The sequence below is a fragment of the Emys orbicularis genome, chromosome 10 (assembly GCF_028017835.1).
Source record: "Emys orbicularis isolate rEmyOrb1 chromosome 10, rEmyOrb1.hap1, whole genome shotgun sequence".
Classification (NCBI taxonomy): domain Eukaryota; kingdom Metazoa; phylum Chordata; order Testudines; family Emydidae; genus Emys; species Emys orbicularis.
Window position 1 is genome coordinate 65,733,250 of NC_088692.1, and position 72,089 is coordinate 65,805,338.

Below are 72,089 nucleotides of genomic sequence, written 5' to 3' on the forward strand. Positions count from 1 at the left end.
TGCTGTATCTTTAATACCCTTTGATTTTTCTTTGCTGATTGATAATTGGCTCCTGTGGGCAGTGGGCTGAGCCACTGGGGGCCCAAGGGGCCGAGCGAGGCCCAGCTGGCGGCTTTGGTCATGAACGAGCAGCAGGGGGCGCTGTGAGCAGTTCACGTCGCTCTCCCTTATGGAGGAGACGCTCTACCCGGAAGGGAGCATTAAGCTGCACTTCCAGTCAGGTGTGTTCGGTCACTTCCTGCGCAGCACGGCGTGGCCAGGCGGCTGGGTGCCGGGAGGGTTCACTCGGCAGCAAGATGCGCATCGAGAAATGTTACTTCTGCTCCGGGCCCATCTACCCGGGACACGGGCTCATGTTCGTGCGGAACGACTGCAAGGTCGGGGGGGCGGGCGGCACGGCACGGGAGGGGTCCTGCCGAGCAGGTCGCGAGGGGCCCGGGCGTCGCGGCAGGCCCGAGGGGCTGGGCCGGGGGCGCTGGCGCATCGCCACATGGGGTTGGTCCAAGCCGGGGCTGCGTTGGGGCCCATATAGCCTGGGGCGAGGGCAGGCCCGTCTAAGGACCGGCTCTGCTCCAGCGCGTTAAAGCGCAGCCTGGGCTGGCCCCTGGCCCCGCAGCCGGGCTACCCCGGCGCCTGCGGGCGCTCCCCGTCCGCTCCCGCCCGGCTGCCGTGTGCTGAGGGCGCGGTGTTTTGGGGGTGTTGTTCCCAGTTCACACGGGCATACCAGTCCTAGTTCTAGGAGAGCTGCCATGAGTCTACAGAGCGATGTAGCTGCGGTAGCGCAGGCAGCGGTGGCATCGCTTAGACTTGCGGTTTTCAACTTTTTTGCAGACCCCTAAACATTTTCAAAGGGAGATGCGGACTGCTTTGAAATCCTAGACATAGTCTGCGGACCCCCAGCGGTGCGCAGACGACAGGTTGAAAACCACTGGCGTAGCCGGATACATACTCGCAGGGTTTAGGATGTTAATGCTAGGCATGGCTAAGCCCTGCTGTCACTGCCTATACTACAATTATACTTGAGTTAGCTCTCATCAGGAATCACACCCCTTGCCCCTATTCTAGAAGTTGTCCAATATTAATTAAGGCAAAATCTTTTCTGCCCAACCAAAATTCAAAGTACTTATGTGGCAAAATGTAAATATCAGCATTTGCTCCATTGTAAAGACCAGTGTTGGACTAAAAATGCTTGACACATTTAGGCCCTGATTCAGCAAAGCACTTAAGCGTGTGCTTAAATACAGTTTTGAAGTTTAGTAGATGTTTAAGTTCAACTGAAACCATTAGAATTTAGGCATGTGCTTAGGTGCCTTGCTGAATTGGGACCTTAAAGTTGAAATTAAGTTCTAAAAAGTAGTTGTTTAGTATCTTTTCTCTGTACCTTGCAAAACGTGACTATTTTTATGTGCAGTTAGAAGCTTATCCTGTAAAGAAAGCACTAGCTCTAGGACTAGGTGACAGGTATAGAAAATTCACAGAACAGTTTTAAGGTTTTGTAGTTATTTTTGCATGTGGTAATTCAATAATCCTGTACCATGCAGTTCTTTGACCATCAGTTTGTTTAAAGGTAATTGCCATATAGATGCGTGCATGTTCCCAGCAGACTGTAACTGAAGATATTGTGAAAACAGAGTAATGTGACTTTGTAAAGTAAAACAAAGTAAAAATAATGATCTAAAACTCTCTCAAACTACTAATTTGAATAATACCATCATTGCAGAAGATACTGCACAGGATAAATAATACAAGTCTCAGTGTATCTTTCTGTACTGATTTACATGATCTAGTGATACATTAAATTCATCAGTTATTTTGGATGGGGTGGGCAATAACGTCATTTGATTATGGACTTTTTTTCTATTTGTATTTAATCTTTCTTTAGGTCTTTAGATTCTGCAGATCAAAATGCCACAAAAACTTTAAAAAGAAACGAAATCCCAGAAAGGTCAGATGGACCAAAGCCTTCCGGAAAGCAGCTGGTAAAGAACTAACAGTGGTAAGTACTTGGTGGTATTGTACTACTAAAGGACTTAAACACACTGGCCAAGAATAAAAACAAAACATGAATGTTACGCATGTAATACTCCAAGTGCCATAGCCAGGCAAATCACGGTATGCAAGTGCTTCTGTGACCCCAGAGACAGTGAGAACAAAATCAGTGCTTTAAAAATACAGTTTGGTCTTTCCATTTTCTCAATAATAAAGCACATGCTTTTCTTTTGAAAGTTTAAAACTAGCCATTCTTTAACCCTGAAATTTGCCTTTCTGATTAGGCTTCTGTATTTTCAGTTTAAATGTGTTGTGTTTTCTTTGAATTACTGTGAAAAATAAATAGATATAACCATTATTTTTGTTCTTCATGGCACTCCTAATCATTTAGAAGTCCAAAAGGGTTGTCTTACATGTGAAGAATAATGTAGTAGTTGTTGTAGCTTTAAACTTTATGGTCATAAACATGCAGTATCTGTGATAAGAATGGCTAATCTTATCACAGATAATGATGATGTGAAGTGGCAAAGAACTGCCCATTTTGCTTGAATCACTTTTAATCCTAGGACTGTACATCAATTTCAATTTCGAGATGTTTTGTTCCTAATTTATCACGTAAATGCCTGAGCTTGCACACTACTGAGAATCACAGACATGGAGATTCCTTTAAAATCTGTTAGTTTAAAAAAAAAAAATCCTCAAACCACACATTCAGTAGTAAAACAAATGGAAATTAGTTTTGCAGAGTTTTCTTTTTTTGCCTTTCCGGCTTTCCAGATGTGCCGGGGCAGCAAGGCCCAAAGCCCTGTGAAAAAGGTTTGTTTTCCATTGCTGAGAGGGATGGGCAGCATGGACAACAACAACATAGTATTTTGCACTTCTGTAGCATCTTTCATCCAATGCTTTCAAAGTATTTTACAAATGCAAATTAAACCTTGCAACACACCTGTAAGTTGAGTATCACCTCCTTTTTACAGAAATCAAATCAAAATGCAGAGTTTTGTTGTTTGGCTTTCAGCAAGTCATTCATTGGCAGATATGGGGGTAGGGTGCAGAAGTTCTTAATTTTTCTTGAACATAGGCATTCACAGAGGCCTGGTCTACCCAGAACTTTTGTACTGGTATAATTATGGTGGTTAGACATATTTTTTTAACTGATAGTATGGGGATAAGCTATACAGGGCCGGTGCAACCACTAGGCGAACTAGGTGGCTGCCTAGGGCTCCCCGGGCGGGGGGGGGGGGGGTTAGCTGGGAGGGGATGGGGGGTGGCGCAAGGTGGAAGTTTCGCCTAGGGTGCGAAACTTCCTTGCACGGCCCTGAAGCTATACCAGTATAACTGCATCCACACTGGCCAGGGGAAGAACTGTGTGGGTATAGTTAAAGCAGTACAACTTTTTTGTGTAGACAAGTCCTAATTAAGGAGTGAACATTTTAAAATTACTGCACCTGTTGTTGATTGGGGATGCAAATGACAACTTAGATGAGTACATTGGTTGTGTCCGCAAATCAGGTAGTTACACATATACAGTTCTTTTATCTATTGTACCCACATTTGCTAGCATAGATATTTTAGTGTTTGCTCATGAGGTTGGTTGTGTGGGCAGGTGTCATATCAGAGAAAACTAACAAGCCTACCAGTTTGTTCTTAAGCCTGTCATTAAATGCTCTGCTCATCAAGTTCTAGACTTTCAGTGCTTCAGGTGCGGCAGTTATGATATGCAATTTTGACGAACATCTTGCTTATGCTTTCCTCAGACTCAAAACTTATTTATTGGAAAAGAGTATTTCTCTTGTTTACATTCATTTTAGCAAAAGCATTTCCCCCTTGTAATATACTTCTTGTTCTGAAGCATCTTTAATTTAATCTGTAGACTATATAGATTTCTCAAGTGTAAGGCAGTCAACTATGTTGATCTTTCTCTATAAGGAGAGAATTTATAAGAAGAATCTTCCCCCACAAGGATTCTTTCATTTCCCAAGCATGAAATAGATTAAAAAAAAAAGTTAAAAGAATTTCAAGACAGAGTTACTTCCCTGGGAGAAATTGATTAAATATGCATACATAGCTAGGACAGTCCTTAAATAGAGGATTATTGGGATTTAATTAGCTTTTATTAACAGAAAAATAAGGGTGCTCAGTACTTGTACTGTTAGTGACCTACTGCTGTCTGTGTAACTTCCCTGTAGACATTATTATGCAGTTAGCCAAGAGTATGGTTTTTAATGTGGCTGCCAGACATAATCTTTAGGCAGTCATGTAATAACTGGGCCTTCTGAAGAGGTACTGTGTGTCTTTATACTGTTAAAAACTAATTTAGAAGAGTTTTACTGTGGTGGTTTTTTTTTTTTTTTTTTTTTTTTTTGAGATCCCTGATCTGATGGAGTAGGAAGAATGGTCAGAAGACCTTAGTTTGTTCTGTTCTCACATTCTCTTAAGCTCCTCACTTCAGATTTTAGGCTTAACAGTATCCTAACAGAAGCTGACATTATTCTAATTTATAAAGAAAAGGAAAAACAAAAATTAAAAACAAAACTCAAATATGAGGCCAAGTTACAGTATATTGTAGATAAAAGCTCTATTTAAACCTAAAGGGTTCCTGTTATTAGGGAAAATAAACTGAAAAGAGGTGGCATCGTCTACAGAGTCATGGGTAGCACCAGAACTACCTATCAAAATCCCACTAAAATATATGTGCTGAATTGAACATTGTCCAATCAGTATATAGGTACTTTTTTTAGCATCGCAAGCAGCAAATGAATGTTGTCATTAGCTGTAATATAACCAGCAACTGGACAGTGCTGTATGTGTCTTTTTAGGAGCGCTTCTGGGGTGCTGAGAGGCTTTTGCAGCCACATTGTGCTTAGAGGGTGTTCAGATCTCTGGTACTAACACATAATTATTTTCTCTGGGGATTTCTTGCTGCTGTACTTGGACTGGATGGAACATCTAATCAATGCTTATGTTTTTGGGCTGTCTTTCCTTTCTGAGTGGCATTTGGTCAGCTAGTCTGGGAATACTAGTGAGACGTTTTTCCTCCATGTGGTAGAGGAAAGAGACTTCCTGAGACAGCTGTATAAAACTTTTTGCTATTCTAGTTGGTGTTAGTTAAGGCTACTCAGAATAATTTAGGACAGAGCAAAATATTTGTCTTTGCATTTCTCATCCTCTCCCCTTTCAGAGCTTGGGTTGTTACCAGGATTCTTGGTTCAGAATTAAGATGACCTTTAAGACCTACATTTAGACTACTGCTTATGGCACTTCTAACTCCTGACCTAATTGATGGATCTAGTCCAGGTTGTTGCATTTTGATTTCTGAAAATTCCCCTAGCCCAAGTAGACTGGAGCCATCTAGAACTTTTTCTACCTCCCTTGACTATAGTTTGGGTTTAAGTCTTGCTTTCAGAGTACCAAGAAGCATCACTATGAAAAGTTGCAAATTTCTTCCTAACTTACTTTTCTGCACAAATGGCTCTTAAAGCTCAGTAACAACATTACAAGGTTTTAGAATCCCAGAATATTTCTCTAGGTTTTTCTTGTGTCTTTTGAAGTGTCTGTAGTCTGACTTGATCAGGTGCTTAATGGTGATCTTATGGCTCCTGCAAAACCGTTGGGCTTATGTTCCTTGTTTCTTTTATTGAGAAGTTAGTCTCGTAGTTAAAGCATAAAATAGAGCGCGGAGATCTGGATTATCGCCCTGGTTCTTGCCATAGATGACCTATATAACCATACCTCTCTTCAGCATCTGTAAAAAGGGTTATTGCATACCTAGCAAGGGTGTTGTGAGCCTTAATTTCTTTGCAAAGTGTGTTGCAGTCATTGGCTGAAAGGTGTTATAGGTGAGCAAAGTATTTCTTTTCACTGTTTAGATGGTAACTGAAAAGACAATGGCATGGACAAAGCCTAAAACAGTTACTCTGATCTGCTTATACCTAGAACTAGCTTCACTCGATGTCCTCCTTCCCCCCAACTCCAAAAAACAAAACTCCCTTCCTGCCTCCCAAACCCATAGTCTTTCACCCAACATGTTAATATCTTACTCTTGTTTCTTAAGTTCACCACACAAACATGATTTTTGGCAGAAGGATGTAATGTAAATTACATCTATGTAGACAATAAACAATTTGCTTACTGTTTGGAGAAACATTCTAATCTGAGGTTGGTTTGGAAAGAGAGTAGGGTAGTTAACAATTAGGGATGCAGTTCCTGGGTGTTGAGGGTCTGCAGCTCTAGCTGTTAAGAGCCATGGCAAAATGATTTGGCCTTTAGTGCTCTGCATTCTCTCTTCTTGCTATTAAGATGTTTATCGAATCAAGATGTTCAAATACAGAGGAGTTGAAAGGATTGGTATTATCGTTACAGCTGCAGTTCCAGCTAACAGATAAAAAAGGAATTTTTTGGTCTTCCAGTGTCTTTAAAACTGACCTTCAGTAAGATTTTTTTCAATGAAGATTGTGAATGAAGTTAAATTGTGTGAGACCGTTTACAAGTGGTGCTTTGGCATTTTTCTGAGAACTATCTGGAAATGAATAAATGTGTTAGATTCAGTGAATAGCCCTCTGATATCATTTTTAGTCATTTCGTTGTGCATAACTACCTGGTGCTGACTCAGGAGAACTGCTGCCCACTCTGCTCTCCGTTCAAACCAAGTTTTCTTTGTTTAAAATGGTGACTTGTCCCTGATTAACAAAAAAGTGAAGGTTGTGGCCAATATGTTTGCTGTTTGGAGGGTGGTAGTGATGTAGGGTCCCCAAAATCTCCATCTCAAAACCATGAATAAACCCTGTCCTACTGATATTTGAGAGAGAGCTCCACAGGGCTCTCTCTTAGCAACAACATGGAGTGGACAGCAGAAGATTGCCCAGTGTGGCAATAGCTGGGCTGAGATGCTACTATGGTGCTCTCAGTAGCTGGTCAGTGGTGGAGCTCAACAGGATTAAATGCCACAGATCTCCAGATACTTCATCACTGGGGGTGCAAGGCAGGTTTGGATGACACCCATCCTACATCAAGATATGTAGCAAAAGCCATGGGAAGAGTGAGAGGAGAGAATAGGTAGTTCCAGAGACAGACAGGCATGCAGGGATTACTTTGTGAGGGAGAAAGGGGCCTGCTGGGAACTAACCACTAAAAAGAGTTGTGATTGCTGTGAGTATGATATGTTAGAGGTGGTGGGAACAGAGAGAACCACGTCAAACAGTTTGTGTTGGCTGTTCTCCTTCCCTCCGCTTGCAGTCAGTGTCCCCCTTTGAAGCACAGCAGGTGATGTCTGCATAGTTCAGCTCTCATAAGCAAAGGATTCCTTCGTCCATCTGAAGATGGAGAGGGTTGGCTCAAGCCTCCACATCTCCAAAACGGGGCTGTCCCATTGCAGTGGAGAAGTCAGTGGTTGTGTTTTCAATGAGATGAAGGGAGCAGGGAGGATAAGAGCATAGAGATGTTTGGCAGTGGTTCTCTAGCTCTCTGCAGACAACTCTCTATGGTGATTAACGTATAGAGCAGTGTTTCCCAAAGTTGGGACGCCGCTTGTGTAGGGAAAGCCCCTGGCGGGCCGGGCTGGTTTGTTTACCTGCCGCGTCCGCAGGTCCGGCCGATCGCGGCTCACACTGGCCGCGGTTCGCCTCTCCAGGCCAATGGGAGCTGCTGGAAGCAGCGGTCAGTATGTCCCTCGGCCCGGCCTGCCAGGGGCTTTCCCTACACAAGCGGCGTCCCAAGTTTGGGAAACACTGATATAGAGTGTTAGTGCCCACCTAGAACCTCCTGCAACATGTTCTCATCGTTGGCTCATTGTAATGATGCTGCCTCTGGCTGGACACAACTGAGAGTATCAGTTCAGGACAAATTGCTTAGAGCAGGGCAGTTACAGCCCAAGGCTGGTGGTTCTCCACCTCTAAGGCACACCAAACCAGCCAAACAGAGAGGACTTTGGTTTTACCCCACTGGCTAACCATAAGTCATACAAGCAATTTCCGTAGACACTCCAGTTTCCCAGTATCACCACCAGTGCCACTCGTTATGGGGACGAATGGTTATGAAAACCAATACCCAAGTAAAAGAAAAAAGGTTCTCCTGATCCCAAAGAACCAGACCCAGGTCAATATACAAGTCAGATCTTACCCACAAATCATGCTGTTGCCAATTCTTTAGAATCTAAAATCCTAAAGGTTTATTCATAAAAAGAAAAAAAATACAGATGAGAGTTAAAATTGGTTAAATGGAATCAGTTACATACAGTAACGGCAAAGTTCTTGGTTCAGGCTTGTAGCAGTGATGGAATAAACAGCAGGTTTAAATCATGTCTCTGGAGTACATCCATAGCTTGGATGGGTCATTCAGTCCTTTGTTCAGAGCTTCAGTTTGTAGCAAGGTTTCTCCAGAAGTAAGAAGCAGGATTGAAGACAAAATGGAGGGGTTTCCAGGGCCTTTTATATTCTTTCTCTTGTGGGCGGAAACCCCTTGGTTCTCCTCTGCAAAATCACAGCAACAAGATGGAGTTTGGAGTCACATGGGCAAGTTACATGTCTATGCATGACTCTGTTCTTTACAGGCTGACACCATTGTTTACATGTTAGTTTGAATGTTCCCAGGAAAGCTCAGATGTGAATTGGCATCTCCCACAGTTCATTGTCAGTTTTCTCTTACTTAATTGGCCTCTCAGAGTTGGTAAGACAGTTCCCACCTCTTCATGCTCTCTGTATGTGTATATATATCTCCTCAATAAATGTTCCCTTCTATGCATCCGAAGAAGTGGGCTGTAGCCCACGAAAGCTTATGCTCAAATAAATTTGTTAGTCTCTAAGGTGCCACAGGTACTCCTGTTCTTATTGTCAGTTAAGTGTTGCTTGTTTGGGCACTTACTGAGAATAATCCTTTCTCAAGAAGCTGACCAAATTTGCTTCACTGAGGCTACTTCGAATCAAAACACATTGAGATACGAGTACATAGCCAATATTCATAACTTCAACTACAAAAAGATACACACATAAAGATAGCATAATTATAACCAGCAAATCCTCACCTTTTTATAGACACCTCACACAACAACCTTTGTACAATATTTGCTACAAATATATAACAGTGGTTGCAACAATGATCTTTATGGTCACAGTTCATGTCAATAACATCACTCTCATCTCTGAGGCAATCTGTTTGCTTGCCTGCTTCCTCTTGTTAAGTATCTTTGTGTGTGAGAGGTGTTTCTCTCATGCCTATTCTTTCTCCCCTATCTTCTGTTAAATTAACATAGTAACATAGCATAGGTCAGAGTGCGTAATTCTGCCTTTTAGCATTATTGCCTGCTGCTGCTATGAGAGTCTTCTATGGGTTCTTTCCTAGCCATCACAACAGGCCTCTGGGCTTATTCACCCCCTGCCAAGACTCAACGTTACCTCAGAAAATGATCTTATTGGGTAATTGCTGGTCTTCACCCCTGCTTTGGGTGTGGGGGGGAGGGAAAAAAGTATTTCCTTTAAAGGCCTGACATACAAGTATATTTAAAAATATTAAGTTTAGGATTCAATGATATGTAGCAGAAATTAGTATTGAGAGCTGCTAAGATGTTTTGTATTTAAATTAGTTTGTTATAGGTTTAGAGAAATATCTATAATAGATATTTAGATAAAATGAAGGGAATTTTATGTTGAGATCCTTTAGATTTCTTTTCACAAATGTAAATTATGGATAATAACTTTATTTATGCAGCTACTTGTTCCTAAAACTGTGTATTTCCCACTTACTGCATCTAAATGTAAGCTGTACTCACTTTCCTTTTTTTACACAGGATAATTCATTTGAGTTCGAAAAACGTAGAAATGAGCCACTGAAATACCAGAGAGAGCTGTGGAGCAAAACTGGTAAGTCACTTTAGGAAATGCCAGCTTTTCTAGAAGACTAGCTGGGAATAAGATCTTCTTTCCATGTTTTTCCATGTTCAGTTGTCAGAAGACTTTAAATCTTGATGTTCATATTTATAATTAGTCTTTTGTAAATATTAGAAACCTGAAAAGAGATTTATTTTTAAATGTGCCCCAAAGTAGAACAGGAATTTCTGTTCTGCCTCCCAGCTGCACGTCATTGAAATGAAATTGGTTATTCTTGGTATTTTCATACAAAAAACAAATTTAATTTTCCATTATAATCTAGATAGACCTGTCCCTTATGATTGCTGCCTTTTATGGTAAATGAGTCCACATTTTTTCTCCACTTGTAAAAAGGGCAATATCAAACTTGATAGGGACTACTCAACACAAACCAAGATTCTACTCGGATTACAGATATACTTTTTTTTCTGCTTCCATTTCTACAAAACAATAGTAATAGAATATATGATTCTTATCACTCTATATGATGCTCAGTTATCAACTGTAATCATAAATTACAATATTTGCCTTTGTAAATCATTGTCATTCACAGAATTTTCACTACAAAAGTTTTCATAGGTATATAACTCTGCAGTAAAACGCATTCTTCTGTTTGAAACTTGATGTCTGAGGCTTTTTGAATACCTAATTTCAGAGCAATCTGATAAATTGACTTTTATACACATAACAGTTCTTTAAAATGCTTTTACTGATGTTGCAATGACTTTTGTATGTGTTTGTGTACTTAAAACAAGCTTAGATTTTTTTTTAATGAAATCTGGAAAGCAAGTAATGTGTAACACGTGAAGTAGTTAATACTTTTCATTCTTAGGCATTTTTAATACATACTGCACAAGTTCCGAATATATAGTTACACAATAGATCACCATAGCTCTGAAGATTTATAGCTTTCTACCAGAAATGTTCTTGTCCTTGTTAGTTTTTTAAAACAAACAATTTGACCAAAAGACTTTGTCAGGAACGCCAATAAAAAGCCAGAAAATTAAGAAGATTGGACAGCTCCTATTGCATTTGAGGGAGAAGTATGATGGTGAGAATTAAAAATTGAGTACCACTCTAAAAACTCTGACTTGGTCTGTGTTCAGCATTTTCTCACAATCCTATTGTTAGGAGCACAGGATTTGCCATACAAATCAGACCATTGATCTTTCATGTTCACTGACCTGCCTCTGACTGGCTAATACCTGATCCCTGAGATGGAAGTGAAGAAAAACCCATCATGCATTGGTCTAATCGTTTATTTATGTGCATATGAAAAAAAGCTTAATTCCTGCAACAATCAGATGACAAAGCTCATGCTTCAGGGTGATTACCCTTAGAGGTGAACCTACGCAAGTTGTTAATAAAATTGTCCAGACTTTTTAAAATTTAGATAAATTATTTAACTCTTCGCTCCTTTGATGGTGCGATGTTAAGTAAACATATTTTTAAAAATTAATATTAAGTTTTGTTAAGACTTAAATAGCTAATTTTGCAATTGTTTCAACAACAAAATAGTAAAGAGTTGAAGAGCATAGTGATTCAAAAATATGCTGTTCCCTTTTTCTAAAAAGTTGTAACTGCTAGGACTCCTGCTTCATTTTCTAATGACTCACCTTTAGTGTTTCCACAATTATATTTAGGTTCCTGTGTAAGTATGTATTACATCTTTGCTAGTAGGTACCTAACGTTCAGTCTGTTTGCACAAGTAGTCCATTTTTTTCAATAAAAAATTTCCACTCCCAACAGCAAGGAATTGATGAGTTTCTGTTTAAAAAATGTGTCACATTACTTTTACTTGTCACTTATAACATGATCTCAAAGTGATACTTAGGTTGTCTTTGCATTGTTTATATTAAAAAAAAAAGTTAGTATGTTGATGTGACAGCATATTTGCTCTGTAGAGTTTGTTGGTATACCTGTGCTGCCTATTCAATTTACAGCACCGTCAATCGAGCCCTAGGTTTGATTGAGCCGTCATTTGTAAATCTCATCAATTATAGGCAAGAGATTTGGGATTGGAAGGAGAGCATATTTTACTGGATTTATGCATCTTTAACCTTGGATTAACCTGATCTTCCTTATATTGGTTTTTTGTTTCACATCACTGTTCAAACGAGTTCAAATTTTTTGGGCAGTCAGGCTGTGGGCAGGCATTGGGTTTCACTTAGTCCTTATTTTTTTAAGAACTGTTAGAGCAGTGGTTCTCAAACTTTTTTTGTGTGTGTGGACCACTTGATTGCTGAGGGTCTCAGCAGACCACTTTAATGATCTTTCCAAATGTTGTTTGTATCGTTAGCTATCGTAAAGCACTTTGGATAAAAGCATTATATAAAAAAAGAATAATAATTAACTTGTTCTACAAATAAAAGCACACAACTCATATATTTTAATATCGGTAGTCTTACCTGTCTAATGTGATGGATGTGCCCTCTCTCCCCCACTGCGGCAGCCCCTGAACTGGGGCTGAGAAGGAGGAGGGGTGTCTCTCCCCTGCCACACCAGCCACAGAGCTGAGGCTGGGAAGGAGGGCCGTGTCTCCCCAGCAGCCGCAGCCCTGGAGCTTGTGAAAGTCACCTCTTTCTCTGGCTGCCGCAGCCCTGCACATCCCAAATTTCCCCCACCCGCTCTTCTCACCCCACTACCCCATCCCACCTACCCCCAATTTCCCCCAAGGCCATCATCTCCCCTTACATGTGCGTTTTTTTCCAGAGTCCAGGCACCTAATTAGTGGAGCCACGCCTGCCTTCATTCTCTTGTGTGCGTCAGCCCAGGCGCACACCTTGGAACTATCCACGGACCACCTGAATGGAGCTCACTGGTCCGTGGACCACAGTTTGAGAACCTCTGTGTTAGAGAATCAGAGTATAGAACTGAACTGCATTCTTAACCATTATATTAGTGTTTAAGTGATTCTGCCTCCTACTGTCTTTTAAAGCTGTGCTGTCCTGTTCTTTTGATCCCATTGATTCTGCACTAGTTTGCTATATTTTGTTTGTTGTTTCAGTCATTATAATTTTGTGGCATGTGAGACCATCATTTATTTTTAAGTTAGCAAGAAGTATTATTAAGGGGAAAAGGGTAATGACATTTGGATAATGGTGAACTGGAAACAAAAGTCCTCCATTGTGAGAAATGATGGTAAGGATAAGAGAGAGATTGTATAGACAAAGTGGAAGCTTGAACTGAAATTTAAAAGTAAAATTGATGATAATTTCTAGCTACAGAATAGTATCCGTCAATACTACATTGCAAAGAGAACTTCTCTGGTATAATCATTAGATGTTTCTTTTATTCTAGGTTCTGTCCATATTAAGGAACACATTATAGTAAAATGTACCTTTAAAACAGTACTAGTTAAATTGTTTCAGGATGTTAATTCGATTATCAAACACACAAGTTTAAAAATATTTAAAAACTCTGTTTTTTGTTTCATTGTTTCAGTTGATGCAATGAAGAGAGTGGAAGAGATCAAACAAAAACGCCAAGCTAAATTTATCATGAACAGGTGAGAAGGATTTGCAGTAGCACTTAGGAAATCCCAATCAGGTTCTGGGTTGCATCCTGCTGTACAGGCATGTGGCAAAGAGATGGCCCTTGCTCCATGGAGATGATGCTCACAAATTTTAAATGGCTGTTTGCTCCTGACACACGAACAGTAGTGCAAGTATTATTAATGTATTATGTGTAGCACCATAGCACACAGGAGAGTCATGGACCATTATGCTAGGCGTTGCAGTAACACAACAAAACAGTCCCTGCCCCAAGGAGTTTACAAGCTGTTTAAGACAACAGACAGCAGATGGAAACAGACTGGGAAGTACAAGAAAATAATAAGACAATATTGGTCAGCATGGTAACACATTAGGAAGCTTGAGAAATGAGTCTACATAATGCTGACTGTTCAAGGGAAAGGAGATCTTGCCAAACATTAGGAGCTTTATTCTGATATTTGGAGGAAGGTGGGGGAAGACTTGTACGTAATTTGAGGTTTCCAAAATCTGAATAAACTTCTCATAGTTTGAAATTTTCTCTGTCATCCCATTGCATCAGTATTTATTGGTTGTACAACTATTTTAGTTGTAACTACCACTATAATTCCCTAGTGGACTCAGAGAGATGTGAAATTTCACTAAGATTTAATACACCTGATTAAGGCTACGATTTAGTCATGGGTATTTGTAGTAAAAGTCATGGCAATAAACAAAAACAAAAATTCACATCCTGTGACCTGTGCATGACTTGTACTATATACCACTAACTAAATCTTAGCGGGGGAGAGGGCCACTGCTCTGGGAGGCTGGAGGGGGGCTACTGCTCTGGGGGTGGGCCTATGGCACCAGCTGCCAAGGGCCACTGAGTAGTGGCTGCGGCTGCTGCCCCCAAGGCCACCCACCCGCCACGGCTCCCGCAGCCCCCAGGACTGCTGCTCAGTGGCTGGTGTGGCTGTCCCTGGGGCCACCTGAGCAGCTGCTTGGGCGGCCCTGGGATCAGCTACACCAGCCACTGCAGAAGTCACGGAGGTCAGAGAAAGTCACGGAATCCGTGACTTCCGCAAATTCCGTGACAGATACCGAGCCCTACACGTGATGTATATAAATTTATTTATTTAAAAAAAAAGTTAAGCTTTAGTATATAATCTCACAAATAATCCCCCTTATTTTTCTCAGATTAAAGAAGAGCAAAGAGCTGCAGAAGGCACAAGACATCAAAGAAGTCAAGCAAAACATACACCTTGTTCGGGCTCCACATGCAGGTAAGAACTGGATTTATTGAATTCTTGGTTGGATAGTTCATGTATAATTATTTTGAGCAACATTCATTATTTAATGAGCCAGATATAATCCCCTTCTTTCTCCTTCCCCCACAAGACCAACCTCCCCCATCTGTCCTTCACCCATGGCAGGCAGAATTCCATCAGTGTCTGTTACCTATTCAAATTCTACAGTATCAAAATAATCAGCTGACCTCGTTATGTGTCTGGTCTCCATCATTTTAAATTCAGTCGTTGGCACACATTGAATTATACTGTAGTTACTACATCTGTACAATGTCAGACTTCTTGAAATGTTGGACTCAATAGCAAATAATCCCGTCTGAAAAAGTGACATTTTATAATTCAGTTGTTTGCAGTGTTGTAGCCATGTTGGTCCCAGGACATGAGAGAGACAAGGTGGGTGAGGTATTATCTTTTATTGAACCTCATTCATCTTGTGTCTTTCATTCTATAATTGAGTGTTTGTAACATGACGTCTCAAATGCAAATGTTTATTAAACTTAATATGTTACAGCTAATTAACAACCTATTTTTGAATTGTCTAGTTAATATTAATCAAAATGTATCTGAAGAATGCACAGATACGAATTTCTATTCTCCATTACTGAGCAAAGTTTACATTTTTCTTGGTTCCATTTGAGGTTACAGTTGGAAAAATCTGTTCCTCCCAACTGGTTTTCTGCTGGTCCAAAATTCTTTACTACCAATACTAGGTTATGAATTAAAAAGTATTGGTAAAATAGATTGTGTAGACATTGTCTTATTTATGAAATTTGTTTTATTCTTAAATACGTTCTTTATAGGATATGTTTTCAAATGATCTCCATCTTTTGCATGTATTTAGGCACACAACTACCCTTATGCAAAATGGAGATCAGCTGAAAAATTGTCTATTAATGCCTTGAAAAAATTATTAGTAAATTGATCTTGGTGGATGTTGATTTGATATACTATTATAGTTTAAATTTCCTTATTTTGTATGGTTATGTTAATATAGTCCATTACAGCAAATTGTCTATAATATTGTAGATCTCTGATGTGTGGTGCTAACAGTGGGCAGTGTAAAAGAGCGGTGTGCTTTTGCCTATGTTTCACTCCGCTTTGATCCTCCCCTCTGTGTCCTTTTTTCCTGGGACGGTTCTTCTAAATCTGGAGAAGTGAGCAGGAGCCTCTCAGTTTTGCTCCCTTTACCAAAGGAGTGGTTCACGCTACTGCATGAAGTTCTGATTGATACTGCCAACTGGCAAAAGTCCATAGTACTAGATGAGGCGAATCATCAGTGTATTATGCAAAAGTGAAGCTGATTTTAGTTGTTGCATTAAAGTAATGACAGCTCTGCTTTTTGTTAAAACCTCTTTGTCAGTATGGCTAGCTGATAATAAAGGTCATAACAAATATGCGTTAACTTGATTGCTGTAATTTGAGAATTCTCTCGACGACAATTTTTGTTAAATAAAAGTATGTTCAGTTAAAATGTGTGATTTTTTCTTTTCTTTTGAAGGCAAAGCAAAACGGCTGGAGGAGAAAATGGTACAGAAATTGCAAGAGGCTGTAGCTATGGAAGAAGAGTCCTAAAAACCTTGTCTTTTTTTTCCTTCTATTTTTACTTCCTCAACTTACTTAGTGTTTTTTGACTCTCCTCTTCAGAGTTCTGACTTGTGCATTATTGATTCGTTTGACATTTGTTCATTGAAATGAAAGGTGATTAAACACACCCTAGATGCACATCTTTCTTTTCTGTGTTCTGTTGTGTGTGAAGCACCAGACATTGTGTTTGATTATATCTTTTAAGGGAAGGTACTCTCAATTCTTTATTGGGAGAAAAATACACTTTACTGAGCAAAAGTTATTTTGCAAGTCACCCAGTACTGTTTGTAATTATAAAAATGAGGTAATTGGCATGAAATGGCTGACCTACAGATAATGCTTTTGGACAATACTTTTTGTAATTCTGTAATTATACAAAACCTTATTATCAGTGATGCATAACATAAAGCCTTTCATTTGAGATAATATATACCTCTTTATTGTCCAGGGAGGGACAGCGTAATTACCTTTTTATCTAGCTAATAATTCAAGGTATAATTGGCTTCAGTGGCAGTTTTCCTCAGTAGACTTTGGTCCAAGGCTTTTCTAATTTGGTATGCCGTACCCCTCCAGTGGTGGGTAAATTGCACCTTTGCACCTACAAGGGATGGCAGAATCACATTTTGTCTATATTTACTGCAGTGAAGCATTAGCTTTTTACTATATCCCACTAGGGGGAAATAGACTGCTTAAAATGTAACAACGGAAAGTGTTTTTGTGTGTTTTTTCCTTCCATATTTAAAAGAACTCTTCTTGATTTAGCATAGTCTATTAGAGCAACTAACACCGATGCAAGTTTTACTGTTGTTTGGAGAAGGCTGCCGATAGAATGGTGGCTTCCAGTTTGGAGACTGGAACCATCACCTGTATAACCACTGGAACTCGAATCTGTGCCACAAAACCAGGCTAGTTCAAACATGCAATAAATCGAACTTTTTACCATGTATAATGTAACTTAACGCTTTTGTAATTATGTTGACAGAAAAGTTGCTTTAAAGTTTAGGTATGTTGGATATTCATAGTAGTATTTTCTTCATCCAAAGTGTTATCAGTGTTGCACTCAGATAAATAACTTTCAATGGACAACTGTTTACCTACACCATGATTAGGGAAGCCTTTCAAAAACACTTTAAGTATTATTTACTTCCTTGTAACTGCTAATTACACTGAAAAATCATAATTTGCAGTTTCATTCCTGATATGAATAGGAGGTAAATTCAATTGGAAAACTACCTTATTTCAAAAATGTATATACCTGTATGCTGTTTCTTTTAAATTAAAATAGAATTACAGTTTGTACGTTCAGAAAGAGACTGTGGGGAATACTGATGCGCCTGGATTCAAAAATGTAGATCCACTTGAATTAAATGTCAATTTAGAGTATTCTAAACGCTAACACACTGCTGTTAAAACATATTTAAAATTATATAAATAACAATTACAGGCGTTTAGGACATGAAGGTAAAGTTTAATTGTAAGCTCTGCTAAGTGTGATACATAGTGGCCACATAAACCTAATGATCAGTGTTTGGCTGACTGATATGAATTGTATTTGCTGTGTAAGTGCTGATTTTTAGTACTGTCTCAAAATCATTTGCCAGATTAGCCAGGAAACGTATGCTGATAGGGTGAAATCAGTTAGATGCTAAAATACACTCCCGAATGAAGATGAGTGCTCAGACTCCACCAAGGCAGAGAATATTTTCTCTTTGAAAGGTACAAGTGTGTCCATTTTTGAGCATTGTGCACAGGCAAGTTAAGTATCCCTTTATATGTGTTTAGATCTTTAAAATGCTGCATTTCTGATATCAAATAAGAAATTAAGCAGCTTGTGTATGTTCGGGGCAACAAAACAGTGAACATAATCAAATATGTTAAAATAAAATTGTAAGCTGTAATTTGATGCCTGATCTAAAGTATATACTAATAAAGGGATTCCAGTTGCACAAAAATACACTGACCCTGGACTCACCTTTTTGGGAATTCTTACAGAAACCTGCAGGAAAAGACTGAGAAAACTGGGTGCTATTGTTTTGAGAGGAAAAAGTTCTGCTTTATGAGGTTTTTATTCACTCTGGTTTTACCAAAAAGGTTGTAAATAAGACTAGGCCTTGCTAAAGCTATTGTCATTTTTCTCTTAGAAAATTTGCTTTTGTGACTGAATCAGGAGAAAGGTAATTTGTTTTAATACTGGGCTGAAGATGATGGAATTGCTTCCCAAGATGACAGGTACTGCAAGGACTCTGGCTGCAGTCACTGCAAGAGCCTCGAGGGCTCTGGTAAGTCCTAGTTATAAACAAGAAAAGGATTTAAACCCTATCTTGTCTGGTACAGCAACACTTAAAGCAGAGATTCATTTTATTAGTTGGATTACAGATCTGTGACTATTTCTGTACTGTTTTTAAAAAGGAAATTCTGATTCTCTTTAGATATACAAACAAAGCTAGTTTTCTGTGGGCCAGACTTTAGTTTTTCAATTTGATATCTGCCATAACAATGAACTTGCACTAGAAAAAATTGTTAATGGAAAAAGGACATCACAGGTTAGATGTAATACTTTAGTTATTGTAACACTGTAGAGCTTAATTTTATGGAGCATTTCTATTCAGAGTGCATCAGGCCATATTGGCGACATGCAAGTTGGACCTAATTCATGATAGGTGATGGATAGTATGGAGTTTCTTCAGGGTGCACTTAAGCTCAGATTTTGCTTCCTTCCTGTACAGGTATAAAGAACATCTGAAAATGGAACTAGTGTAGTTTTGTGCTGGGAGTGAAGGGGAGGTGCTAGGAGCCCCTGCTGTTGCACAGGGGTTCCCAATATAGCAGTGTGCAGCAGCAGTTTAGGGGCAGTCCAACCTTATATGTGGTGCGTTAGGGCAGAGAATTTTTTTAGACTTTAGATTCTGCTTTAGCTCTGTGCATTGGGAAAGTTGATTCTCCCACCCCCTTCTCACTTTGCCTGAGATGCTTGAGGACAAGTTTGGTACCTTATTGAATAAAATTTTAGATTCCAAAAGGATACATTTCTAAAAGCCTCCTCTCTTTCTCCTCCCCCCCCGTCAAGGCTGTATCCCCACTTTGAACTTTAGGGTACAACTGTGGGGGCCTGCATGAAGACTTCTAAGCTTAACTACCAGCTTAGATCTGGTCCGCTGCCACCATTCCCAAAGCTAATTCCCTTCCCTGGGAAGCCTTGAGAAACCTTTCACCAATTCCCTGGTGAATACAGATCCAAACCCCTTGGATCTTAAGACAAGGAGAAATTAACCATCCCCCTCCTTTCTCCCACCAACTCCTGGTGAATACAGATCCAAACCCCTGGGATCTTAAAACAAGGAGAAATTGACCATCCCCCTCCTTTCTCCCACCAACTCCTGGTGAATACAGATCCAACCCCTTTGGATCTAAAACAAGGAGAAATTGACCATCCCCCTCCTTTCTCCCACCAACTCCTGGTGAATACAGATCCAACCCCCTTGGATCTAAAACAAGGACAAATCAATCAGGTTCTTAAAAAGAAGGCTTTTAATTAAAGAAAAAGGTAAAAATCATCTCTGTAAAATCAGTATGGAAAATAACTTTACAGGGTAATCAAACTTAAAGAGCTCAGAGGACTCCCCTCTAGTCTTAGGTTCAAAGTACAGCAAACAAAGATAAACACTCTAATAAAAGGTACATTTACAAGTTGAGAAAATAAAGGAAAACTAATACGCCTTGCCTGGCTGTTTACTTACAAGTTTGAATTATGAGAGACTTGGTTAGAAAGATGTGGAGAACCTGGATTGATGTCTGGTCCCTCTCAGTCCCAAGAGCGAACAACAACCAAAACAAAGAGCACAAACAAAAGCCTTCCCCCCCCCCCCCCCCCCCAAGATTTGAAAGTATCTTGTCCCCTTATTGGTCCTTTGGGTCAGGTGTCAGCCAGGTTACCCGAGCTTCTTAACCCTTTACAGGTAAAAGGATTTTGGAGTCTCTGGCCAGGAGGGATTTTATAGTACTGTACACAGGAGAGCTGTTACCCTTCCCTTTATAGTTATGACACCCCCCATCCTAAACTTAAAGGGATTCATGAAAGAAAGCTATTAAAGAACCTTGGCTTCAAACTCCAGATATCTGAACATACTGGTGTAAATTCATTAAATCATGGTATTGCCAGGGATCTGTAGGCATATACAGCATGTGTATTCGGAAATAGCTCACACAGCTTGCAGGGTAGAGCCTGCTTTAATGAGAGAATATAAGGTAGAACACTGGGCTCAATCTTTTTTTTAAGTGCTTATGGGTAAGGCTACATTTTAATCATGTGCATTTGTAGTAAAAGTCATGGACAGGTCATGGGCAGTAAACAAAAATTCACGGCCTGTGATCTGTCCGTGACTTGTACTATATACCCCTGACTAAATCGGGGGAGGGGACCTCCTGGGGGTGCCATGGGTGCTCGTGGGGGGCGGCCCAGGGTGTATGCTGTGGTTGCTGGTGGGGGGCAGCCTGGTGGTGCTGCACCTCTGTGACCATCTCGCAGCCTTGCTCATGGGTCTCAGTGTCCATGATTATTTCCCACATCTCGTTTATTGCCTTGTGCAATATAGCACCTGTTTTACCAACTTTAAATAATTAACCCATATTTTTTCATCCATGTTAAACCAACAATCAAATTCTCTCTTGGAATTTAGGTACTGGTTTGCTCAAAGTACATCATCAATCAGAGTTATATTCCTGGAAGAATGATTGCCTCCAAAATACAGTGATAGATGATTAAATCATATTTGTATGTATGGCCAATTTCTTATGCAAAGATTCTTAAAAGCATATATTTTAAAATAAAACATATGCTTTAATATTAAACTCCATCTGTGCAAGAATTTTTCTCTTGAGAGCTTGACTATTAAAAATTCACTTTTTTACCCAATAAACACTAACTCACTAAAGTAGATTTACAGCTCAAGCTATGCCTAATGCTACTGTATAGAATGAAAGAAAAAAGGGTTTCAAAATGATTCATACATAGGAATAAATTAATTGTTCTGGTAATATTACAGAGCTAGTTCCTGACTGCAGTGTTGTATGATACCAGTTGTAATAGCAAAATTCTATTTAATTTTTTGCATGTTCTTATGGTTTACAAATAAAGGGCCAAGTATTTAAATGGACACATGCAAAAATAGTGCACATGCACTTTTGCATGTTCCAATTTAGACACACAAATAGTCTAATTTGTGCTTATAAATCAGTTTGTGCATTGTAAGGGCAAATCTGGCATCTGCCAGAGGGAACGCATTTTGTGCACACCCTTTTGAATATTTGTTCCTAAAAGGATTAAATTAAGCAATGAGTAGCATTTACCCTGGGATTGGGAGTCATGAATTCTTGGATTCTAATTCTATCACTAATTTCACTATTGAAATGGGCAAAATTACTTTTTCCTCTCTGCCTCAGTTTCCCCATCTCTGAAATCTGTGTACTTTGTGCCATTTATCACCATAATACGAGTGTCTCATAAACATTAATGAAGTGGGATGTTTCCTTATTTCACAATCATGTGAGAATTGTTTGTATAGAGCCTTGAGGATGTAAAGTCTAAATGCTAAGTTTCATTCTCTTCAAAATTAAGTATCAAATGGAGTAAAATATTAGTTGTATAAGGCAGGTGCTATTCAAGAACAATCTCAGCTTATTTCTGCAGTGTTCACCCTACAATTACTTGTTTTAAATTAGCTGTTTTGTATATTAAATTGTATAATATATATTCATAGTTTTATTGTCCATTTATCTACAAATGAGACTAGGTACCTGTGGGCATTTTAAACTGAGGCAATTGGAAGAGTTCATACTTGTGTGTTTTTGTGCAATAGTTTTCATTCATGATTGTTAAGATCTTCTATAATTGTCTGTCTAAAGGAGTCGTGGGTCAGTGAAGATCCAAAATGGGAGTCGAGATGCGGGTGCTATTCCTGATTCTGCCTTTCTTGTGCTTTATGTAACCTTGTGCAAGTCACTTCACTTCTGTGCCTCAGTATCCCCATCTGTAAAATGGGGGTAACTATATCCACCATTATAAAGTGCTCTTGAAATATACAAATGAAAAGTGCTACTCTGAGTTGTTGTAGAACTAGCCTGTCCTGTAGCAGTTTCACCTAACACACTTCTGACTTTCAGAAATTTGACAGTATTGCACTGCCTTTCATTTACAGATTGAAAGCCTTTTTATTAATAGCTTGTCTACTTGGTTGGGAAATGCACTCACATTAACTGATCTGTGTAGACCCTGCTAGTGTGCACTAAAGTAGTACTATCTCAACTCTACGTTAAGACTCGCCAGCAGGGTCTACACAGACCTATTAATGTACAACACATGCGTGTTCTTCAGAAATCACACTCCCGTACAGTTATGTTCCTGAAAAATGCTACTTTAAGTGAAATGATGTTAAGCGAATCCAATTTCCCCATAAGAATTAATGTAAATGGGGCGGGGGTTAGGTTCCAGGGAAATATTTTTCACCAGACAAAAAACTAGATAAATATATAGATATACACACACACACACACTAATTTTTAAACACAATTTAATACTGTACACAGCAATGTTGATTGTGAAGCTTGGTTGAGGTGATGGAGTCAGAGGGTGGGATATTTCCCAGGGAATGCCTTGCTGCTAAATGATGAACTAGCATTCGGCTGAGCCCTCAAGGGTTAACACGTTGTTAATGTAGCCTCACACTCTATAAGGCAGCATGGATGGAGGGAGGAGACACAGCGTGGCAGAGAGACACACACACCGTGTGTGCGTGTGTGAGAGAGACGTGTTGCACCTTTAAGTGTGCTGACCCCATTCTAAGTACACTGACTTTTTAAGTGGATCAGCAAGTTGAGACAGCGGCTGAGGTAAAGGAGTGGGGGGAGGGGACACCCTGACATTAGCACCCCTCTTCGCGCTCCCCCCGCAGGAGGCTCCCGGGAGTAGCTTCAAGGCAGAGGGCCCGAGTAGCACATGGCAATGGGGGGGGGACAGCTGAACTGCCCAGCAATTGATAGCCTGCTGGGTGGCTGCCGCACAGGAAATTTAGGGGAGCTGATGGGGGGGCTGCTAATCCACCCTGGTTCCAAGCCCCCACCACTAGCTCCAACAGGCTGCTCTTCCTGCAAGCAGTGCACAAAGCAAGCGGCTGCCAAACAACATTATAAGGGAGCATTGTGCAACCTTAAACAAATGTTCTCTAATTGATCAGCAACGAAACAACGTTAACCGGGAGGACGTTAAGTGAGGAGTTACTGTATTGGACAGGAAGTGAATAATATTCTATCCAATTAAACCTATAAGAGCAATTTTGCGTAGGTAGAAAGTAGTTACTGCAGTTAGAACTTGTCCAAAGTAGCATGCTTAGCCCCCCACTGGTAATGGCCTCAGGCTCTGTCATCCAAAACACAGCACCTCAGTTAGAACTGAGTATTTAAACAACACACCAGTTGGCCAGTTCTGGCACCTACACAGACACACGTAAAGGTGCAATAAATAAGCCATAAGAGACTGGCAGAAATTCTACTGATGAAGGAGCCCTATGCTGCCTATTGTAAATTTGCCTAGTGCCCAGGGGAGGAGGAGTTCAGACACTACATTTTTTGTTTTTTGAGGGAAACATGAAAATTTGTACAGAAAAAATTTAGTGATTTTTTGTTTGTCAGAAATTTTGTCGGGTAGAAATATTTCCAAATCAGCTGTTGCTGTAAATTAGAGACGTTCCAAGGATAATTTAATATAGATAATTAAGGGGCTGTTTTGACCCCCTCAGTAGCCTGGAGTGTAAGTGGTATAAAGCCACCTTTTGCCACCACTTCCTCTAGGCCAGCGGTTCTCAAACTTTAGCAACCTGAGGACCCCCATTTTGATTTAAAAATTTTCAGGGACCCCCCCCAGCCTCCCCGCTCAGCCCTTGCCCTGCCCCTACCCTGCTCCTTCTCTGAGGCCCTGCCCCCCGCTCACTTCATCCTCCCTCTCTGTCACTCCCTCTCTCCCCACCCTCACTCACTTTCACCTGGCAGGGGGTTGGGGTGCAGGAGGGGCTGTGGGCTCTGGGAAGGAGTTTGGGTGTGGGCTCTGGGCTGGGGCAGTGCATGGAGACCCCCTTGCCCCCCACCCCAGGGCTGCAGGGAAGTGACCGCCGCTTCCAGGAGCGGCGGGGAGCCAGGACAGGTAAGCCGGTTGCCCAGCGTGCTGGAGGCATGCCTAGGGGAGCGGGGGGAGTTGAGGGAGGGGCAGGAGTTTCTCAGTGAGGCCTGCGGACCCCCTGGGGGACCTCCAGGTGGTCCGCGGACCCTAGTTTGAGAAATGCTCTAGGCTACCTCTTCTGTGCCATGTCTCCGGCACAGCACAGAATCTGGCCCTAGGTTTTAAATTCCATACTGAATATGAGGAAAGGATTCTATTTAATGAGTGGCACATCTTTCTTCTACATATATATATATATATATATTTTAAGCTCTCCAATTTACGTTACTGACCTTGCTTATATTGAGATCTAATATGAACACTGCATAAGGTGCTAGGAGTTAAGTGTGATACAAGTCGGATATTATTGCCAGTTGGTTAAATATTATACAATGGAAAAAATCTATTATGCATGAACAGCAGATTATGCATAATTTCAGTATGCAGTTCATCTTGCTAGTTGTTTACAAGAGTCTAACAAACTATTGCACTCTTAATTTGTTTATCTTGTACAGTACATGGATGGGTGCATCTATCTTCCAAACAAAGTATAGTAGAATGAACAGGAGAAATGTTTAAGTAACTTTAGGAAATATTTTTCTAAGTTTCAGTCATCAAACTTTATTTTTACCAAACAAAATAAACATGGATCTGCCTATTTTCTCCAGACTTCTTGTGCAGAAAATGAAAATAGGGATTTTAATAACAAAGGGGTGTACATATGTAACATAGTTTTATTTACACTTCTCTTTAAAAAAAAAACAAAAAACTGCCATGGTTATAAAATAGCTTTAAATCAAAAACAACTGACTGTTTTCAGATGAAGATTGCCTATTGACACCACTGATCAGTAACCTTCCCATCACTTAATGTACTGTGTAGGTAAAAGTAAATTTCAGGGCTCTGTTGTTTTGACATTTGTAATGTGCATAGTACTGGAGAGGTCTAATGATTTTATCGGTAGTGAATCTGTAAACTTAGTATTTCAACATGCTTTTTCAGTTTCTCATTCGTTTTTCATATTAGTGATATAATCGTGGGGAGGGGAACTGCAAATAGTAATCCTTTGAATTGGGACATCTTCCAAAGAAATGATTTAACCCTAACAGAAGTTAATGGCAGCACTATTAATAGGGCAGGTAGTAGCCCTTAATGGGGATTAGTGGTATTGTGGTCTATAAACCCTTCTTATAATTTTTCTGTTCATTTGTAATAAAGGAGGAAGTGAAAGTTGTTCACTTCTAACAGATGGCCGGTATAAATTATTTTGCTCCTATTTGTGCTGATTTGGTCTTTCCACACCTACAACCCAGGATGTTCTACTGCATCAGACACCTTCCCCAGTGTCCCTGTCAGTGTCCCTGTGGATAAAGTGGCTCATTCCCTACGTGTGCCTTATCATTAATTATTTGTATTACCTTTGTGTCTCCAGTGACATAGGAGCTGGAGCAGCACATTCAGGCAGAAGAATTTCTATTGAATTATTGAATGGTGGTGTTTAATGGGGATGAAAGCCCATCCATCTGATGTGCTGATTAAATGGATTCTGTTGTGTATGTTCTTGTTAAATTTTAAATTACTTGGTATAAATTCTTAGACACCGTTCAATGTAATCATGGTCATTTATTTATGGAACTATGTAGTATACCTTGAAAAGCTCTACTGCTGCCGCTTTGTGGTGTTTTTCACCCTGCTCTTTTTGGTCTGTGCATGAAAAGGTGGTTTCCGTAAATCAGTAATTCTCATACTCTGGTCTGTGGAGCGACTTCTGTCACCATTGGGAAGGACTCATTGGTCTCTAAGCAGTGATACTTGCTTCAAAAGTTAGGGTTAAAAGAATGTGGGGTTTTATTTTGGTCCAACTTTATTTGATTTTGAAAAAAGCTCTTCTGTTCTCTTTCTCTCTCTTTGTCAGGTGTGTTTCTTTGCCAGGTGTGTCGAGGGTGCAACTTTAGCAGAAATACAATTTACAGCCATCACCAAAATTGGAGGAGTAACAAAAAGGGAGACAGCACCAAAATGCAGAATGACTTGGAGAGATTAGTGGTGGAGACCGCAAGGAGACTTGGCATTAATAAATGTAAACTCCCACTCTTCCTTGAAGATGAAATAAATAGATGGATACATTACTGAGGGTCATAACCAAGCATGTGCACCTATCACATTAAAGTGAATTTGTTTTCAACTTTTCCCACTATATCTTCCCTAATATTATAACTTTATGTAACTAAGCACTTCATTCTCACAGAAATATGAGGTTGAAGTTTAGTTGTCCACAAGAGGATCTGTATTTTAAAGTTGACCAGCGACTTTTTATGTCTTTATAATATGTAAAGGTCTGAAAGTGTTGTTTTCTCTTTAGTCTTTTCTTCATAAATATCAGATGTTAAGACTGGCCCTCCCTGTTCTTGCTGGACCACTCATTGAGGATGTCATGTGTATGAGTTGGGGGATGGGGTGGGGTGAGAAGTCTTTAGCCATGGGAGCTTTAGTGAAGTGTTCTAGTCAGTAGGGCTTACCACAAGCAAACAAAACAAAGTGTTAAGCAGTTGGGATGAAAATCACTTTCCTCTCTGTCAGGTTTTCTTCCTTGGTCCTTGTGCTGTTGCCATGTAGTTGTCTGTGGAACCTTCTGGTGTTAGATAAGATCTGAATTCCTAGATGTAAAACAGACAACTTTTGTTTCTTTTAAAAAAACCTTCCAGGTCTCCTTTTGTACATGATACAGGGAACAAATCTGGGTTTTATTTTCCTATAGAGTGATTACTACGCTATGAAAAAGTGTGAGAATTACTACTTCACAGGTAATGGAATGGTGTGTTGAATTATTGCAGACTTTCTTTACAGGAAATCATTTTCTCATGCATGGTTATGTGAGAGCTGCATTTTCTAATACTGGAAAAAGGAAACATTTTTACTTAGAATTTTTCTGGCCAATTGTAATTCTATAAATTTGTTTCGAACTGAAGCAGTTATAATTAGTAAAGATTATTTTGGCAATTAAAAATAAAAAAAATAAAAATTAAATTATATTATAAATTTAAAATTATTTAATAATTACTCAACACAAATAGTAAAAAGATTGTACAATACTTTTAACTTCAGACATATTCAGTATTTAAATAATTAAAACGCGTTCACGAGGTATCTGACACTACTCAGGGTACATTATTTCACCAGTGATCATGTATATTGCAGCAAATATTGCTAACTGGTTTCAGATAGTATTAATGCTGCAGTAATTGAATAATGCAGCCTAGAACATGCAGTAAATCTCTGTGCATTTGTGAAATAAAGGAACCTAAACCAGTTAAGTGTGTCGACCAAGGCTGAAAAAGTAATATAGACAACCGATAATAGGTCCAACCCCGTAAGGGTTATTCCAAGCTCATCTGTTTGATTCCTCTTAATTACTACTGCAGTCTCAAAAAATTCAATCTCCTTCACCAGCCTAAATTTGTTATGGATTGTTCTGAAATGCAACTAAAATAGGCAGAAGGCAGAAATAAATCAACTACTGACATTTTTGTTTAAATCTGAGTTTACCCATTCTTTAAAGAATGTATTTTTAAAAAAAGGATAAAATACAAAGAGAAATATGTATGAACTTATTTTTCCTCAATACAAGTAGTAATTAGTCTGAAATAAAATTGAAAATATCATTCATCATGAATTCAAACTGCTTAAATCAAGGAGAATGGACGATTTAGTGTTGGTTGCCAAATGCAGTAAAATTAGTTTATTTTAACCTTATATATTGACTGTGTCCTGACTAAAATCACGATTTGAACAAATAAGGAGGACTACTTAATGGAGAGTAATAAAACAATAGCTAGTGACTTGAGAAGGCAGGACGGAAGCTGAGTTTCAGGACATTTTGTCCTTTAAAAAAATAAAATAAAATCTTATTTAGACTTTGCCTTCTTATAGTCTATTTAGCTCATTAAAGTCTCCCGATGTTTTATTAAGCATCATTTGTTTAAATGTTCTCAGAGTACTCTTAAAGGTCAAGCAACAGCCATTTTATTACATTTAGAGGTAGCACACATTTATGTGGCAGTGGAGATGTGGATTGGTGGATATAGGAGGATATCAGATCCAGCTCTTAATTTCAGCGTGATTTATTTGTGAAATCACTGCTGAATAAGAAACAAACTGATGCACAAAAGTAGATGCGCGCTGTGTGTGTAGTTCTGAGCTTCCATGGTTTGTCTTTACAGTTATCACCTGGCATCTAGAATCAGTGCAGGATCTTTGTAGAGCTGACAAATACTCTTATTTACCGAGTCCTGTCATCTGCTCTTCTGGTGTAAACTAAGCTTGCAGACCTACAAAACTCCTCTTTGTCATCGCACCTAATGGTGGTTCTTTGGTAGGACATTTGTGAAGAATTTCTTCTAGTCTCTCTGCTTATTGGTCACAAAAAAAGTTGTCACAAATTCCCACCCATGTCTAAAGAAGTTGGAGTTACAATCCCTCTGCTTATGTAAAATGTTCCCAAGGGCTTGCTCTTTAGAGGGACCCTTGCGGTAGGTAAGATGAGTCTGGTGGAAACTCCTCAAGTTAATTTTGTACAACAGACTGCTGCTTGTTCCAAGTATATATTTCCAGCCATAGATGCTTTTTAGATTGAATGTTTGGGGTCTTAAGAAGCAGACTTCTCAAGTCCCCTGAGAGAAAGCTCAACAATAGAGCTGTACAGACCATGCTGGGTCTAGTTCAGTCCACAAGGGGCTGACAAACCAACTCCTGCAGGCTTGCTTTCATGGTGGTCTGGTCTCTAGCTTGAAAGTCAGCTACCAAGGCAAATTCCTACATGCCCCCGTTTTTAATATTTTTTCTCCAACAAACCTAAGGAGCCAATGCTTAGCTTAGATGTCAAGTGGAACTTGGTGGCCTGCTTTTCTGTTTCTGCTCCTTCCTCTTGCATCTGGGTGGATTTGTATCCAGGATATGTGCTGGTGCCTGGAATTTGAGGTTTGTTGCAAATAGTTCACTCAGCATTATCTGGCATGCAGTACATGAGTACCCTCTGGACTATGGAGATTCAAACATCCTAATGTGATTCTCATTCACGCAAGACTATTGACTTTAAGAAGTCTATGGCAATAGAGGTAGTGACTGTCACTGGGCCAGGGCCAGATTAGAGCAATCTTAGGGCATTAAGCACAGACCAGCATGGCCGTGCTGCTGCTTGAGGTGTTAGTCACTGAGGGTCCATGCTGTCTTGTGGGGAATCCACTGCTGCTCTGTTTGGTTTGGCTGGTACTTTGCATTCTCCCTGGACATCATCTCCCTGTCTTCAGGTGGGCAAGGGTTGAGACAGGAGGAGGGAGGACTCTGTGTGTGTGAGGGACCTTGCCACCAATATCATTTCCGTAAATCCATGATGCAGTAGTGGCAGCAAGGGCCTTTCCTTCCCCACAGCTCTATGCTGAGGACACAGTCGGCAATTTCAGAGGTAAATGGGGTAATTCCCACCTCTTAGAGCTATTGCTTCAGGTTGTTTGCAGAGTTGCTGCAGCAGTTGCACTCAGTTCACATTGTCTGGCTTTTCTTCACAAGCATGAAGGCTAGGAACACAATATTTAAAAAACGAAAGCTGAGATTTTGATGTCAAATGACTCCAGGACATGGAGCCCTAAAACACCTTTTATGCCTATGCCTGGAATCTGTCCCTGTAATTTTTGTGCGGCTGGACTGTAAGTCTGATCCTGTGAAGCCCAGAGCTTGAATGAAAAGGGTTTTATTGGTCAAGCTTGAGGTGTTTTGGCAGAGTTGAGTGAAAAGTTTTAAACATCCGATTTAGCAAAATTAATTTTTTTTCCCTTTTGGGAAGTGTCTACAAACAGCAATATTTACAAGTCAATGGATTGCTCACAAACTCATCTCTGCATTCTTTCTTGTATTCAAGACCTTGGATGTGTTGTTCACACTCTGAGTAGTCACCTAAATCATGTAGTGGCCATTTCCTGATTGGATGTCCCAACCTTTATTAAATTATCTTTGCCCAATAAATGAATCAAAATAGGCATGAATCTAATTTTACTGCATGATTAAATGAATCTTGGGAACTGGCCCAAAATTCATTCTCCTTTAAAATTTGTTTAAATTGTTCACTCAGCTCTGCCAAACCACCTCATGCCTGACCTAGTTAAGTTTTTAGCTTGCTAGAATATTTGCAAAAAGTGAATAAAAAGAGTTGTAAACATTGATAATTTGACTTGGAATTTGCTGAAATGTTGATGATTTTTCTTGCTATTTTTTCTGGTTTAGTGAGAAGTTGATCCCGTAGCTACCGGAGTGCCAGAGACAGTGTGATTATGCCATTGCCTTTAAGAGTATTAAGATAAACCTCAACATTTTAAACAAAATAAACATTAAAAAAAACTGCAGTGGGAATAAGCTCTGTCAAACTGGATCTCAGTAGATGGGCTTCTGCTGCTCTTAGTAGGCCAAGAATATCACCTTGTGTGCTCTTAGTCCAGGAGAGCTGTAAATTGGAAATGAGTGATTTTGCTGTTCTAAGTGTTTGAGAGGCTACACACGTGATGAGAGATGGAGAGAAGTGTTCATTGGGACAGAGTTTTATGCATCATTTACCTTTTAAAAATACATGTTTTGAATGTCAGGACTTACACTTGAAATAGAAAATCCCAAGCATTACGTTGAAGGGACTTTGACCTGCGCAGAGAACTAGGAGTCCGTAGACCTGACTTGTGTTCCTGGCTGTGCCCACAGATATCCTGAGTAAGCTTAAGAAAGTTGCTCCACCTCTGTCTCTCTCTAAAATGGGGGGACTCGGATGTCTTGCTCTGGTCACCCAGAACTGTGAGCCACTATGTTACTGCTCTGCCTCAGTATGAACGAGATTTGCTACTGCTAAGCTGTGTGTCAGCTCCCTGATACATCAGCTTGTTTGCCTTGCCAGCAAACCTTTCAGGCTCTGCCTTCCAAACCTTGCCTTGCAGGTAAAAGTCAATTAATCCCAGCTGCTGAGTTCCCTGGAGACATCCTACAGTGTTCAGTCCCTCACACTGGACACTCACAGAAGTTCTCTTCCCCTAAAGAAACAGAGTACACCTCAGCCTGTTAGGTTAGCTGAAGACCCACATTTCACTTCAATATAGCAGTGATGAGATAATTTTGAAATAAAACAATACATTTATTAACAGAGGACATAGGTTTAAGTGATGTCAAATAAGAGTGAAAGATGAAAGGTTACAATCAAGACACAAAAATGCTTTCTGGTGACTAAAACTTCAGCAAGTTACAATCTTTGTTTAAGCAGGTTTCTCACCTATAGTCAGTTCCCTGAGCCTTCAGGCCCCTTTGGTTAAAGGATCCACCTTTCTCAGATTTCACAAGCTCTGGCCTCTTGTGTCCCTGAGGTGATGGTTGCCAAAATGGCTCTCTGTTTCTGCTTATATTTCCCAAAGTCCATTATCTCTGTTTCAAGAGGCAGGAAGGCTTCCTGTACATACAGCCTCCATCATGAAGAGATGACCACTTACCAATCTACTTGCTAGTTTGATGGCTTTATTTACCTTATATGTAAATATACTTCAATTGTTTCTGGCCTCACCTTGCTCAGTTTACACTGGTAAGACAGTCAAGCAGAGGAAGCAACATTTCTTTGTCTAGGACTGGCTGGGCTTATGCACTGCTTGCCAAACATTTTAAGAACATACTTCCAGCACAGACCTATAATTCTTTATACGCTGCCCATACATGCATCACACAATACTATTAATGACCAGTGTATTAACAGTTTGCATATGATACCTTACATGACACCATTTAGATACAGATTATGACAACAGTGAGTTGGGATAATGAGTATGTCAGTTTATGGTATGGTGTGCCCTTCTCCAGTTGGCATTGAGGGGTTCTCTGGGTCTCAGGGACCACAAGACTTCTGTGCATTGCAAGGGTGAGCCTGAATTAAAATCCTTGGGTATAAGGCATCATACAAGTGGAACCAGGTGGAAGAGGTGGATGAGGCTTTTTTTAAACAACTAACAAAATCATCCAAAGCCCAAGATTTGGTGGTGATGGGGGACTTCAACTATCCGGATATATGTTGGGAAAATAACACAGCGGGGCACAGACTATCCAACAAATTCTTGGACTGCATTGCAGACAACTTTTTATTTCAGAAGGTTGAAAAAGCTACTGGGGGGAAGCTGTTCTAGACTTGATTTTAACAAATAGGGAGGAACTCATTGAGAATTTGAAAGTAGAAGGCAGCTTGGGTGAAAGTGATCATGAAATCATAGAGTTTGCAATTCTAAGGAAGGGTAGAAGGGAGAACAGCAAAATAGAGACAATGGATTTCAGGAAGGCGGATTTTGGTAAGCTCAGAGAGCTGATAGGTAAGGTCCCATGGGAATCAAGACTGAGGGGAAAAACAACTGAGGAGAGTTGGCAGTTTTTCAAAGGGACACTATTAAGGGCCCAAAAGCAAGCTATTCCGCTGGTTAGGAAAGATAGAAAACGTGGCAAAAGACCACCTTGGCTTAACCACGAGATCTTGCATGATCTAAAAAATAAAAAGGAGTCTCATAAAAAATGGAAACTAGGACAGATTACAAAGGATGAATATAGGCAAACAACACAGGAATGCAGGGGCAAGATTAGAAAGGCAAAGGCACAAAATGAGCTCAAACTAGCTACGGGAATAAAGGGAAACAAGAAGACTTTTTATCAATACATTAGAAGCAAGAGGAAGACCAAAGACAGGGTAGGCCCACTGCTTAGTGAAGAGGGAGAAACAGTAACAGGAAACTTGGAAATGGCAGAGATGCTTAATGACTTCTTTGTTTCGGTCTTCACCGAGAAGTCTGAAGGAATGCCTAACATAGTGAATGCTAATGGGAAGGGGGTAGGTTTAGCAGATAAAATAAAAAAAGAACAAGTTAAAAATCACTTAGAAAAGTTAGATGCCTGCAAGTCACCAGGGCCTGATGAAATGCATCCTAGAATACTCAAGTTGCTAATAGAGGAGGTATCTGAGCCTCTAGCTATTATCTTTGGAAAATCATGGGAGACGGGAGAGATTTCAGAAGACTGGAAAAGGGCAAATATAGTGCCCATCTATAAAAAGGGAAATAAAAACAACCCAGGAAACTACAGACCAGTTAGTTTAACTTCTGTGCCAGGGAAGATAATGGAGCAAGTAATTAAGGAAATCATCTGCAAACACTTGGAAGGTGGTAAGGTGATAGGGAACAGCCAGCATGGATTTGTAAAGAACAAATCATGTCAAACCAATCTGATAGCTTTCTTCGATAGGATAACGAGTCTTGTGGATAAGGGAGAAGCTGTGGATGTGGTATACCTAGACTTTAGTAAGGCATTTGATACGGTCTCGCATGATATTCTTATCGATAAACTAGGCAAATACAATTTAGATGGGGCTACTATAAGGTGGGTGCATAACTGGCTGGATAACCGTACTCAGAGAGTTGTTATTAATGGTTCCCAATCCTGCTGGAAAGGCATAACGAGTGGGGTTCCGCAGGGGTCTGTTTTGGGACCGGCTCTGTTCAATATCTTCATTAACGACTTAGATATTGGCATAGAAAGTACGCTTATTAAGTTTGCGGATGATACCAAACTGGGAGGGATTGCAACTGCTTTGGAGGACAGGGTCATAATTCAAAATGATCTGGACAAATTGGAGAAATGGTCTGAGTTAAACAGGATGAAGTTTAACAAAGACAAATGCAAAGTGCTCCACTTAGGAAGAAAAAATCAGTTTCACACATACAGAATGGGAAGAGACTGTCTAGGAAGGAGTACGGCAGAAAGGGATCTAGGGGTTATAGTGGACCACAAGCTAAATATGAGTCAACAGTGTGATGCTGTTGCAAAAAAAGCAAACATGATTCTGGGATGTATTAACAGGTGTGTTGTGAGCAAGACACGAGAAGTCATTCTTCCGCTCTACTCTGCTCTGGTTAGGCCTCAGCTGGAGTATTGTGTCCAGTTTTGGGCACCGCATTTCAAGAAAGATGTGGAGAAATTGGAAAGGGTCCAGAGAAGAGCAACAAGAATGATTAAAGGTCTTGAGAACATGACCTATGAAGGAAGACTGAAAGAATTGGGTTTGTTTAGTTTGGAAAAGAGAAGACTGAGAGGGGACATGATAGCAGTTTTCAGGTATCTAAAAGGGTGTCATAAGGAGGAGGGAGAAAACTTGTTCACCTTAGCCTCTAATGATAGAACAAGAAGCAATGGGCTTAAACTGCATCAAGGGAGGTCTAGGTTGGACATTAGGAAAAAGTTCCTAACTGTCAGGGTGGTTAAACACTGGAATAAATTGCTTAGGGAGGTTGTGGAATCTCCATCTCTGGAGATATTTAAGAGTAGGTTAGATAAATGTCTATCAGGGATGGTCTAGACAGTATTTGGTCCTGCCATGCGGGCAGGGGACTGGACTCGATGACCTCTCGAGGTCCCTTCCAGTCCTAGAATCTATGAATCTAAGTGCAGATGTTATATTTTTAGTAAGATGGATGGGCCTGCCCTCTGGCTGTACTATCTGAAGTATCCTGAATGATTGATTTTAAACTGAGAGTATTCTGAGCCTGTTTTATTAACAGGAAAAAAATAAAGACGTACTTGAACATGAATTTCCCTTATATAATGCAGCAATATTTTTCTGGTTAAGCTTTTATCATCTTGAGACGTCACCAGATGGAGGCTATACCTTAGCTAAGCTATACTTAACACCTAAATCGGCATTCTAACTGCTGCAAACATTTATCAGTAACTGTTGGTCTTGAATTTCTTCCTAATTTTCATGCTGGAGCCTTCAGTTTACCTCTCTACCTTAACTTCCTCTACCCCTTAGCCAAGGAGGACTAGATAGAACTCCTTTGGGGCTCAATCCAATGTGCATCCAAGTTAGTGGGAGGTTTTTTAATTTAATTGATCCCTTGGAGTCTGTTTCACTTCTTGGAACATTCTCTTCCTCTCCACTCACTTCTTGGTACACACCTGAGAAAGGATGATTTTCTGGTTAAGGGAGTGGAGTGGGACTCCGGAGAGCTGAGTTTAATTCCCAGCTCTGCCTCAAATGCCCTTTGTGACTTTGGGCAGGTCACTTGAATCTCTGTGTGTCTTAGTTGTGAAATGGGTATAATAATACTTCCTTTCTCCCATCCTGCCTGTCTTGTCTGTTTAGCAGGGGATGTCTTTCATGAAGTATTGTAGGCTGCCTTGCACAAGAGGGCCCCAATCTTGGTTGGTATTTGTAAGTATTATACAAATAGTGCTAGTAGTTATAACCATGTTACTTTCTCTGGGAGCAACAGATCAGGTCTCTCATATTAGGCTCCCAGAATGGTGGATCGTCTGACTTGTTTTGAAGCCAGAGGAAAAGTGACAACAAATTCAAATGAAATGGAAGGTGTCTGTTAATCTTTTTTAAATGTTGGGGTTTTCATAATGTCACAAATTAAATTTGGAAACAACAATACAAAAAGAGAGGAAAGTCACTGAACCAGATTGAAGAATTGCTATGGATGTGAAATATTTTAACTAAAAACTTCAGAAAATCCATAAAGGGTGAAATAATGACTTTCAGGAAAACAGTCATTTTTAAAAGAAATGCACAGATCTGAATGAACAAACTTAGGAGGGGCTTTCCATGCTTTATAAGGATGTGCCTGTGTGAGGTAGTCATTCAGTTTTCCTTAGCACCCAGTCTGTAATATCTGGAAGTGGAAATTCTGGCAGTGAATGTGTTCAATAACCAATAAATCATTACCAGGTATGAGAGAAATAATGTGTTTGAGGTAAGAAGAGTGTTTCATTCTGTTCTTCATCTTGATCAGTGTGACATTGCTAATCTACACTAGGTCATTCTAAATAAGACACTCAAAGTAGGTTCTCTGTGGTTCTTGTAGTGAAACTGGATAATCAGAGGTTCTTGTCTTCGTTTTCCCCATTAGTAACATTACACATGATTTTCTTCTTTAGGCTAAGCTTCAGAAACTCTTAGCATATGTAATTTGGAAATCCTAATAGACCAACATAAATCTAATAAGCAGCCAAGCTTAGTACTGAGATCTTTGCAGTTATTAACATCGGTGAAATAGGGCAGAGGAACTGAAATAGTCCCAAATGCATCTATTTAGGCTAACACCGTGTGTTTTATGATTTTCCAAGGCTGCAGATTTTGCCATCCCTTGGCATAAAATTGTATTCTAGTGTCTAAGCTTTCATTTAAAACATTTTTTCTTAGCCATCAGAGATTTGAAGAATATTTTTATAATTTTAACCAAGTGTAAACAGATAAAATTATGCTTTCCTGAGTCTGCAGGCAGCTTGACATAATAGCTGATAGGTGAGAGTGGCTCCCATTCGTCTCAATCTTCTAGCTGGGTAGTTTTTATGGTGCAATTGTCATTGTTGATACAAAAATCTATGGCATATTGAAAACTGACAAGGAGGGAGCAGCAGAAAATAAACTGAATTTAATGTCATAATAAACACAGGGGCTGCTGTGCTGACTATATTATACATTCATAGATAATTCATTAGAAACCTTTCCTCTCCTCATTCAAAATGAAGCTGCCTTGGGATTTCCAGTCTTCTGCATTAGAATGCTGCAGGATATAAGACCAGCTTGTCACTGATCATTCAGGCTTTTGATTTAGGCATTAGTGATCATATTTGTGATAGTGCTCTGTAAAATATACTCTGCTCTTCGGTAGGATTAATTTAAGAAAAATACTGCCGCTAAGACAAAAGATTAAAGAGTGGAAGAAGCTTTTCCTTTGTTTATTTTTAGTTTCAGAAAATCAAGGCTGAACATTTTAATATCACAAAGAGAATGTGGGTCTCTCTGTATCTAGAAAACTTAATCTGTTGAGTCACTTGCTGCCGGGGGGAAACAAGTGTTTTCCTGAAAGCTTGTCTTAGTGATGGTATCCCAGAAAATCAGCACCCCAAGGCTCTGTCAAAGATGCAGAAAACCCTTATACAGTCAAGAGCTTTCCCTTCCTGAATGGGAAAGACTTGAAACACAGCTTAGCATCCAGGCATTATTGGATCGTCAGCATTTGGAATCATTGCCAATCATTAAAATATATGTTTTTACTATTTCTTCCCCCCCCCCCTTAATATCTTCACCAAAGCATCAGAATTGGGAGGAATAGTGGAAATTCAATATAGAAAGCAGAACCTAGAGAAACTATTTAGTACAGTGTGATTCAATTGATTGGCAAACAGATCTTACTCAAGGTCACCTTGTAAAATATTGCTGAGAGGAGAGACCTTTCCTCCCAAAGACCATCTCTTTAGGAGACAGAATTTGCTTTTTCATATTCGCTCTGACTAAAATATGCTTTGCAAACAGGAAGTCACCTTTTGCTATGTTAACTTCAGAATGCATACTGAAACTCCAGTCATTCATGAGGATTTAGTACCAGACTTCTTTGTCAAGGAACAAGACAATATATTGTGATCGTGTTGCCTTTTGGAGCTGGATTAGGGCTAAATCCTTCTTATTGTACTCACAGAAGTCTCAATGGACTTCAGTGGGGCAATTCACATATGGTTTTCTGTGTCCTTTCTGAACATGAAATATAGGTAAACATTGTCAATAGCTTATTTTTTGATACTATTTTTCAACTTTTTTGTGACCCAAATCCCTTCAATAAAATGATTAGGTACAGTCTACCTTTGGCTATGTTTGTCTCCTAAAGTACTGTAAGAGAGGGAAGAAGAAAGGTGTGTGTCAATTCAGCAAAGCACTTGCATACATGCTGAAAGTTAAGCACTGCTTAAGTGTTTTGGTGATCTGGGGCCTTAATGAAAGAACTCAAGCCTCCCTTTTTTCTGACATTGATGTATGTTTTCCTGTTTTATTTATTCCACGTATTCTACAAAATGCCTGCAGCATATGGGATGCTGTACTCTCTTACATAAAATTACTGTAAACCAGAACTGGGCACAATGCCCAGAAAAAAAATCCACTTTCAAAAGAACACAGAACCTGGGCTGAAGGGCCGGGAGGGAGGGAGGTGACAGAAGGGAAGACCTGGTGGAAGTGGGGGAAGGAAGAGATCATTTTCCAGTTTTATCAACTCATAGTTTCATTTTTTTTTGGTGGGGGGTGAGGATGGAAAACATTCACATAGCAAGGCGGCCCACTCGTTCACATCCGATATTTTGGCATCAAATTACTGACGTTCATAATGCTACTGTCAAATATTAATATGACGACAAACTTGAAAGATTAAAGATTCAGTTTTATAAAGTACTTGTAAATAAGGGCAGTTTGAATGTATCCAAGCATTTGAATGTATTTTTAAAATAAACCTGAGCTTCAGATCTGCTGGAGTTAATATACTATGGGTCTGAATTCCCTGTTCAGCCAAAACTCCTGTTTACCACTGTGGGAGTTCTGGGTGCACAAGGAGTGCAGGATTGGGGCCAGTATTCTAAAAATCATCTCAGAACAGAGGATCGTTCTAGACATAGAGTTCATGACTGAGGGCCTGGTCCATTGTTAACCAATGTGCTAAAGCAGGGATGACCGTTTAAAAATCTGATTCGGGATCGTTAAAAGCAGTAGTAAAATACAGTGAAGACCGTGGGGGTCTTGTGGAGGCAGGGAGTAGGAAGAGGTAGGGAGGATGGTCCAGGGGATAGAGAATTGGATTGACACTCAGTAGACCTAACTTCAATTCCTGGTTTAGCCACAGGCTTCCTGTGTGACCCTGGACACATCACTTAATCCACCCTCTGCCTCTGAAAAATGAGGCTGATACTTTCCTATCTTGCAGGGCTTTTGTGAGGATAAAATCCAGTGATTGTGAGATGTTCAGATGTTGCATCCTTATATGATGAGGAACATATAAGCACCTAGATAGACAGCTTGTAAGATTGGGACCATGGTCTGCATTTAATGTGCTGCAGGAGTTCATATGGGCAAGACAAGTGACAGAACTGCATTGTGATTTATTTGCATTTCTACAAATGCAGTCAGTCCTAATAGATAAATCTGTATGTGTATGCCTGCTTGTCATGAATAGTGTAACTAAACTTTTTTTTTTTTTAGCCTTCAGTGAATCTGACATTGATCTTACAAGAAATCTTGAATGACTTTTGGGCCACACACTGACAATCAATATTTGGTTTTCTCTAATGAACTGTTAATATGAAGGTTGTTGATATTCAAAGAATCCTATCATACTATGATGTTGCACTCCATATGTTTATGGAAATATGCTTATGAGTGTAAATATAATGTAACTGGAATATGCTTTATGCAAAAGGTCTCTTGTAAGGTATCATTACAAAGTTTATAATCTACTGAGTGTGTTCATCCTATTTATATGAATGTATCATTCTGGTATCTAAAACTAGAAATATGAAGTATTACTCTGAGATCCTATTGTAATTATGCAAAGTGTGGGCCATTAATGGTGGCTTAGGATCTTGATGGCTCCCATTGACCAGGACAATTGGTTGTAAATGGCTCTGTTTACTTGTAAGCCTTCCTGTGAGTCAGGCCGGGAAGAATGGAAACTTGGGGTCTCACAGGACATGTGACCATGTCACCTGGTACTGGAATCCATCTTAAACCTGATGCTCTTCCATTTAGAGGGAGGGGTGGGAATCCAGAAAAACAAAAGATTCCCGCCTTGTGCCAAAGCTATAAAAGGGGGTGGAACAGAACAAAGGGGGCTGCCAGTCATGAGAAATCCCCTAGTTACCACCTGGGCTGGAGCTAACGAGAGAGGAGAGGGTGAGGATTGGGCCCAGACTAAAAAGGAGTCTAGTCCGTGAAAGAAGCTTCTTGGAACATCTCTGAGTGTGAGATTTACCTGTATTCAGTTTCTTAATTGTATTAGGCTTAGACGTGTGTGTGTTGTTTTATTTTGCTTGGTAACTTACTTTGTTCTGTCTGTTATTACTTAAAACCACTTAAATCCTACTTTTTATACTTTTGTTTATTAATTAACCCAGAGTAAGTGATTATTACCTGGGGGAGCAAACAGCTGTGCATATCTCTCTATCAGTGTTATAGAGGGCGGACAATTTATGAGTTTACCCCGTATAAGCTTTATACAGAGTAAAACAGATTTATTTGGGGTTTGGATCCCATTGGGATCTGGGTGCTGGAGATAGGTGACTTGCTGAGCAGTTTTTGGTTAAAGTCTGCAGCTTTGGGGGCGTGGTTTAGACCTGGGTCTGTGTTGCAGCAGACTAGTGTGTCTGGCTCAACAAGGCAGGGTTCTGGAGTCCCAAGCCATCAGGGAAAACCGGCTCCGAGGTAATTTCAGCACATCGGGTGACTGTCCCAAGAGGGTCTCTGTGACCGAACCCGTCACACATACTAGTGACATTTCCTCCTAGTGTAAAAACTGTTTCCTGCTGCACTACAAACATTCTAATGTATCAGTGACTCTGAAGTGAGAAAGCGATCAGGAATGCAATTGATATAATACAAAGTAGCAATAAATAATCCTTTACATGCATGATTTTGTTTAAACTCTATATAAAAAGTGATGTAGTTAAGCTAGCATTTCCTATACTGAAATTTTTGTTTAAAGGAGGTTTATTAATTGGCTGGACTGATGAATCTTACGTAATGAATCCTAAATGATAAAATTCGTACAATTGTTGCATGTTTTGATTGGTTGGGGCACTCTGGTGGGGGCAGTTGATCTTCAGAAAAACACTGAACCCTATATGCTTGATGAGAAACCACAGCGACAGCAGTAATTTGTTTTTAATTTTAAGCAGAGAGCAACTTAATACATAATTTAAGTAAAGAAGTAGGTAATGTGATTTCAGTGTCTCTATGACCAGATTTCACATTATATAAGAGACTCAAATTTGATGTTATAGTAAAATGGTTGCTAGACAAATACAGAAGTAACAGGAGCAGAATGATATTCCTATCATTTCAGGTAGGTCAGTATCAAACAACCACAGTACATGTCGGGTACCATATTGTAATTCTTTAGCTCATAGCTAACATTGAGTCACAAATATGAGAGGAAATGACAATATTTTTCACAGGGGGCCTTTCCTTTGTTTATCTTGATTTGATCTCAGAGATTCTGCCTACTCCTCGTTTCAGATTCCAAGCCCTTCTTCTCTAAGAACTGATATTGATAAATTAAAATATAGGATGCAGTTGTTTAATCTATATGCATGTGCTTTTTTATTTAGCAAGGCACCAAGCTGTGCATTCAATACACAATTAAAAACAGAAATTCTGTGTAGCTGTATCTTTTAATTCTGATACGTTAGCTGCAGTGCTAGTTGCAGCAGAAAACATGCATGGTGTGATGGAAAGTAATTCACTGCAGGCAATGTTTACAGTACCTCTCATAATGTCCAGTGCCTGGATTTTAAGTCTACCCATGATTCTACTGGTCAATAGCACCGCTGAATAACTCCAGAAGAAAAATGGGAAGCCTAAAAGGGATTTCCAACCACATACGGTAATGTAGAAAAAGCACCTGAAAAGCATGCTTGTCACCTTGGCTTTGCAGCAGATCACATCTAGTCCCTATCCTGCATTTGGGATGAGTCTTGAATTTACTTTTCACCAATGTGTCTTATTGATCCAGTAGTTATAGAACATTGTGTTTTATTTGTGACTGAATCTACTTCAGAATCTGATCTTGCTCGATAACATTAGCTTTTGAATAGCACCATCAATCTTTCCAAATTGGTTCAAATGTTAAAGCCCTTAGGGGCAGTGCTCTGGGAATGATTAGTGTGGCACATGGCAAATGATGTAAGCAAGTGTGACAGACCCAGACCAGTGGGGTACAGGAGTCTGGTAGAGGGCAAATATACTGGTCACTGGATGAGTAGTTTTCTGTTCCCTGAGTGACCAGAGAAGGGGCTGCACTAGAGTAATCAGGAACCTGCTAGAACCAGTTAAGGCAGGCAGGCTAATTAGAACACCTGGAGCCAATTAAGAAGAAGCTGCTAGAATCAATTAAGGCAGGCTAATCAGGGCACCTGGGTTTTAAAAGGAGCTCACTTCAGTTTGTGGTGCGAGTGTGAGGAGCTGGGAGCAAGAGGCGCAAGGAGCTGAGAGTGAGAGGGTGTGCTGCTGGAGGACTGAGGAGCACAAGCGTTATCAGACACCAGGAGGAAGGTCCTGTGGAGAGAATAAGGAAGGTGTTTGGAGGAGGCCATGGGGAAGTAGCCCAGGGAGTTGTAGCTGTCATGCAGCAGTTACAGGAGGCACTATAGACAGCTGCAGTCCACAGGGCCCTGGGCTGGAACCCGGAGTAGAGGGCGGGCCCGGGTTCCCCCCAAACCTCCCAATTGACCTGGACTGTGGGTTCTTCCAGAGGGGAAGGTCTCTGGGCTGTTCCCCAACCCACATGGTGAATGTCTGAGGCAAGAAAATCCGCCAATAAGCGCAGGACCCACCAAGATAGAGGAGGAACTTTGTCACACAAGTCAGAATGGTACCAGCTTTCTCATTAATCCATTAGGGTGGGAGTGGTGGCATGCTGAACAGTGAATGCTGTATTGTCAGGATACTAGGGTAGTTATGTGTCCCTTTCAAATAAACAGCCTGCCAACTGTACATCAAGACATAGCATAAATGGTGTTGATACCAACCCACCTGGCCGTTACTTGCACCACTCGTACACACTTCAAATCACTCTGCCCCTCTAGGGAGCAAACAGAGGTCAGAACAGACCTTTCCTACCAACCTCCAGGCGTTAATAAACCACTCTCCAAACAACCCACAACTGCTAATGGAACATAATAATGTGCTATAGTTACACAGGTGAAAAACCCTGACAAAGTCTACCATGTTGGATAACAGGCAACAGTTGACTAGTGACAGCCTTGCTAATGCATTGTTCATTTAGTGTTGAAGTCTGGTAGGCCAGTAGTGATGTTGCACAACAGGCATAGCATGGGAACTGTAGGTAGGAAGCTAATAGTGTGTAGGGAAGAAAGATGGAAATCAGTCAGGATGTTCTTTTGTATTACATAACTGGGAAGTTTTATTTAATGTCCCTCTCAAATCCCTACTATCCACATGTTCAAGTGTAAGCGGTTACACCTTACTAATCTTACTAAGGACAGGTCTACACTAACCCCCCAAGTCGAACTAAGGTACGCAACTTCAGCTACGTGAATAACGTAGCTGAAGTTCGAAGTACCTTAGTTCGAACTTACCTCGGTCCACACGCGGCAGGCAGGCTCCCCCGTCGACTCCGCGGTACTCCTCTCGCCAAGCAGGAGTACCGCAGTCGATGGCGAGCACTTCCGGGTTCGACTTATCGCGTCCAGACAAGACGTGATAAGTCGAACCCAGAAGTTCGATCGCTCACCGCCGAACTACCGGGTAAGTGTAGACCTACCCTAAGATTACAGTCAGTCTTGTGTTTCCATCATGAAATTTTTGCATCTGTTGGAGCTACAGTCATGAGTACATGAGAAGCTCCAGCATTCATGCTATTTCCTGCCTGGCCCAGAGGAAACCCGCACTGATTAGCTGCCTCCTCCCACTCAGAGCTGCTGCAGGAGGCAGGATGAGCTCTGCCACTTACCCTCAGGAGTTGGGGGAGAAGCCCACACACCATTCTCACAGGAGGAGGGATAAACAAGGGAAGAAGAAAAATAAAAAAATGGAAAAAGCATAAGCAGGTATCTGCAAGTTCCCAAATATCTGAGTGGCCACAGATGGTGCTGTGTGAAGTTACATCAACTCCACCTGCAGGGTGTCTCATAGGATTCAAGATTGTGTCTGCTAGCTGCAAGCATGCATTCATTGCTGGCATCTCCTGTGCCCCATGGTCTAGAATGTTAGAAGTTGAATCCCTATGTAGGGAGATACTCTAGGATAAGAGAACACCCAGCCTGAATGCTTCTTAAAGGTAAGAGAGTGTCCAGTTTTCTTTTACATTAAGTCAGTGGGCAGGAGAAAGGAGGAATAGGTTGCAGTGCGCATCCTGAAGCTAGTTCTCCATTCTGTCTGTATTCAGGGCATTTGTATTAGACTTTCTTAGGGAAGAATTTCGTTACAATTAGGGTACTCTTCTCGATTAACTCCTTAATTGGCTTTCTCTGCTCTGAATGGCAGTTCCTCAGTGTATCCCAATAGTAAACATTTTCCAGTATGAATATTTTGCAAAGGAACTGACTGTGAGAACTTATAATTGGAGCTATGCAAAACTCAGTAGTTTGGGTTCTCAAGTGTTTTGCAAACCTTTTACTCAATATTTAGTTCACATGGCATCTGCCCCCCTGAGTGTTAGGGTCAAATTCAGAGATAACTTTGGAGTTTTGCCTGGTTTCCACATACAACCATAACTGGGCCTAGGCTGGTTTGAAATGTTCATAATCCTCCAGAAGCCTGGGCTGATAGCAAAATCTAAAATCAGGACAATTAAGTTTCATATGCTTTTAAAACTTTACTTGTTAAGTGCTAAACCTATATGTTACTACAACATAACTACTACCAGCTGTAAACAAAACAATCCTCTCCCCTACCCCGCCCTCTTCTTATGCACTTGAACAGTGAAGCAACACTTTCCCACTTTGGTCTTTGTCTGATGCAGCAAGACAAAGTGTAGATCACCTGCTAGACATTTTTGCAATATTTTATTCTTTAATGATTTATAATTAAACTATAGAACAATTTTTTAAAAAATGAGCCTTGCCTTTTTGTCCTTTAAGATGACAGATCCAAGAAACCATTCATTTCCCAAGAAAAATAAATAGCTGCGGTCATGCCTCTTATGTCTTCTAGAGTAAAGGTCAGTGCCATGACATATTTATGGGGCTTGCTGTTCACAGCTGTTATGATGATTGGAGGGTTGTTACAAATGACTGTTTGTCTTGGCTTATAAATTTAAGTAGAGGAAATTATTGGTATTCTATATGCATCACCAGCACATTTCAACAGACTCCAAAACTCATCCTGTTCCCTCCACATTTGCTTTAGTCAAACTGAGTTGTTTTTGCCTGCAAGGTCCTTAATATTCAAGCTCAATTTAGAGCAGTTCTTCTAACATACACATTTGCTCTAGCATATTAATATGTTCTCTACTGCATTAGATCAAATACTTTTAATTAATTCATTAAATACAATGCAATTAACTCATTAGTGAAGCGTTCATCTGGGACGTACCATTTTATGATTATGCCACCAGTGCTTTTACTGCATTTGATTATGTTCCCATGTAATTAGGGTTCAGATTGAATGGGGATAAAGGAGAAAAAAACACTTTATTTTTGTATAATGAGAATAGAAGAAATTTAAAATATACAGCTATGCTATTACAATGCGCGCTTATTTGTTGAGTGGATGTCGCATGACTTTAGCAATAGAGTCTGTGTTATAGACCAGTGTTTCCCAAACTTGGGACGCCGCTTGTGTAGGGAAAGCCCCTGGCGGGTCGGTTTGTTTACCTGCCGCGTCCACAGGTTCGGCCGATCGCGGCTCCCACTGGCCGCGGTTCGCTGCTCCAGGCCAATGGGAGCTGCTGGAAGCGGCGCAGGCCGAGGGGTGTACTGGCCGCCGCTTCCAGCAGCTCCCATTGGCCTGGAGCAGAGAACTGCAGCCAGTGGGAGCCGCGATCGGCTGAACCTGCGGATGCGGCAGGTAAACAAACTGGCCCCGCCCGCCAGGGGCTTTCCCTACACAAGCGGCGTCCCAAGTTTGGGAAACACTGTTATAGACAATTGGGTGGGAAGATGTGGAGAAAATATTTCCTGAAATGAGCTGTCCACGTGTATTAATAGTCCCAATATATTTTGTTATTATCGGTATTAAAGAAAAGAGCGGTTGGTAATCTAACTCCCAAACTTTCATGCACCTCTGGGTATGCTGCTGACTCATGAAATTTAATGTTGTCAGATTATTTAGGTGGTGTCCAAAGAGAATTTATTCCAGTCTTTTAATAAAAAAAACAAGATATGAATTGCAAGTGGATCATAAATAAAAACAGACAAAATGTTTTGAAATTTTTGAGGGTAAAAAAAAAAATTACGCTTTGTCAGAAGACAGCCTGACAAGTTATTTTTCCAACATAGTTTGGGCATTTGAATGTATCCTGATACATTTCTAGTGGAAATCCACATTGTCCAAAATTTCTTGAAAGATAGGGCTCAGCCTATAAATAAAAAGCCATTTTGCTCAGTGAAACTGGACCTGGGAAGTAGTCCATTTCTCGAAGCAGATAATTTTGTCGAGGGCTGCGAAAGTGCTGGACTTCTGCAGGGCCAGAAAACTGCCTGTGCCAAGTACAAGCTTGGAGTAAAGTTTTATGTGAATAGGCTCTGATGCTGAAAAGATTTGAGACCTGAGGCTTTATTTTAAAACCAGCAGATCCCAATCTGAGTAAAAACAAAACATTAAAATCAATATTAAACTAGCGTCAGGGCTCAGATTCAGCTGGTCCATGGCAGTATAGCATACTGCCCCGTCCTTCAGCTTGGCATCTTGTTCTCAGATTTCATGGGGGCAAGGAGGAGTTTCTAGCTGTTAATGGTTGTGAATAACATCTTGCAAATGGGACCTTAAGTGTAGTGGATGCAGAGACCTATGTGAGTTTGGGGAGAGGAACGATAGTTCTGACAGGTGTGAATTGCCCCATTCGTGTTGATGGGGTGCCCACAGATGTTGATGTAATGTCAGCTTTGTTAACTATTTAATTTTTCATGTAAAAATAAAAAAGAGGGAAGAGGACATATCTATACGCTTACTGCCAGTGGCATCTCATTTTGGTGTCAGGAGTGGGTGGCATTTGGGAAATACCTCCACTTATTTTTTCCCCAATTAAGAGGAGAAACCAGGAACTTAAGTTCCACTGAGGGAGAGCTAGGTTCAAGGAGCTTAAAGAGTTGGACAGTTTACTGTAAGCAGCATCACATTTTGACAGAACACACAGGCAAAGCTTATTTTGTGGGTAGAGTTTGGAAGTGTGTGTGACGGGTTGGATCACAAAACCCCCGTTGGGAGCTGCCAACTGATGTGCCAAGACTATTTCTACCCCTTCTTTCCCTGCCAGCTCAGGACTCCAGAACCCTGTCTTGCTGAGCCAGACACTCCCGTGTGCTCCAACAGGGTCTGAATTACTTGCCCCAAAGCTGCAGGTTTACCTGAAAGCAGCTAACAGAAGTGTTCCTGTCTTTAACACTCAGCTGCCCAACTCCCAATGGGGTCTAACCCCAAATAAATCCGTTTTACCCTGTATAAAGCTTATGCAGGGTAAACTCATAAATTGTTCACCCTCTATAACACTGATAGAGAGAGATGCACAATTGTTTGCTCCCCCAGGTATTAATACATACTCTGAGTTAATTAATAAGTAAAAAGTGATTTTATTAAATACAGAAAGTAGGATTTAAGTGGTTCCAAGTAGTAACAGACAGAACAAAGTAAGTCACCAAGCAAAATAAAATAAAATGCGCAAATCTATGTCTAATCAAACTGAATACAGATAATCTCACCTTTAGAGATGCTTCAGTAAGTTTTTTTCTTAGACTGGACACCTTCCAGGCCTGGGCACAATTCTTTCCCCTGGTACAGCTCTTGTTCCAGCTCAGGTGGTAGCTAGGGGATTCTTCATGATGGTTCTCCCTTGCTTTGTTCTGTTCCACCACTTTATATATCTTTTGCATTATGCTGGAATCCTTTGTTCCTCTCTGGGTTCCCACCCCTCCTTCTCAATGGAAAGACACCAGGTTAAAGATGGATTCCAGTTCAGGTGACATAATCACATGTCACTGCAAGACTTCATTGCTCACTTGCCAGCACACACATATACAGGAAGACTTACAGGTAAAACACAGCCATTTGCAGACAATTGTCCTGGTTAATGGGAGTCATCAAGATTCCAAACCACCATTAATGGCCCACACTTTGCATAATTACAATAGGCCCTCAGAGTTATATTTTATATTTCTAGTTTCAGATACAAGAGTGGTACATTTATACAAATAGGATGATCACACTCAGTAGATTATAAGTTTTGTAATGATACCTTACAAGAGACCTTTTGCATAAGGCATATTCCAGTTACATTATATTCACTTATTAGCATATTTTTATAAAACCATATAGACTGCAATGTCACAGAGTGCTCCTACCTCTCTCTCTCACCAATCTGAGTGCTAATTGTTCTAGTTGTTACTTGACTAAAAATCACAGTGAAATAGAAACATACACAGTTGGCTTGATTTTACCACCACCATGAACCTTGTTAGACCACACAAATGCATATTGCAACTTTCATCATTTTCTTGACTTGCCTTAATATATCGAGTCTCAGTTCTCTAAGCATATTTAGAGACCGAGTGCTAATATCAAAGCCATTTTTAATGTGCCCACAATTGTCAGATGACTATCTGAATTATTAGTGTATGGTTAAGCCTGTCTTAGACTGCTATTGAGATACATATTAGCTTGCTTTCTTGCCAAATGGACTGCAGTCACTCTTGGTAAGTGCACAGCTCTTGGTTGATCCCAGGACAGTTTGTGGGTAAGTGTTAGTAAAACAGAATCTTAGAAAAAAATGAATGATATTTATCTCCAATGCCATGTCAACTGGAATGACATTTAAAGTGCATGCAAATGCCCACTCCAGCTTCGGATTTGGAACAAACACTACAGTTTGACTCGATATGTAGATCTTACTGTTTAAAGTTAATATTTTCATGGGTATTTGTGTCACAGGTTTATAGCTGGCAAATGGTTTTGTTGATGCTGGATAGGTAATGGATAAAAAATAGTTAATCTGTATAGCTTCTACAATGCTTCATGCTACAAACAGTTTAGATCAAATCAGAGGAGAAATATGAGTGGATGAAACCAGCTCGTTTTTCCAATGAAGTGTGAGTTGGGCTAGACTGGTCTGTTTCCAGAAGGTGCAAATATAACCTGCATTATCAGATGACTTCCATGGTATTGGTGATGGGTAGATAGGATGGGGGAGAGGGAAATCTTTCACCTCTGTCATTGATCTGGGTAAGGTCCAGATTGGTTGATCAGAAGACGAGACCATCTCCTGGCTATATAGTGGCCTATGCCAAATGAGTGTGGTGGTCTTAGTCCAGTAGCTAGAGGCTAAGTATCCACATCACAAAGGCCACTGCCGTAACTGATACCTTTTCAACTGAGGCTCCAGGGAAAGATGAACACAGTCCTTCTGGAAATAAGCATAATAACTGTATGCAGCATAGTTATAGCTGTGTGGGTCCCACGATGTTAGAGAGACAAGGTGGGTGAGGTAATATCTCAAGCTTTCCAGCTTACCACATAGCTCTTCTTCAGAAGCTGGAAAGCTACTCTCTCTCTCTCACCAACGGTAGCTGGTCCAATAAAAGATATTACCTCACCCACCTTGTCTCTCAGTTTCTAGGGGCATATGTTGAATTGGTTATGAGAAACCTTCCCTTTCAGCCACTCATTGTTATTTTTATTCAAAGTAACACCAAGCAGGAGTGACCCTAGCTGTTTTGCTGACCAGGGCAGAAAACGTCCGCCTCTCCTCCCCCAAATAAACAAACCAGCTGAGTGGCACAGTGGTACAGCACTCCCATGGAAGAAGCTGCCCAGGGTGACTGCCCTGCTCACCTGCTCCTAGAATCAGCCGTGGCATCAGTTATGTTTCTTGGATCCCCCAGTCTCTGGTCACAACTGGAATGGATACAGCTATGTGAACTCCCTGTTCACCAGCAATCACTTGGTACTTTTTCTTTCTGTGAATTACACACCAGGATTCTCTGCTTACTGAAGTTTTCTTTCCTTTCTTGGAGGATGGCCCTGAGATTTTAGCTAGAGAAAGAGCTGCTGTCAGATGGTCACCAGAGGATCTTGTTGTGGAGGATCACTAAGAGGATCACTTATATGTAGTTTTCTTGGCTAGCTGAAGTTAATGGTGGAGGACCCGAGAGAAAGAGAGTGGTTGTTCTCAACGTTGGTGGCCATCCATATTTGCTGATAAGTATTTGTTAGATTGCATTCAGTCTGGGCTTTCAAAGATGTTAGTCCCACAATTATGTTTATATGAAAGGGCATCATGTGATGAATGGTTGATCCCCAAGTGGTAGCTGAGTTTTGCAAGAACTGTAGTGCATCTGATGCCACTGGTGAGGTTGTTAATCCGTGCCATAAGTACGTGCTTTAGTTCACTTTGTACGTTCTGCAGATCCTTGGCATTGTGGTGACAAGATTTGCAGGGAACAATCACTAACTCTTGCCATGGTGTCTGTAGCTCTGTAATACTAGCTCCAGTAACACATCTCCAAGTACAGCTTCTGGTCTTGTGTTAAAATGCTCATAGAAATGAGGCATAATAGAAGCAAATGATCAATTTATAAAAACTGCTTTCTTTCACTAGGAGCTGGAGTAATCTGTGTAGGATGAGGGGCTGGGGCTGTTTCAAGTACTGTTGTAAGCAACTGTGGATCATGTTCTCTATCTCCTCCTTTATGGACCCAGAACACAGCTCTGTGGCTCCAATCACAGGGGATTTGTAAAGGGTCCTGTGTGACTTTTGGGGAGTCCACAATCAGGGCAAAGCACTTTCACTCTCCCCTCTGGCCAAAGCTTTTGTTATGCTCCTCAGCACAGTGGCACTCAGAATTGGGCCCTCAGATTATAAGTATCCAGGTGAAGAGTTTTCTAAAGGGACAGGCAAAGTATGCAGGGCAGAAGGGATACTGATGAATGGTCCTGAGTGAGCAGAGTGAAATGCTCAACCTCTTTCGCTTGACCCAGCAGAATCAATTTGGATGAAACTTAAGGACAATGAAAGTAATCAGTGGACTTTTGGATGCTATACATCGCCGTGGCAGTGATAGCAACTAGATCAGGATTTTTTTTCACAGGTAAGGGAAGCTTGTAGGAGAACAGGAAACAGTTTACGTAGGATTTTAATTATGCAGTTGTTGATTGGAATAACAACCTTACAAATATTTATAGCGGTGAATCAGGATTGTTTTTAACCTCCCCCCCCCAAACCCAAACCCTCCGTTTGTTGAACAGCCTGAAGCTATTTTTGGCTTACATTTATGTCGACATAGTTATGTCGCTCTGCAGTTTGAAAAATCCATATCCCTGAGCAAGATTGCTATGCTGACCTAATCCCCAGTATAGACACAGTCAGGTTGACGGAAGAATGCTTTCAGTGCCTAGCTACCATAACCCTTCTTTTGGTGTAGGCCATGTCTATGTTATGGAATTATGCTGGCATAGCTATGGCACCATAGCTATGCTGGTATAGTCCTCGTAGTGTAGACATAACATGAATCTACAAGTGAAATTCCTCCTGATTAAGTCAAAACAGGCAAAGCTAGTGGAAATTGAATAAAAGTAGGGATCTAAAGCATAGTCAGTAAGCTGAATGCTTTTAAATATATAACGCATTTGATAAGGTTTGAGAGATGTATAAATAGTAAGAGAAATAAATAGAAAGGTAATCAACATTTAATTACAATACACAGCCAGAAAATACAGAGTGGGCAGCTTGTACATAACATGCTATTGTAAAATCTATTACAATGGTCAATGAATGACAGGAGATTCAAGTAGAGAACAGGTCTTCTGCAAAGTAGATAGAAGGGAACTAGAAATGTGCTGTAAAGAAATGCTGCTTGTGTTGAATATATTGCTTCTGCCTTTAACAGGGCCCTGCTTCATGCTCCTTGTGTAGACAGAACTTCCGTTGACTTGATTGGGAGGCCTGCCTACATAAGAAGTGATCTGGCCCATAGAGAAGGGAAGAAATTGGAGACAAGGATAATAACGTCTAGTCCGGCATGAGAGAGAATGTCAGTATAAAGTGCATATAACAATGGAAGAAGGTGTGATTAAATACTTTTTAGGAGCCTGGTCTTGCAGGCCTATTCAGGCATAACTCCCAGTGAATTTAAGTGCTTCCCCTGGCAGTGGCATCAAGAGAGATTTGCCTGCCTAACAGTGTGCAGATGAACTTTCAGGGCAGATTCTCAGCTGGTGAAAATAGTGTAGCTCTTTTGACTTCAGTGGAGCTACAACGATGTAAGCCAGCTGAGGATCTGGCCCACAGATCCAGACAATGCCTATGTATGAATTTTAAAGGATACAAATTGCTTTTTTTTAGTTCTGTCACGGATCAGAATTTTAAGGACTAGAGAGTAGGCAATATGATTAATATTCAGAAAAGGTAGCCAAACATCAGCTGTTAATAACTATTGAATGGGATTTATCAAAAAATCTCAGTTTGATTGGGAACAAACCACTGGTTTGTGGGTGATGATGTGATGGTTGATAGACCTCATCTAGAGCAGAGTGGTCACCTTAACATAGGAAAAAGATGGTATTCTTTCTAAAGAAAGTAAATTGAAGGCACAACCAGGATAATATAAGGCGAGAGAGGGACATTTTCATCACTGGGGAATTGAAGGCTACAGAATCTGCAGTTTTTCAACTTCAGTCCTTAAGTCTTTGTACACGGAAGAGTTTTGTTCTGACATACATCTGTAAATACCCTCTTAAAGTGAGTCTGATTATATAGCAGAATTTAAAGTGCTGTGATAAATTTAGGAAGACATTTGCATCCCTGCTACTGTGATCCAGCTGTGTTCAAAGTAAACCCTCCATCACACACATCTAGTGTGCTTTGCCCTGGATTTGAATTTAGATAAATTACAGTGGAATTTCCTCATTGCTTTGTGAATCTTGTTAGTGCAGCGGGATCAAAGTCAGTGCTGGAGAAACAGAAAGCTTGGCCTTGTTCCTGGGAGAGAGCTTCTTTTCTTCATTCATGTTGTTTGGGACTGTAAAGGTCAGGCAGATGAAATCTCCAGTGCAGTTCTCTGTGTCTGACTTCACAAATCGACTCATGGCTACCCTCAGAGGAGGCATACTCTACTCCTGCACAGAGACCCCCAGTGGAAATTAAAAGTACATTCTGTTGTATGTCACTAGCTTACCTAAGCCATGCCCATGGAAGAAGAAAATCAGTAGCACATCCATATTCCTTATCTACATAAATTCCTCCTTGCTTTTCCATTTCTCGGCTGTTGTTAGATCAAATACAAAATGGCTCCCATTGACTAGTACATCTTCCAGCAGGTACACTGATTTATACCAGCTGAGGGTCTATCCCCTTAACACTAGCCTGGGAATGGTTTTGTTAGCTCCCAGATGACTTATACTGTGGCCTTGTATTTCTTTAACTGTTCCATATTGAATCTATTAATGGCAAGTGATTTGGAGGAAAACTTTATCACACTTCTTTGAAATTTGTAGCTGTGTGGTAAAAATAGCAACTTGTGCAGTTGAAATGTTTTTCACCATTTGCCATGTTAACCACAGATATTGGCAGCAGATTATTTACTACAACTCTTGCAGTATTTCTTAATCAAAGTACCTGATTAGGCTGCAAACTTTTTTTTATCTCTGACGTCATCCATCGCAATAGTGAAAGTTCCTGGTCTGGAATGCTTTACTCTCGATCCTGTGCACTGTCCTCCCAGAGCTCTGATGGAGCAGGTATTTTTTTGTTCTCCCATGGAATGGCTCTTTTGCATTGGCTGAATATAGTTCTTGGCAAAACAATACCTTTGCATCCCGAGCTCCCCTCTTTGTTGGAAGTTTTCAGTGCTAAACAAAGAGAGCGGATTTTAATTATCTGGACAGCTTTTTTAATTTTTTTCATAAATATTTGTATGGCATTCACCATTGTAGAGTCCATGTGTCTCTCAAACACCAATGAATTAATTCTCTCAATACCCTTGTTTTACAGATGGAAAGTAAGGCACAATGAATAAGTGACTTGCCAAGAAGTCAGTAGTAGAGCTGGGAATTGGGGTTTATTAAGTACCTAATGAATAACAGAAGTCAGGCTACCTATCAGCAATTTGGTGGTTAGGAGGCTAAAATTGCTCTAATTTTTGCTGACTACACACTCTTATTGTTGTATAGCATGGAATTGCCTAAGGGGATGTCTTCATTAGAAACTCTACAGTGGGACAGCTGTAGTGTAGACACCTACTACGGTGATGGAAGGGGTTCTTCCGTTGCTGTAGTAAATCCACCTCTCTGAGAGCCAGTGACTAGATTGATGGAAGAATTATTCTGTTGACCTAGCAGTCACTGGGGCTTAACTACATCTCCCAGGGTGTGAATTTTTCGCACCCCGGAGTGACGTAATTAGGTCGACTTAATTTCATAGTATAGACGTAGTGTAGCTCTAAGTGGTACTTCACTTAGGAACAAGATGGAGGCTAAAGTTGTTATTCACTGTGATATCTAAATAAAACATTCAAGAATGGGACCTACTATTAAAACTATAAATCAGAGTTCAGTGGCCTTAGATGTTAATTTTGCTACTGATTCAGCTACTGCATGACAAAAAGGGTTTAATGACAGAACCAACAGATCAAAATAAATGATCAGGATATTGACCTGAAATCTCTTAAAGGGGGCAAAAAGGAAGAAAACAGTTGTAGAATTTATTTGGTGTGGGCTGGCCAAAATTTAAATAATATATTTTCTTTAAAAATTAACATGACTTGAGTCAATGTAATTGGCAAGCGAATCAGCTTAGAATTCCAGATTCAAATAGTGTTGTCTATAACCCTGGGTTGGCATGTGCTGCTCAACTGCGATCTCTAGGCCTTCAAGCTCTATAACTCCAGACCTCGATGTCACTCCTCTTCCCTGTCCCTCCCCCAAAACATGGTACAAAAGCATGAAGTTGCACCTTCCTCGCAGCAGGTGCAGGATTATCATAAAAGGCCCATTTGCATCCACAGTAGGTTAGTTACAATATGGTAGTTTTCAAAACTGAGTTCCATTATGGAGTAGTCCAGGAGAAGCAAAGTCTTATGGTCTGAGCACAGGACTGGGAGTGAGGCATGGCTGTGTTCTGATCCTCCCTCCCTCCGTAGGCTAGAGCGAGTCACTTAAACTCTCTGCTAGTTTCTCCATGTAAATAACGGGGGTAAATGCTTTGTCATCTTCCTCAGAGGATGCTGTGAAGATTAATAATAAATATTTCATACTTACTGCTTTTTTCCCAAGGGCTCAAAACATAGCACTGGAGTGAATAAACTTCACTCCCCATTACCGATGGACACCTGAGGCACAGGGGTGTTAGCACTATTGTTAATTTGTATTTCGGTCCTGGCAGGAGCCAGTCTCTCTGTGAGGCCAGAAGCTCCAGCAGGCCTAGCGAAATGCCCCTGATTGGCTGTCTTTCCACTCCCCCTGCCTTCTGGGAAAGAGCAGCCAATCAGGGCTGCTGCAGGAGAGAGACTCTCCTTCCCCTCAGGGTTTTTTGGGTAGGAGAGTGAGCAGTTTGAATATGCAGTCCCATATAAATTGACCGCTATACTAGTTGATTTCAGTGGAAGAGGAAACCCATACGTACTCAGACATTGTACATCCAATGCCACAGTTGCTCAGAACTTCAATCATCACTGGGGACAGAATTTCTGCTCCAAAAAACTAAGCTTCTATCCCCTGAAAATGCCTGTTCTACAGTAGAACTTCAGAGTTAAATTAACCAGTCAACCCCACACCTCATTTGGAACCGGAAGTACACAATCAGGTAGCAGAGAGAGAGAAAAAATAAATACAGTGCAGTACTGTGTTAAACGTAAACTACTAAAAATAAAGGGAGTTTAAAAAAAAAGATTTGACAAAGTAAGGAAACTGTTTCTGTGCTTGTTTCTTTTAAATTAAGATGGTTAAAAACAGCATCTTTCTTCTACGTAGTAAATTTCAAAGCTATATTGAGACAATGTTCAGTTGTTAGCTTTTGAAAGAACAACCCTATCATTTTGTTCAGAGTTAGTTACAAACAACCTCCATTCCCTGGGGTGTTCGTAACTCTGAGGTTCTACTGTAGTTCAGGTTTTTACCCTCTGTGGGTCAGCCACCAGGGGGTAGCAGTTTGTATAGTCCAGGGATCGGCAACCTTTGGCACGCAGCCTGTCAGGGAAATCCACTGAAATGTTTGGGTTTTTTCAGTTTGACTCCCCCATCTTTAAAGTTATTAAACTTGCTGTGTTTTTGAGCTCCTATCTTGTTTATATTTAGGAAAGAAAGTAAAATGTGTTTATATTCCATTCAAATGGAGTGCGCTATATTGCATCCAATATTTATTGCTGTTCATATTATTCTGATCCATGTTATCACCCTGTATAATGTGAACTACTTGTTTAAATTTAAAACGCTATCCTCATTAAGACAGAATAATATGTTAATTGGTACACATCACACTGAGAACGGGAGGTATATGAAATAAGGTGTTACAAATAGGGTGACCAGACAGCAAGTGTGAAAAATCAGGACGGGGGTGGGGGGTAATAGGAGCCTATATAAGAAAAAGACCCAAAAATCGGGACTGTCCCTATAAAATCGGGACATCTGGTCACCCTAGTTACAAGCAGAGTATAATTTGCCTGTGACCTCCTGGGGGAAAGGCAGCCCAAGTTTCTGCTGTGTCTTAATGATCTTAGCCTTAAAAATAGATTTGCTTTTACTTTCAACTTTTTTAAATTTGTAATTAAAATTGCAGTAAGAAAACAGGATTTGGATTTTAGATTAAACAAGGATCTAAGTCTGTGCGTATGTGTGAGAGAGTTTGAGAGAGAGAGCATAGTCTATAAATGTAGAAGTGATTTGGTGCATATGTAAAAAAGGATTGTGTCATTGTATGCCACTGGATAGCAGGGCCGGCCCACAACATTTTGGCACCTGAGGCGGGGATCTCAAATGATGCCCCCATGCCCCCTCGCTTGGGCCAAAACTTTGAAAGGTCTCAATTCTGCCTTCTTCCTGTTCTACTCCTCTCATGGTACTGCTCTGCTACCTACCCCAATAAAGGAGAACTAACTACTTAAAATGCCTTGTTCAAAAATTTTAAGTAACGCTTAACTTTCAAATGCCTGAACAGCAAATGTAACTTTTCTTGTCTGCATAGTAAACACTGGCATTTTTATCTGTTTGAATAATCAACGTGGTGCTTTCTGTGCCTTCTTGGTTGCAAAGATTTGAACTGCTTCCTGAAGGTCCACAGTCTGGGCCAACTCATGCTCTATTGAGATGGTTGCAAGGCCGACCAGCCTCTCCTGTGTCCTTGTGGAGCGTAAATGTGTTTTTATTAACTTCAGCTTGGAGAAGCTGCGTTCTCCCCTGGCAACTGTTACAGGAAGTGTTAGAAGTATGTGCAGAGCAACAAAAGCATTTGGAAAGAGGGTGGTCATCTTATTTGTGCATGTATATTCCAGAACAGCCTTTGGAGTTGATCCTGCTGAAATGTATCTTGAAAGGGCTTTCAGTTCATCACCTAAATCACTCGCATCAATATTGCGCATGTGATCATGTGTCAACACTGTCTCTAGTGCCCTGCATTGCTGGTGTAGGTCTTCTTCAGGTATAGTGAGGAGTTTGGGAATATCATACAACATCCCAAATATACTGCTGTGTTCCTTGAGCTGCATGAAACGTTCTTCAACTGACTGTATTGCACAATCTAGCACCTGGTTAAAGAATTCAACTTTGAATTGTTGTTTGGGGTCTCTTATGGGATTATCCCATGCCTCGTAATCAAAATGTCTTCTTCGGTGACTCTTGTATTCTTGAATGGATGTGAAAATAGCTTCAGTGTGAAGTTCCTCTGCCAACTTCTGTGCACTGTAGGTAGGACTTTATTTTGTCCAGTTGTTCCATTGCTCCAGATATATCAAGGTCAACACCGTGGAGTCTCTTGCTTACAACTTTTGTTTCAAACAGTATGTCATGCCACAACACTAAGCCACACAGAAATTTGAAGTTATGTATGTTTCTGCTGATTCCATTTCCCTCTGCCACTGTTCTCCCACAAACAGTTCCTGTCATAGCATTATCCTCCATAATGGCAACTCTGGCATCATCTATCTTCCCAATTTGGTGTTTGATAGGCTTTATCGCCTCCACTCGACTTTCCCATCGTGTGGCACTCAGTGGTTTCAGTGTCAGAGAGGATGTTCCCAGATGTTGCTTCAAAATTTGCCATCGATAAGCAGGGCCGGCTCCAGGCACCAGCTTACCAAGCAGGTGCTTGAGGAGCCATGCCAGAGAGGGGTGGCACGTCCGGCTCTTTGATGGCAATTCGGCTGGCAGTGGGTCCCTCACTCCCGCTCGGAGCGAAGGACCTCCTGCCAAAGTGCCGCAGATCGCGATCGTGGCTTTTTTGTTTGTTTGTTTGTTTTTTGTTTTGCGAGGGGGGGTGGCTGCTTGGGGCGGCAAAAACTCTGGAACCGGTCCTGTCGATGAGTTGATGCAGCGAAAAATACATAGTTGCTTTGAATTACATTAAAAAATTCATCAGCCTCTCTAGAAGCTGATGCTGCATCACTGACCACCAAGTTCAATGAACGAGGATTGCATGGGACAAAAAAAGCTCGAGGGTTTAACTCTCGGATCTGTGTCTGTACTCCTCAGTTCTTTCCTCTCATGTTGGCACCATTATCGTAGCCCTGACCTCTCATGTCAGCTATCGCAATTCCCGTATCTTCCAGCTTTTTAAGAAGCACATTTGTCATACCAGTTCCTGTAGTATCATCAATGTCAATAAATTCTAGAAAATGCTCTCTGACAGTCACCACTGCAGGGACATTTTCACTAGGTTCTGTTGTTGTTACAAAACGCACTATTAAAGTCATTTGTTCCGTATGGCTGATGTCAGGTGTGCAGTCCAGAATAACAGAGTAATATCTTGCTGACTTCAGATCTGCCACAATCTTCTGTTTGACTTTTGTTGCCAGTAACTGTATGATCTCATTTTGAATTGTTTTTCCAAGGTAGTGGTGTGTGTACACATCTTGGGTGGTGACTCTTCTTAGATGCTCCTGGAGTACAGCATCAAACTCAGCTATCAGCTCCACAATTTGAAGGAAGTTTCCATTGTTTGGCACATACTGCTGATCTGAAGTGCCACATGGTGCTAGGTTTCGGGTAGCAAGCATTCTCACAATGGCAATAAGCCTTTTCAGAACATTTTGCCAGTAAAGAGACTCTGATGCAATCTTCTCTTGATGCTGATCATCTATGGTGGCCTTTAACCTTAATCTCATCTCAAGCTCTTTCCACCTATGGAATGCTCTCTGGTGATTTGCTGCCTTCTCATGGCATGCCAGATTTTTCCAGTCCTTTGTTCCTGTAGAACCCAATGTGGCTGGAACATTAGATGGAAGAGTTTGCAACGAAAATAGTATGAAGCATTCTGGGTTTTTGAGTACATAAGCCATGGCATCTCCACTTTGTCACCATTGGGGATTTCACGCCAGTAATGTGTTGGATGGAAACTTCTATTTTCATTGTCTTTGGGGAACATGAAGTTTTTCACTTGCTGTGACCCATGGAGTACAAGGAAGTCCCTCAGGCTACTGTTCAAGTGGGTCCACAGTCCTGGATCATCTAGACTTAAGGAACTAAACTCAGCAGCAGCTGTTTCTTGTGCCTCCACCACACTCTTCTCTCATCTACATTTTTCTTCAGGAATGTGCATGGTTACATCCATTTGAGATGGAGATATGGATGCTGCAGTAGCTGCCAGGTCACCTGCACTCTCACTACCTGGAAGATCAGGCATCTCCTCACCACTCACATCCTCACTGGGGCCGGAAGGTTCACCGTGAACATTTTTGTCTATGTATCTCAGGAGAGCTCCTTCCTGCTTAGATAGAAAAGCTTCCTTTGCTTTCTTTCTTTTTCTGAATGCTGCCCCAGAGGGGCGTTTTCTTCTTTCACTCATGACTGCTGTTCTGTGCCAGCTATAGTGGCTCTCAACACTCAGTTGAAGGGGACAAATAAGCAGGCTGGTAGCAGGGCCTGATTGAGGGAAGATATCAGCGTCTTAAGGACCTAACTGGCTCCTTCTACTTCAGCTGACTGCCTGTTCTCCTCAAGTGGGTTCAGGGAAGCAGCAGGAAACAGGAATCTCCCTGAGAAGCTGGTGTTAATCAGTCCAGGTTCCTGGGGGTGCTAGAGAGGTACATAGGAGGCTTCTTCTCCTCTCTCTTCCTGTAGCTCCTCCTGCTGCTTTGTGTTATTCCCTCTCACCTTTTCTCCTGCCTGCCTGTTATGTCTCTTGTGCCCTCCTTCCTCCAGCACAGCACTCCACCATCTCTGTGCATATAGAACAGAGAGAATACATATGTACCAGCAGCAGACACAATTTTCTACACTCTGGGTCCTAGTGGTTTTTCCCTCTCCCCCCCCCCCCCCCCATTCTGGCACCTGAGGCGGCCGCCTCAGTTTGCCTCATGGTAAGGCCAACCCTGCTGGATAGACCTATAACTTGAAGTGGGAAATATAAACCCACACATGTAAATCAAACGTTCACTTTGAAAGCACCTCTTTTTAACCATAGTTGCTATTAAATGCTGGAAAATTCTACTTCTCTAAGGCCTGGTCTACACTACCCGCCTGAATCGGCGGGTAGAAATCGACCTCTCGGGGATCGATTTATCGCGTCCCGTCAGGACACGACAATCGATCCCCGAATCGACGCTCTTACTCCACCAGCGAAGGTGGGAGTAAGAGCCGTCGACGGGAAGCCACGGAGGTCGATTTTGCTGCCGTCCTCACAGCGGGGTAAGTCGGCTGCGATACGTCGAATTCAGCTACGCTATTCGCGTAGCTGAATTTGCGTATCTTAAATCGACCCCCCCCTGTAGTGTAGATGTAGCCTAAGTATGAATATTCTTCTTAGGCCTTGCTTACACCTTTCTCTAATTTAATTAAACCAGTTCAAACCCCTCTGTAGACATTCTTATTTCGATTTTTAGCTTAAACCTGTTCCAAACTGACTTCAGCTAAAACTGAATTAAGCCTGGTTTAAGTGAAGTCTGCACATTCTGTTGCACTTTAACTAAATTGGTTGAAAATCACATTTTAAATTAAACTCATGTAACTCTGTAGATAAATCAGCGAATAGTCAGCTGATGTGGCCTCTGTTAGCCAGTATACATAAATGGTATGTATTTGCTCTGGAGAAGAAAATTTACTTTAAAGAAAATGTTGATGCACCAACATGCACTGCCGTTTGAGATGACTACTGGATCTGGCGACCTGCTCTTGGGTTTAATCAGAGGCTGAGCTGCTGCAGGCTGGTGCTTCATTTCAGAATTTGGGGAGTATCACTGGAAAAAGCAAACAGTTTTGCTCTTTCTGCACAAGGCGCTGCCAGGTTTGGCTGAAGGTTGCAAGACATCCTTTATGTTGGGCCTTCATGGATTTTTTTTTCTACTTTCAATGAGAAAAGACTTCATTTCAAAGAGAAGATGCCAGAATAAGCCTGTCTTATTGACTTATTGATAGGCAGAAATGTTATGAGTAATACTGATATGTGAGAATAGGAAACTGGAGGCCAGGAATTCTGTCTGAGAGTTATCTATTTCAGTGCTATTTAGAGCTGCAGAGACAGTAGCAATTTGTCCTTTTTCTGTCTGCTTTTCTTAGCTGTTGCAACTTGCTTTCATACTTGGTTGTCAGTTGTTGCCTGTTGCATCCTGATATGGCGGGAATGTCAAAGCTGGAGACAATTAAAATCTGAGCTCAGTTCACCCAACAGTGTAACTTTCAAAGATCAGATCTGAATTATTGTCTCCACCCTTGAAATTATTATCAGGATGCAGTGGGCAGACACTCAGCAGCTAACCTACAAGTAAGAAAACAAATGGCAAAAATTGGTCTTAAATTTGGACTGTTCTTGGACTGAGAGAGACCAGTAATAGAACCCAGTTCTCTGTCATAGCAGAATAGGCCTTAAGACCGCTGGCTTGATACCATATTATAAATGGTTCAGTTTTACTAATGTTCAATAAAGTTTGTTTCCACTAGTGAAGAAACAGCTTACATTTCCTTTGCTGCTCTGCTGCATATCCTTTTCTCTTTGCTGGCTTATAATAGCCATATGCAGCTTTTACCTCCCTGCTGTACTCACTAGGGAAAATAAATATCAAAGGTAGCTCGAATCACCATGTGAAACACATTCCCAGAAGCCTAAGTCCCCGAGTGACATGCATTTCTCTAGTCCCCAGATCTGAATCTGTGCTTCTCTTCTGCTACTTTCATATTTCTTTTAATTTCCCTCATTCCCCAGTTATTAGAAATCTCTCTTTGTCTCCAGCAACCTCTACCATCCCTATTTTGGGCATGTCCAGCTGTCTGCCCAAACCAGCTCTCCACATTTGCTCCCTTTCTCTCTGGTTGTTTCAGTTCTACTGATTAGCGGGCCGCTTAATAGAATCCTCTTCAAAATGTGAATTGTACGACAATTTGAGTGATTCAGAGAAGTGTAATGCCCTGTATCTTCCTTGTTCTGGCCTCTGGTGTGGCTCCAGTTCAGTGGGGAGTCCCCAAGTGCCCAGAACTGACATAGTGGCTGGCTCCACACACTTCCTGTAGCCCCCAGCATACTGGCATATTTGGAGTGTTTTAGTCTCCAGTAGTCTCTGGCAACCCCAAGAACCAGTTTCCAGCCCTCCCACCGTCAGGGCTCCGTTCGAGTGTCTTTAGCTACCTTTGCTATTCCAGTTGGTCCTGTTTCAAATGCAGTTCAGCTAGACTGCAAGATCCAGTGCAGGGGCTTACATTTTCAGGCCATAATGTGTCTGCCTTTTCTTTAAAGGGCCTGTCATAACTATAAAGTGAAGGGTAACAGCCCTCCTGTGTACAGTACTATACAATCCCTCCTGGCCAGAGACTCCAAAATCCTTTTACCTGTAAAGGGTTAAGAAGCTCAGGTAACCTGGCTGACACCTGACCCAAAGGACCAATAAGGGGACAAGATACTTTTAAATCTTGGGGGGGGAAGGCTTTTGTTTGTGCTCTTTGTTTTGGGGGCTGTTCGCTCTTGGGACTGAGAGGGACCAGACATCAATCCAGGTTCTCCAAATCTTTCTGAACAAGTCTCTCATATTTCAAACTTGTAAGTAAACAGCCAGGCAAGGCGTGTTAGTTTTTATCTTTGTTTTCTCAACTTGTAAATGTACCTTTTTGCTAGAGTGTTTATCTCTGTTTGCTGTAACTTTGAACCTAAGGCTAGAGGGGATTCCTCTGGGCTCTTTAAGTTTGATTACCCTGTAAAGTTATTTTCCATCCTGATTTTACAGAGATGATTTTTACCTTTTTCTTTAATTAAAAGCCTTCTTTTAAAGAACCTGATTGATTTTTCCTTGTTTTTAGATCCAAGGGGGTTGGATCTTGATCCACCAGGAGTTGGTGGGAGAAAGGAGGGGGATGGTTAATTTCTCCTTGTTTTAAGATCCAAGGGATTTGGATCTGTATTCACCAGGGAATTGGTGAAGAGTCTCTCAAGGCTACCCAGGGAAGGGAATCACCACTTTGGGAGTGGTGGCAGCGGACCAGATCTAAGCTGGTAGTTAAGCTTAGAAGTTTTCATGCAGGCCCCCACATTTGTATCCTAAAGTTCAGAGTGGGGAAGCAGCCTTGACAGGGCCATATGTGAATGCTCTAAATGAAAAGCAACAATGTTACTGGTCCTCAATCTCCTCTGGATGTGGCCAGGGTTGTGGCACATTGGCAGGGCAGTGGGATTTCAGGCTCCAGGTCTCTGTCTGCGACCCTTCATGAGACTAAATTGAGGTGGTAGGTGAGGCTGTGGCAGTCCTAGAAGATACCCTAGGCCTAATATAATCCTGTGTTGGAACAGAAAGAACATGTCTACACAGTGGGGGGAGGGGAGAGGGGTGACACAAGGAAAGACGTGGAGATTGTGAGGAGAGGCTAATGATTTTACATGCCGAGATAGAGCTGTAGCTTGGTTGCATACACTGGGATGGATTTCATTCAGTGGAGTATGTGAATAATGAAAATTTCTGGTGCATCACATAGTTAGTTCCATTGTCTGGGGTCAATCAATTTTTTTTGATGGGAGAGTAAAATTGTTTTTTCTCTCTCTCTCTCTCTAACATTGTGAGGGGATGGTGGATTGATTTTTGCCTGTAATGATACTGTTTTGCAAGGCTGTTTTGGGGAGGAAAAAACATTTTATTTTTTTAATAACATCACTTCAGTGGATGGGACATTGTATCAAGGCTGCCCTGTTTCAGCATAGCTGCCTATAATACCCAGCATTGTGATGTGGGCTGGGCTGAGCTCCCTTTGTGTTTAGGGAGCTCTAGTCATGCTGATGTAACATTTGCCCCACTAAAAACATATTTTGAATTTCTTAACCAGACTGGATTGTATTTTCCTCAGAGACTCTGTGACTTTGGCCCTAGTCCAGGCAGCTACTCTCTTCCTGTAGAGATCTTGCCTTTTTCCAGTCCTCCTTTCCCTTTAGTGTGGCCCACTAGGCTGTGTCACTGCAGTAAACTTTCCAGACATCAGGTCCCCTTTTTTTGGCAGATGCAATAGATGCCTTTTTTTTTTTTTTTTTTAATTTCAATAGTGTGATCTCTTAATTATTTTAAAGTTAGCCTATTGTACATTATGGCACAAACCAAAACAGTATGGACCATTCTGCTGACCTGCTGCCTAGTATTTCATGCTATCATGTGAGAAACTGAGGTACAGTTCCCAGCGCCAGTTGCTTCGGGGTTGGCATTGCGCTCAGCCATTGTGCAGAGGAAGCACATTGCATTACTGTTGAGTAGCCCCTATGATGGAATGAGGAGAGACAATGTTGGGTTCCGGAACCTTCTAACCAAGGATAGTTGCTGTAACCCAGGTCTAGAAGAGTGGGGACAGGGATGTTTTCTACTTATCATTGGAATCAAGGTATGAAAGCCCCCCCCCCCCAGTGAGTCCCAAAAAGAAAATAAAAACTGATTAAGAGACGCACAAAGGAGTGTTTGATTAAAAATGGAATTAACTGACACCAGTTTAAAAAACAGTACAGGAGCAAATGGTAGAATTATAATGACAAGGAGAATATTGTAAACCTCTTTATAGTGCCCCTCAGAGATGTAGTTTCACTTAAAATTAGAAGCAATGGTTTTATAACCTTTCATCTGAAAATCTCAGATTGTTTTACAAATGTTAATTAATCCTCACAAGACCCTTGTGAGACGAGTCGAGATCATTTCACCACTACTGTAATTCATCTATCTCTGGGGGTGAACATGGCAGCTGCTTCTAATAGCTCAACTGCTACTTTCTGCAGCACATGGGTGTTCCTCATCGAAGTGCTGGCCCAAACCCACACTGCTTAGCTCGTGAGAAGTGACAGAACCACAGCACAAAGTGCTATTCTGAAAATAGTCTTCAAAATTGCAGTCTTTGAATTGTAGCTTCATGTGAATGGGTTGGAAGGAGACAATCCTTTTAAAATCTTGCCTCCGTTCATAGAACCGCCTCTTTCTCAGGAAAAAAGAATCGTACTCCTTGTAGATTGCGAAAGTGTTCATTCAGGTTTCCATTCAGGTTCTTGTCTTCTTCTACCAGAAGATCCATCACCTGTGCCTGCTTTGTCATATTTTTACTGTATGTCTGTTTGAGAAAAAGACTGTTATGTAGTAGGTTTGGAACATCATGGACATACTTTTTTTCTAATCTAACCTGGGTAAAGCAGGAAGAGGATATTAGCTACCTCTAAACAGAATGTGGATAATTAGGAATTGAGGTTATTAATGTTACACCGTTTGACTTCCGTGGAGCTAATCTGGGTTTATACTGGTGTGAATGAGAGCAGAATCAGGCCATCTGTTTTGTGTCTGACAAAACTCCATGTTGATTGATTATTTAAAAAAGTTATTGGTTTTTGTATGGTGTTACGGTGTGTGTGTGTGTGTTGTGGTTTTTTGTTTTTGTTTTTGGGGTTCTTTTTGGCCACAATCCTAGAGATATGAGCCTTTAGAAAAGGGGAGAGTGTGAGGTGAAGATTCATTACTGAGCTGTCCTGTATTGAGTGTTGACTAATTTCAGTTTGTTTCTGGAAGTTATACTGTGTTATCTGTATCCAGTTGACTAATTTCCTTTCTTTTTGATGCAAATCTAGACAATACTACCTTACAAAACAAGTTGTTTAACATAACTGCAATGAGGATTTCTTTTGTCTTGCATAGGAAATTTGTTTGTTTTTCCTTATATCTCACTCAGTTAATCCTCCTAAAGATATATTTCCCTTCAAGTCTGGGTTTTATGGTTTCCACTTCTGTTGAGTGAGGGCTTTAGCTGGGGTGGAGATTTATCTAAGAAAGCGGTTTCCTTTTTATCTTTAAAAAAAAAAAAGTCATTCTGCTCTGTCTTAGCTGAAGCACTCTGGATATGCTGATTGTATTCCCCACAGAATAAATAAAACCTGTGGCAGAAATGAAGAGATAAGCAAACTTTTTTGTGTGTGCCCTGATCTCAAACTAAAAAGCTTATTCAATTACTCAGTGAGATTTTGTGGAAAAAGAATGCATATGAGATAAGAACTTTCGTCAACTTTGAGCCTAACAAAATAAAATGTCTGCTTTGTAGTAAATCCTTCTGAATTTGGGTTTATAACAGAAATTCTAAGAGACCCCTTTCATTTTAATCTGTGCTGTGGGTGCTGCTCACCTCCTCTTGGATAACAGCCAAGAGGAATTTCTAGGAAAAAGCAAATAGAACTGAAAGCTGAAGAATGCTACCAGGATATCAGGCAAGACAAGCTGGCTGTAAGGCCAGGCTTTAGGTGGTGCTGGAGTGATGCCGCCCAGCTTCTGAACTACCCCAGCAAATGTAGGCCACTGTACTGGCTAAAATGCAGTTTTAGGCTGTTTCTCCACATCAGTGCACTCAGCATTGAGATTGAAAATTCAAGACAAACACCAGAGGGCAGCTGGGTGCTGAGACTGAGTTTGAATTATGTCAAATTGCACAAAGGAAAATAAAAAAGATTTTTGTTGTTCAGAGAACAATTGAGTCCCTGCAGCACAGTTTGATGCCTGATATGCTTTAGGTTTCTGAAATTATTTTGCATGGTACTGTACAAGGATAGTACAATTCACTTTCACTTTCTTTTCTTTCAGATCCTCTCGTGCTGTGGACGGAATCCTTGTCTGCTGAATAAATGTTTTTTGTGTGGATATTGTATTCATCCAATATATTTTTTTCTTTTCCACTCCTAGTGTTTCTGGTGTAGTGGAGTGTCTGGAAATGGAAAATAGCTTTGATGGTTTAACTGTGAGACAAGTGAGTTGAAAATATTCTGTAGCTAAATCCTCACAATAAAATTGGATGTTTTAGGCTAATCATTTTGCTAAATCCTTTCGCTGTTTCTGAAACTTATGCAGGAAAAAGATTATCTGAAAAGTTTGTGTGAAGATTTGCCAGTTTCATTGTCATGCCTGAAAATAGGCAAAACTTACTTAGATTTATTAATGAATGTCACATGATTCTCTACTCCAGAGGATGCGGTTGGGATTCTTGGCTTCTTACATGGGAGTCCCTGGTGTGTAATTGTCATTACATGGCTACCTCTTCAAAGAATTCCCAACATAAGTTTTTGTTCAAAAAATGACCATTGAGTGCAAAGGCAGTGATGTACTATCACTGTAATTCAAGATTTCTTATTTCACATGAATGTAGCTAACACACACATTTGAAATTTTGTGCGTACCCTCTTACGTCAATGTGCAGAGTAATTTTATTAGCTTACCACTATCCTTTGCCAGGTCAGCTTGCCTTGTTTATTGCTTTATAGCAATAACCTTTCTGAAATTGATCCACCATACTCCATTACTATCGACATTTCATTACTTTTTCTGAAATTATTTGTTGTTCAGCATTGTGAGATTTGTAATAGCAATGTCACTGGGGCAGCTCAGTGCCAAGTGAAACCACTGAGTGCAAGCACAAACCTACTTTAAATACAAACTTGCTATCAACATTCCTAATTATCTCTGTAATGCAGCTGGATTCTAGCGGGCCCAATTCAGCTCCCACTGAAATCTCCCCTTTTACTGAAATGGGAGCTGGGCCGGTAATCCCTTGTACAAGTGAAAACCTCTATCTAATTAATTCTGGGCTCTTTTCTCTTTGAAGAGGGAACAGATTTCATATGTTGGAAGGGAACATCTCTGCCACTGAATAATTAAGGAAAGCCCCACTTTTCCACACCTGTATTTGGGGTGTCTGTTGCAAGTCTGACTGCAATGGAGGATAGAGTTGTTAAACTTCTCCATATCTAGTCTATCTAGGATTTTATACTGCTGCCCATCACCAGAGTATCTGATTATCTTCCAGATAAAATCAATAGCAACGATAAAGTCCTTAGCTGACTTCCTGGAATCTCTGGTTCTGACCTTTTGGGGGTAGAAACTCTGCTTATGCCATTTGGTGGGTTGATTTGTTTGGGCTTTTTTGAGGGGGAGACATTTGAGTACGTGGGGATGTCAGTATTGAAAGAGTCATTCTTGGTATGGAGGGAACTGTCCTTGAGACAGACTTGATATCTGCTATATCATTATTTTACAGTTTTGCTTTCTGTATTTCTACATCACTGTGATGGAGTGTTTACCCCACTTTTGCCCAGAAAGGTTTAATACAGAGTGAGGAGGGGGCTAATTAACCCAATAAGCCACAGCTGAGGGGAATCAGGTGGCTAAGTAATCCCCTGAATGAATAAGGAAGCCTTGCTGAGGAGGAATGAACTGGGCTGGGACTGTAAAGGCAGCAAATTGGCAGCAGAAGGGAGCTGTTGGGAAAGTCTGAAGTCACTCCCTGGGAGAAGGGAGGTGTGTTTGGGCTGGCAACCCCAGAGAGGGAAGGGAAGCCAGGAAGGTAGGACAAGGCTCAGGGAAAGGCAGTAAGGTCTAGAAGGGAATAGACATTGACTGCTGGCTAGAGGCTCCCTGAGCTGGAGCCCAGAGTAGAGGGTGGGCCCAGGTTTCCCTGCCAGCCACTGCAGGAGTGGCATATAAGTCAGTGAACAGGAAGATTGCTCAGGATCATTGAAGGAGGCTTTGGAACCCTGGAAGGGGAAGACGGGTATAGTGACCTGGCCAGAGAGACAAGTCATGAAGAGGCAGCAGCAGCTCATGGGGTGAGAGAGGGGCTGCAGACACACACACACACACACACACACACACACATACACACACACAGAGAGAGAGAGAGAGGTGGCGAGATGGCATGCAGCCACAGGGAGCGATGTTGACCTGGGGAGCTATTCCTCAGAACGACCAGGAGGAGATGCCATACTAAGGGTAAGTGGACCACCCTGTCACAATCACATTAAACTGCTTGAGATTAACTTTTGTAGTCCGAATAGAAATATGACTGGGGTATATTTTACAAATCTGATAACTCTCCTGTAGTCTTCTCAGCTGTCAAATGTACCTCTCCTCTGGTTTTAGGTGTTATGTTTGCCCTGGTGTCGTCCTGCTAAATTTTTTTATGGTTTTGAGGTACTTTTTTTTTTTAATCTCTCTCCTGTTACTATGGGGAAAAACCCATGCAAACAGTGGAGACACCCTAACTATTCAGGGCTAAGAATGAAACACACTATACCTGAAGTACTCTCAAATGTACAAAGCAAACAAGGTGAAAAATTAGAAATATTTCCCCCTCTAATCTTTCAGTTGTTGTAGGCTTTAGGTGTTACTGTACATTCCTACTGTTATAAAGTAACTCCTCACTTATGAAAATGCAGGACTCTCTTTAAAATGAATGGCAACTGCATGCATGGACCTAATGATGATTTGGCCCATTCTTTCTATGGTACTGGTTTTAAGCACCTCTTCTTGACCCACCTCCTTTAAATGGAAATTTGATGACCAACCCTGTCTCCTTTACCTATTTGGGAAGATCTCTTCCCAAAACAAGTCCACCCAAAAAAATAAATAAATAAATAAAATAAAAAATAAAAAGAGCCACCCCCTCTTCCCCACCCTCCACAGGATCCTTTCAGTCCAGGTCTTCACACTGGCATCATTGTTACATCCTCCTCTCCTTTCCACACAAGAGAAAAATATTTTAAATAAAATTAAACATTTTCTGCAAACATAACAGAATGCAAAATGAAGAGCCTGATAGCCAAAACATACAAAGTCTGACCTCTTCTAACAATGACCTAGATTTACTTGCAACACATTATATACTATTGTAAACTTTTCCCTATTAACAGCAAATTTCACTGAAGGATTTTCTTAGAGTAACACCCCTAGGAGCTAAGCAAGTATTATTCCCATTTTACAGAGGAGGAAACTGAAGCCTAAAGGAAATTAAGTGATTTTTTCGAACTTCATAGGACATATCATACAGCAAGGCAGTGTGTCATGAAGAGGATGCAGAAAACTTTGCAGTCCCTTGCTCTATCCACTGGACAATGCTTATTCAACTACTCATATACACCACACACCTGATAAACAGTATTGTCTACAATGTAATCTGGGTGTCACTCAAACTGCCAGGGTTCGCCCCCACCGGCCACTGCTCACTTTCCCCAAGTCTTTTCCATTCCACTCACCTTTGATCCTCTTTTGCACTCTACCAAATTCACCCCAAAACCCAGGTGCATTAATTACCTGGCTATTCCTCTAGTACAGTGGTTTTCAATCTTTTTTCATTGGTGGACCCCTAAAAACTGTTGAGTGGATATGCTGACCTTTGGAAATCTTAGTCTGCAGACCCTCAAGGGTCACCTGCTTGAATTCTCTTAAGTGGCTTCATAACTCAACCTGATTGTGCAGTGGCCAATTGCGCGGGCAATTTCAACATTTCCTGACATTACAGTAACTCCTCACTTAACGTTGTAGTTATGTTCCTGAAAAATGCAACTTTAAGTGAAACGATGTTAAACGAATCCAATTTCCCCATAAGATTTAATGTAAATGCAGGGGGCTAAGTTCCAAGGAAATTTTTTGGGGGCAGACAAAAGGCATTATATACCGTACAGTACTGTGGTTGGGAAGTGCCCCTGGCTTACCCCACACAGGTACAGCCCGCTGCAGGCAAGGACACTAGGAAGCACCTTCGCAGCAGCAGCGACAGCTTCCCCAGAGAAGGACAGGTGCCGACTTTGCCAGGGAATGTTCCAGGCCTGCCTCTTCCAGTCCCCACTCCACCTCCTCTCCAGAGCATGCCACATCCCTGCTCCTTCCCCTCTCCCCCTGAAAGCCCTAGGCGCTGGGAGGGAGGGGGAGCAGGCGGAGAAGAGGAACTTGTGCAATGCTCCCTTGTAAAGTCGCTGCTCTTCCACAGAATCTTACAAGCAGTGGACAGAGCAAGCAGCCAAATGACGTTATAAGAGAGCACTGCACAACTTTAAACAAGCATGTTCCCTAATTGAGCAGCGACGTAACTTTGAAACAACGTTAAGCGGGAGGACGTTAAGTGAGGAGTTACTTTATAACAGTAGGAATGTACAGTAACACCTAAAGCCTACAACAACTCAAAGATTAGAGGGGGAAATATTTCTAATTTTTCACCTTGCTTTGTACATTTGAGAGTACTTCAGGTATAGTGTGTTTCATTCTGAAGTGTTATTTGCTCCTTCTCATAACACAAGAACTAGGGGTCACCAAATGAAATTAATAGGCAACAAGTTTAAAACAAACAAAAGGAAGTATTTCTTCACACAACACAGTCAACCTGTGGAATTCTTTGCCAGAGGACTTGTGAAGGCCAAGACTATAACAGGGTTAAAAAAAGAACTAGATAAATCCATCAATGGCTATTAGCCAGGATGGGCAGGGATGTTTGCCAGAAGCTGGGAATGGGCAACAGGAGATGGGT

The 72,089-nt window shown here is 40.9% G+C and overlaps 1 protein-coding gene across 2 annotated transcripts; it reads left to right on the forward strand.

Moving 5' to 3' along the window:
* The first annotated feature begins 234 nt into the window (after nucleotides 1–234).
* Nucleotides 235–16,350, forward strand: RSL24D1 (ribosomal L24 domain containing 1). 2 transcript variants are annotated; one of them, XM_065411573.1, is made up of 6 exons: nucleotides 235–377; nucleotides 1,883–1,996; nucleotides 9,770–9,842; nucleotides 13,293–13,356; nucleotides 14,519–14,604; nucleotides 16,127–16,350. In XM_065411573.1, exons 1-6 carry the CDS (start codon nucleotides 297–299, stop codon nucleotides 16,198–16,200), a joined length of 492 nt encoding a protein of 163 aa, XP_065267645.1. In that variant the 5' UTR covers nucleotides 235–296; the 3' UTR covers nucleotides 16,201–16,350. The 2 variants fall into 2 exon arrangements, with proteins under 2 accessions (XP_065267645.1, XP_065267646.1); XM_065411574.1 differs by having other exon boundaries at nucleotides 235–355.
* Nucleotides 16,351–72,089: the final 55,739 nt, after the last annotated feature.

Bases quoted from the DNA above. Each gene is read 5' to 3' on its own strand.
- RSL24D1 (XM_065411573.1), top strand. From the start codon at position 297: ATGCGCATCGAGAAATGTTACTTCTGCTCCGGGCCCATCTACCCGGGA. The intron at 378-1,882 runs GTCGGGGGGGCG...ATCTTTCTTTAG, and splicing joins TCGTGCGGAACGACTGCAAG to GTCTTTAGATTCTGCAGATC. The intron at 13,357-14,518 runs GTGAGAAGGATT...TATTTTTCTCAG, and splicing joins GCTAAATTTATCATGAACAG to ATTAAAGAAGAGCAAAGAGC.